Consider the following 72,089-nt stretch of genomic DNA (forward strand, 5'->3'; position numbering starts at 1 on the left):
GCCAAATTGTAAAAAGTGCTCTGGTCAGGAACTGGGTGAAATCTTCCTGGGCTGAAACGATTAAAGAGTAACTCTTTCTTGAGAAAAAAACATTCCCCTCTGGGTGATCTTGCACATTGAAAGGATTTTAACAAACGTTGCAGTCTGTGTCCATGGCATAAGCGAATCTAATGGGAGTGATTTCATAATTATCAATCAACTGCTGCACCGGCAGAGCTCTAATGAGGAAAATTGCAGGATCTGCATCCCTTTAGATGTAAATTCCTATTGGGAGTATCTCACCAAAAATGAAATTTTTGTTGCAGGGAATACCGGATATCTGTCTTGCATCTTTGTGCAGACTTCTGGGAAAATCAGGAAGCCAATAACACAAGCAGGAAATTATGTTTCCAGGGGGCATTCTGTACACATTCTGTGCACAAAATACCTCCAGGTAGCCATATTGCATTGCATTTTACAGAAACTTACAGAGCTGCAGATTGAAAAGGAAATATAACATGATACTGTATATGATATGCCATTTTTTTTTTTTTTGCTATTTTTTCTGCACAGAGGTGAAGTTACACTTTAACATCTGAAAAAGTTGGATGAACAGTTCAGCGTGGCCAATGATGCAAGGAGAAATTAATTACGTTGTTTTTTTTTTTTAACTAGGTATAGGCCATTTTTTTTTTTTTGGAGATTTGTGCTGAAAATGATGATGTATAATCACCCTGTTCCTTATGAGCGCATTTCCATACCATACTGTATTTTAGTGAAAGGCTTTTGATTGTCCTTTTACTTCACTTTTCAGCTTGATGTACAAATATTCCTAGAAAATAATGCGCACTCATAGGGGCTTAAGCCTTGTACACACGCTTTGATTTTCAGAGGACAGAACGTCCGATTTTGGTGGCATGCTAATCTAATGTCGAAAGTGAAGAGGTTACTGACAATATGAGAATTTTCGTTTGACAGAATACAACATCAGAAGTGATGTTGAAGAGTTTTATACTCTAAAGACATGCTGGTAGGTTAATTAGATCCTGTCTAAAAATTGGCCCTAGTATATGTATGAATGTGTGTTAGGGGCCTTAGGTTGTAAGCTCCTTGAGGCGATTCAGTTCGCATTGTGCGCTATACAAGTATTTCATTCATTCATTCATTCATTGAGGGTAGGGACTGATGTGAATGTAAACTGTATATGTAAAGTGCTGTGTAAGTTGATGGTGCTATATAAGTAGCTGAAATAATAATATGTATTCATTCGTTTCTGACCATGCGTAGTCTTGCTCTTGTGATTTTTTTCTCACAAAAAACATACTAATGAAATGAAAATCGGACATTGAGGTCACATCCAACAAAATGTTATAGTCTGCACATCCAGCTTTTGTCTGACGAAAAAACAAAATCGGCTGTCGAAAGCACCGTACTAACGGTAAGATTTTCAGATGATTGGCTGTCGTTAAACAATTGACGTCTGAGAATCAAAGCGTGTGTACGGGCCTTAATCCTTGCAAATCATCTCTGATGCTAATTGCATTGTCTGGCACAGATTTCCCTCTAACTTGTTGTGATTTTCAAACAATAGTATACAGCATATTCACTAAGGAATATGTAGTACTAACCCCCGAAGGAGCTGCTGGTTATTTTTGGGCTTACCGTTACCTTTCGTTCTCCTTGTGACATGTCTAGGGGATGTCCCGTGGTAGATGGCCCAGTAACTTGAGACTGACATTAGATCCAGTTGAATGGATTTTATTTGCAAACGTCAACCGTTGAACAGTCTTTTAACTTGGGATCAGAGGGTTGGAAAGGAAAGTTCAGGTACTCTCAATGTCAAAGTCTATAAACGTTAAGGAACTTGCTTACTTTGACTGCATCCAGAGTATAGCCATTCACAGCTGGATAAGCACTCAGGTTGGACAGTCCCTCTCTCACAAGGCCTTGCAGCCAACAAGGTGCTTGCTCAGGAACAAAGTCTTTATCACCGACATTGTTGCAGAACACGTAAGGAAACTAAGCGGTAGAACACTTGTAGCATACCTGGATCTTTCAGCCCACTGGCGATATCCCCAAAACCGCATTCTCTCGGTTACTTCAGCCCTTCCAGGCTCTTGTTAAGAAAACCAACCTCACACGTGTTGTTCTTCTAAAGAGTCCTCCCCTGGAATGCTCGAATTACACTGGGTCTCTCCCGGACCGGAGACAGCACCCATCCACCTTGGAATCCTTCCTCAGGTCCCTTGCCTTGGGCTAGCCAGCCCCGAGGCATCAAAGTCAGGTGGAACCGCACACCAGGCCATAGCCTTCCCAGGGGCTGGTCAGGAGGACCAGGACCATATACTCAGCACAGCATACTGGACCAGAACCCAGAACCACGTGACGTCCATGTCTTAAATATCCTCTCCCAGAGGGCACAGCGGGATGGCCACTCCCACTGACCTTCCGAGAGGGAATAATTGAAGTGCCCAACCAGACCATAGTTCCACGCCTGCCACCAGAGACAGTGCCCCCGGGCTGAACATCTCACAGTCCAGTCAGACTGACACAGAAGCCAAATTTAGTCAAGTAGGCCCAAACCAAACTTTAATTTGGGTAAAGCTTTAACTTTGAAAAACATAGCGCGTGCTCTTTAGGAGCCCGCCACTACAAATAATATGAGAATATTTTGATCTGAGGAACTGACCTTTAGGAAGGGTTGGAAATTTCCTGAAATCATGTTTGGAAATTTTGCAAAAGTTGGGAAGTTGGGGTGAAGAGTGGGGGTGGATAAGTCCTATGCACCAACACTGCAGGAATTGTGAGGGATTGATCTCGATGAACTCGACTCCTTTTATCAACTTTATTATTTACAATGTATGTAACAATGGCTTAGTCAGTAGTGGACTCACTTAGTGTATAAATGTGTACATGCAGGGCTTCTTTTCTCAGAGAATAGGTGCAGGAACTCCCCTTGTCTCCGCCCCTAACAACCTCCGAGCATCGTCCCTTGGTTCCACCCCCTATCCACCTCCCAGTACTGCCTCTTTTAGAGAATATAGAGCCAAGTAACATTTGTGGTATTAAGTAATTTGTATGGAATTTGTTAATGATAACAAGAAAAGCAGTAAAATAGATCCCCTGCAGCCAGCAACTATAGCCCACCCCAGCAACAATAGATCTCCCCAGCAACAACTGACCACCTGCACCAAAATACCTCCCAGCAACAATAGACCCCGGCAGCAAAAACAGTCCCCCCCCCCCCCGCTGCCAGCATCAATAGACCCTCCAACAGCTAGCAACAATAGACCCCTCCCCTCAACAGTAGATGCCTCCCGGCAACAACTGACCCTCAGCAACAGAAGACTCACCTCCAGCAACAATAGATCACCCACCAGCAACAATAGACATCCCCCTCTGGCAAAACAAAAATATATCCCCTCCAGTGACAATAGATTCCCCAGCAACCAGCATCAGTAGATCCTGTAACACACCCCAGCACCCCTTGCCGTTACATACATTCACTGCTGGAGGTGCCGGAACTGAGTTCCCCCACATTACCACTGAAAAAAAGCCCAGTTACAGTAAATGTGTAAAATGTGAAAGCCACAGCTAATTCTCATAAATTGTTATAAGATCGCTAAATAAAAGCTTAAATAAATGCTCAGCTTCCCAGTTAGAGTCCTGCTTTGTACTGTCTGTTAAATATTAACAAACTTTCCCAGGAGAACAGTGCCAATCTACATCCTAATTGCTATATTTGTCTCAAGTTATTTTAGTATTAAACAAAGTTTAGTTCATTACCCACTGTGTGATTTATCTACTCCCTACATGATATTTATATTGCTGCTCAGTAAACAGTCACACTTAGATACCATTGACATAAAAGAGGGTTGCTCGGTAATGTTATAATTATTATTGCACCCTTTGTATTTTCACAGCCTGGAGATAAATACCACCAGAGTGGTGAAGCACCCAGAGACAAAAAAAAAGATCCTTTAAACACATGTGAAATGATTGGAGCCAGATCTCTTCCAGCAAGCTCTGTGATTCTAAACCAATTTATCTGGTTAAAGGCAGCCCGGACTTGAGGACCACCAGGAACTGGACTGTGACATGGCAATTTACATATCAAAGGGTGCTATGGCTAATTGTGAACAAGTCGATGAAGTTATACATTGTAATTTCATTCATTGAGTGCGTGAATTGTATAAGCGCAGGCAAAAAGGATGGGTGGTAAGTGACTGTCAAGTTATGTTTTTCTGTGCAAATGTCTTGACATCTCCATTAACTTGTAGCTCTGATTTACAACAAACTAAAGCTTGTGCCTACAGAACACATCTGATTACCAGATGGGCCAGTCTGAAGACAGGCTCTCGTCTATAGGTGAAGTCCAGTGACCCCACGCATGTCTTCAGACATTATTGTCAGACCACAAAAATGTTGGGAAAATGCAACATCTGCACCTAGAATGTTGACTACTCTACATAACATGTGACTTCTCGCTGTGAGATCTGCTGTTCCTTTATATTTAGGTGGAAAAGCAATGCAGATCCTGTGGAAAAAAAGTGGAGCAACTAGTAGGAGATTGGTACAAATCAAACACGTCTTTGTTTCTGTCAGTAAATGAACAGGGCTCATTTTTCAAACACTGGGAAGCTACGAAAAGTCAAAATAACTACAAGCTGTCTCTTGCTTGCTATGAGACTCTGCAGCAATTGATCAAAGCTTAGGCATATCGGAGGAGCTTTTGATGCTATGTGAGCTGCGTTCATGATTTTTCAGGATGTAAAGAAATAAAAGTAGCTTTGTATATATAAACTGCATACATCACATACATTACAAGAATGTTGTTAATAATCTTCAGGCCACAGTGGGGGTGGTGCATCCCTGGTTCAAACAGAAACTGCATACTGCCTATTTTATGTGTGTTTTGATCTATGATAATAGTACATTGCAAAATCTGACATAGACCAAAATCTTAATTTTTTTCTTGCGTAGGTTAATTTGACAGTGAGCCACATCATAGTGAGGTGATAACCAGACAAGTCAACTCAACCAGAGGCCATCTATTGAGCATAGTCAGAAGATGGCATAGGCTATCAAAATTAGTACAACGTGTCTGTGACCTAAAATGTGTTACACAAGTTTTATTACAAAACATTCTGCAGAAAATCCTACTTATGCTTCTGAGTGGACTTATAGCTGAGTTCAGAAATCACCTGATCCCTACACATACTATTACTAGGGATTAGCAAATTTGACCATCTTTATTTTCCTGAAATTGCAGAAAAATTGTTTTTTGTGAGATTTTTGTGAAATTTAGATTATTTTGCAATAGGCTTTATTTAGGTACTCAAACAATGTGCATTTAAAAGTACATTTATTCATTGTTAATAAATACATAACAATCATCCCTAAGAAACTTCTGTATTTTTCAGTCTCCCCTAGCATTGCTATTAATAATCTGGCCTACAGTTCCCCTAAGGCACTGAACCACCAGCAGAGACTAAATGACTAACATCCACTCTGTCTATCTAGGATTTGTTGATAGTCTAGAGGAGAGTGGGTCAAGGGGCACAAGTGTAGCACCCTCTAGCCAGTGTGCTAGGTGTAAATACGTTTTTTTAGTGTGGCCAAAATTGGTTTGGCTAAGAGCCAGGCCTGGGTTAAATCTGGGTCAGGGTTTAGTGTCCCAGGGAGGATGGATGATTCAGCAAGCAGAATCTCTGTTGCCTCTCCCTGCTTTCTGGAACCTTGGAGAAGTTTCCAGAAGTAGTGGGTGGATACTAGGAGGAGTTGCTTGGCATATTTATGAGGTCCTCAATCAATTCCCAGCAAAAAGGTGCTGAAAGGGGGTAAGCAGCTCATAAATAGGCACAAGTCATGCCACCAGGGGCAGTCCAGTGGAAGATGAGATGGAGTGGTCAGGAGGATATTGGAGGCCCTTGCAGGGCACCCTCTAGTCTGGGGGGGGGGACCTCTGGCCTGGGGCTCGGTTGCTGGATGGACCCTTTACAACACATGGGAAATCCTATCCTGGAGTCACAGGAGCAAGTTTGAGGATAGCAGGAGTAGCACATCTGGGAGATCTCCTGGGAAGCCAGCTGGGTGTGCTGGTGAGTGTGCAGTCTGGGAGGATTGCGGAAAGAGTGTCAGTCTAGGATGACCGTGGAGAAGTTAGCCAGGAGGGCTATTGAAAGAGGCAGCTGCAGCCAGGTGGGTAGGCAGTGCCTGTAGAGGTGATGCTGGGATTAGTAGCCACATCTAAACGCATCTAAAAGCAAATGCCTTAAGAGCTTTTTTGGCTCATGGTCCTCTTACGTCAAGGGCTGCGTTTGTGCTGTATTTTTTCATACACATATGCGAATGAAGTCTAAGACAGCAATGTATCTGAATGAATTATTTTTAGACTTAGGCCCATATCAATTTCAGCTGCAGCTCCACAATGAACTAATCCAACTCTCGTGAATCAGCTAAACTACTGACGTAGGAGTGTATATCTTAACAGATCGAGTAATTTTAGGGTCATTATGTTGTTTTTTCTACAGGCCAAATAGGTCCACAGCCCCATATGGCAAATAAATACCGATTTACTAAACACAGTAAGCCTGGATTTTGATAAATAGTTTCTTCTGATGCCTGATCACATGGGTCCATTAAAGCTAACAAGCTCATTAAGTAATATAGAACAACTGCTGGCTGCAGACCTGTGTGTATATGTGTGTTATCAACAGATGCGAATTGGTTTCCAAATAGTTTTGATAAACTTAAGATCTCAATTTCCCTTCTGAAATCATCCGTAATGACTAGGTAAATTTGTCTTGACATTGGTAATGAGCGCCTGTTAGTAGTACAAAGTAGAGCATAGCCCTCTTACTAGTTCAAGGGAATAGTTTGATGTCACATCCCAATTTCTCTACATGTAAACTCATTTCCCCGACAGGATGGTAAACACAGACCTTGTTTAAAATGTAGGATGAAAAAAGCAGATGGGAACGCCACAAATTTTTTTTCCAAATTAAAAGAATTTTTAAGCCTATTTAACCCCTACAGCCATTGTATTGCATAATAATAATAATAATAATAATAATAATAATAATAATACATATTATTTATAGGTGCCTTTTAGTAAACCCAAGTTCACCTTACAAGAATAGCAACAGAGCAAAAGAAAAAAAATATATATACATTACATAAACATTAAATTACAAAAACAAGTCAGACAGAGTATGCTAGTTTAACCACTTGCCGCCACATAACACTGCTATGCGGCGGCAAAGTGGCTCTCCTGTGCCAGATCACATACCTAGTACGTAATATGTCACTTCCAAGTGGGGGGCGCACACCACTTGTGCTGTAATTAATCACAGCGAGTGCTGGTAAATGGATGACCGCCGGCACCCGCTGATCAGTGTAAACCAGGCAGAGCTCTGTCCTGTCAATGGGCTATACAATCTAGTCAGGGAATACAATCTAGCACACCCTTGATGTTTAACCCCTTCCCAGCCAGTGTCATTAGTACAGTGACATTGTGTATTTTTAGCACTGATCACTGTATTAGTATCAGTATAAAAACAAAACAATAAAAATCCAGTATACAGTGGTGCTCATAAGTGTACATACCCTGGCTGAATTTATGATTTATAGGCCATTTTTCAGAGAATATGAAAAACACAAAAACTTTTCTTTCACTCATGGTTAGTGTTTGGCTGAAGCCATTTATTATCAATCAACTGTGTTTACTCTTTTTTAAATCATACTTAGAACAGAAACTACCCAAATGACCCTGATCAAAAGTTTACATACCCCAGTTCTTAATACTGTGTATTGCCCCCTTTAACATCAATGACACCTTGAAGTCTTTTGTGGTATTTGTGAATGAGACTCTTTATCTTCTCAGGTGGTAAAGCTGCCCATTCCTGTTGGAAAAAAGCCTCCAGTTCTTGTAAATGGGCTGTCTTTTATGAGCTGCATGTTTGAGATCTCCCCAGAGTGGCTCAATGATATTGAGATCAGGAGACTGAGAGGGCCACTCCAGAACCTTCACTTTATTCTGCTGTAGCCAATGACAGGTCGACTTGGCCTTGTGTTTTAGATCATTGTCATGTTGGAATGTCCAAGTACGTCCCATGCGCAGCTTCCTGACTGATAAATGCAAATGTTCCTCCAGTATTTTTTAATAACATTCATCTTGTCATCAATCTTGACCAAATTTCCTGTGCCTTTGTAGCTTACACTTCCCCAAAACATCAGTAATCCACCTCCGTGTTTCACAGTAGGAATGGTGTACCTTTCATCGTACGCCCTGTTGACTCCTCTCCAAATAAAGCGTTAATGGTTGTGGCCAAAAAGTTAAATGTTGGTCTCATCACTCCAAATGACTTTGTGCCAGAAGGTTTGAGGCTTGTCTCAGTGCTGTTTGGCGTATTGTAAGTGGGATAATTTGTGGCATTTGCATCGTAATGGCTTTCTTTTGGTGACTCGACCATGCAGCCCATCTTTGCTCAAGTGCCTCCTTATTGTGCATCTTGAAACAGCCACACCACATGTTTTCAGAGAGTCCTGTATTTCACCTGAAGTTATTTGTGGGTTTTTCTTTGCATCCCAAACAATTTTCCTGGCAGTTGTGGCTGAAATTTCAGTTGGTCTAGGTGACCATGGTTTGGTTTCAACAGAACCCCTCTGTGACAGACCTAGCCGGGACAGATGCTGTTGGAGGAGCGTCTTGCCTTGCGATTATGGGCCCTGGCATTTGGGGAAACTGTGCTCTTTGTGAGCTGTATGCCTGGGGACCCCTGAGGTGGTGTTACTTGTTATTCAGATCCATGCCCCCCCCAAGACACACAGACTCTGGATATGTATTTGCCATATTAGCAATAGACTGAATCACACTGTTGGGACACAAACTGTTAGATGCTAATTTTATCAACTCCAGCCACCTGTCTGTTGTGTAAATGAGTCTAGTCTGGCTTGTAAGAGTATTCCACACATTGTTGTCTGTGCTAATTATCCCTGTGTTTATGTTTATGGTAATGTGTATTGAATAGTCAATCAGTGAGCTAGGAGACAAAGTCTTACCTTGAAAAGTCCTATCTCTCAGACAACTAGTCTGGGTCAATGATTAGATAATTAGCTCATGCTAATTAGGTTAGGTTTTAGTCATCCTACTGTATATATTTGTGGAACATCTCAAATAAAAGGCTATTCCTGGTGTACTCCAAGACTGGTGTTGTCTAGTTCTTTGGGGTTCCTATAGCCAGATCCATTGGACTCGTGTTCCAGGACTTAGGAAGCGGTATACTGATGGAAAGACTCAAAAGAAGTGTGGGGGGACGTTTTTCCTCTTCTTGATTAGAGTTTGAACACTGCTGATTGGCATTCTCAATTCCTTGGATATATTTTTATATCCCTTTCCTGTTTTATACAGTTCAACTACCCTTTCCCGCAGATCCCTTGACAATGCTTTTGCTTTCCCCATGACTGAGAATCCAGAAACGTCAGTGCAGTACTGGATGGAAAATGCAAGGGTCTGTCAGGAATCCAGAAATGTATTGACGTTTTATACACACACATTGAAAGTCATGTAAAAAAAAGCCCTCCTTATACTTTGTAATCTAAGACTCAACTGCTCCTTTAAGGTCATAATTTTGCTGATCAAGTAAATATATATCCAGGTGTTATGCCAAAGAAATGGTGGTTAAGAAAGAAAAAGGGAAGTAACTTAACCACTTCTGGACCAGCCGCCGCAGTTTTACTGCGGCAGGTTTGCTCGCCTGGGCAAATCAAAGTTTCCTTATGTCGCTTTTTATTTTGGCCACACACGCCTGCAGCGAGTGCCCGGCGGGTGCGATGGCTGCCGAGCACCCACGATCACTCGTGACACTTGCATTTATGGACTGTCATGCCCCTTCTTCTTTATATTTCATGGACAATTGCTATGCAGCTGAGATTTTGATATCTACTAACTCTAATGTGTTTATTGTTCTCTATTTTTACATGCTTAAGATTGTAGTACATTTATGGGAAAGTAGTCCAGGTGAATGTTGGGGGAATTTTGGGGGCAACAGGGTTTGTGATTGTCACGTTCAAGACAAAAGAAAGGATCGAAAGTCATGTAAAAAAGCCCACTTGTGTTTTGTAATCTAAGGCTCAACTGCTCCTTTAAGTTTATCATTTTGCTGATCAAGTAAATATATATTGTTGTTTAAGAAGTGAGCTTGTGTTGAAATCGAAACCAGAAATAAGGAACTTACGTGTTGGTCATGAGTTTTAGTTTTAGGTGACACAATGCCTGGAGTTATATCTGTCTAGGTGACATAATATAATGTGACATAATGAGTTTGCTTAGATACAGAGATGTAAAGAGTCAATAAATGACTATGATTGGTTGAATGCATGTTAAAAGGAAATATGACATTTTAACATGTACCCCTTATTGGTGGAAGATGGTTGGTGATGCCCATCTTTCATTTATACTTAACACCCTGTCTGAGCCATAACAAATCCGAACAGTGTATAAAGCAACTTGTGTTGTGTCAATTATTTATATACACTGTTTCCTATGCATAGAAGATTTTGAGTGAGAGCAACGGAATCGGCCGACAATGAAGTAATTATAATTAGATAATAAGATAATAGTCAGCACTAGTGGTTATAGTTACAGGTGGTCCTAACACACACTAATTACAAGCAAACAGATCACAGGTGAGGATGGTTACCTTTAACAGCCATTCAAACCCCTTTGTGTCAACTTGTGTGCATGTTATCAGGCCAAAATCACCAGGGTATTTAAACTTTTGATCAGGTCATTTGGGTAGTTTCTGTTTGATTATGATTTCAAAAGAGTAAACACAGTTGATTGATTTATATTCTCTGAAAAATGGCCAAGAAATCATAAATTCTGCCTGGGTATGTGTATGAAGCTTAAGGGCCAGTTCACACCAGATGTAGTTCCATGCAGTTTTGCACAGTTCCGTTTTTTCTGCACCAATACAATCAGTTCCGGTCAGTTTCCGATCAGTTTCTGCACCAGAAACTGACTGGAAACTAACCAGAAACTGACTGCATGGTGTGAATTAGAGCCATTGGAATACATGGAAAACACCGTGCATGCATTTTTAGTGCAGAAAAAAAGCACACGGAACTGAACGGAACTGCGTCTGGTATGAACTGGCCCTAACTGTTAGTACATTAAAAAAAAAACAATCCTCGATAAACATAAATACGGTAATTCTCTGAATAATCAGAATTCATTCAATTGTGCTTCCATGCAAATGTGAACATCATGTTCTGATCTTTATTGGGGAATGTTATTTTGTATATAGAGTTTTTATGTGGTGAGTTTACACTTTTCATTGAACAGAGTTTGGATAACACAGGGTTAAACGGAAAGGTCATAAATTAACTGCACATTATCTGGACATAATGCTTGGGGAGATAGTGATGTGTTCCTGCTTAGGAGATGTATGTTAGCTTGGGGGGCTGCAAACTCTGCAGGGCTCCAACACACACTCGCTGCTATTCCAACCCTTCACGTATTTTCACATAAACTTCCCTCCTGGCATTAAACTTTGCCAGGTATTGTGCTCAGCTTACCACTCCAAACTGATGTTCAGCGGGACACACAGAGCGACTGGGGGGGAGGATGAGGAGACAGAAAATCAGGAGGGGCTGGCAAGGAGGAGCGCATCACGAGAGGTCTGACTAAATACAATCTCTTAGCAGCAGGGACCTGATCTACCCATCAGCTAGCTACTGGCAATGCCTGAATGGTCAGTCCACCCCTTACTATTGCGAGCTGTGTCGGCGGCTGCTGGTGCTGCCACACAGCTCGCTTACTTCAAAGTCTTGCAGGATGTGGCTGCTAACGGGAACTGAGTTCCTGTTGTGGAAAAAGTACAGGAACTCCGTTCCCATGCGTTCCCGCAGGACTTGAGCCCTGCATACACCTCCAATACTGATATAGGTTATGATACATAGTACATCGGTCTTTTAGCATTAGGTTTCTACTCCATAAAGGATACTAATGGCAACAACAACAAAAAATCTACACAAAAAAAAAAAACACAAACGAGGGGTAAACCATTCAAAGCTTCACAAGAATAAAATATGGTTCATACAATGGTTCCACAAGGAGATTTTGCATTTCAGATAACTCCCTAAATATCTTCCAATAGAGCCATAGTCGCTGACATTGTTCATAAGTATCCAACTCGTGTGCCAAAAGGGAGTCCATCCTCTCAATGTAGTCCATATTTGTAACCCACTCAATCAGAAAGGGAACATGTGCTGTCCGCCAATGGCATGGTATAACCTATCTTGCTGCTGTCAACCAGTGTCTAAGAAGACCTTTTTTGATACATTTAAGAGAGACTAGTAAAATTCAGAGCAAGGTGATTTGAAAACACAATTTAAACTATTTTTTTAGACCTCTTTCAGACTGAAGGCGTTTTTCAGGCGTTTTAGTGCTAAAAATAGCGCCTGTAAAGCACCTGAAAAATGCCTCCCATGCCTCCCCAGTGTGAAAGCCCGAGTGCTTTCACACTGGGGCGGTGCACTTGCAAGACGTTAGGAAAAGTCCTGCAAGCAGCATCTTTGGGGCGGTTTGGGAGCGGTGTCCCAAAACGCCCTGTCCATTGAAATTAATGGGCAGCTCCCCGCTTTGCAGGCACTTCGGCAGCGCCGCAACACGGGTGCTTTTAACCCTTTATTCGTCCGCTAGCGGGGGGTTAAAAGCTTGTGGTAAATCGCCGCTAAAACTAGCAGCGCTTTACAGCTGACACGGCCACGCTACAGTGTGAAAGAGGTCTAAATGCAGATTATGTTTTTGTGTCAAGCGAATCTTCACTGAGCAAAATTAAGTTTTCCCATTCTGTGCAATTTTTCGAAAGGTGATATCAATAATTTTGCAGAGAAATCAATTTTTCCCAAATTGCTTATTTCATCCCTAATGTTTATAGTAAAGATAAGATAGTAAAGATAAAATATAATAGTTTTAGGTCAACTTTATTTTTAAAAAAATGCTGTTTATCAGCAGACACTGGGCCCCTGGGAGGAGAGAGGCTGCTTGCTTACATAATGGCTCTCACCACTATGTCAGATCTGGGTCACCACCTGTGAGATCAGTGGCGCATTAAATTCTCATAGGAGGGGAACCCTATTCTCATAGAAGGGTAATGTGCCGATTGTAGGGTTCCTCCCTCCTTGAGAAATGCTTGATAGCGCTCAACTTGTCGGTAGCATCGGTAAGCTACGGGTGGGAAGTGACACACTGCATCTGGTGGCAGGCTACAGGTGGCAAGTGACACACTGCATCTGGTGGCAGGCTACAGGTGGCAAGTGACACACTGCATCTGGTGGCAGGCTATGGGTGGCAGGTGACATGCTGCATCTGTAAGCCGCTCTGCTGTTCCTGTACCTGCCATCTCCACTCACTGTGAGCCATTGCAGACTACCTCATCAAAGGTCCTGCTGTGAATTTTCCTGGATATGTCCTTCCTCTTCCTGGATGATATGCTATAAGTTTATGAATAAAATCACTGTGCATATATCCCATTTGTTGATAATCCAGAGTTATCTATCTCCATATTTTTTAAGGCTCAGATCCAGTACTTTACCTGGCCAATGGTGTGGAATTCCATTTGGGGCTGGGTTCCTTTCCCCTTGTGGGTAGTTTGAGTTGGGCCCCTCTGCCCCTCACCCTCTAGACTCTTGGCAACTTATGGCAGCTTAATTTGTTATGTTTTTAATCAATGCTGATGTCTACAATATGAATCTATATCTATATGATACTGTTGCGTAACTATAACCACTTATCCCTGAAGAAGAGGAACAACGTAATATCTTGAAACGCGTTGGAAACACTCTGTCTATGTACTTACCACTGACAGAGTATTGTGGTTATCCACTTTGTAATTACTGTGTATTTTCACGGCAACCGCATTAATTGTATTGTTTTAGCCTTACACTTGAACTTCCTGTTTTTAACATTTTTTAACAAAAACTTTTTGACCTTTTCACAAACATAACTTTATTTTTCTGGAGTCTATGCCCTTAAAAATCCCACCAGAGGGATCTTTTCCATAAATTGTACAATTAGGGATGTGGGCATCTTCTCCTTGTGGAGGCCAGTACAGCTGCTGGGTGCCTGTAGTCAGCGTAAGTTGCTCCATGCATGCCACTACCCAGTGGCATCTGTTGTGCCCTCCGCACTCCTCTCTTGCACATAATATCCACACTTTGCATTCCTCTCCTGTATATACTACTCACTGCCGTACACTCCACACTCCTCTCCTGTACAAAATACCAACCGCCATACACTCCGCACTCTTCTCCTGTATATACAGTACTACCCATCACCATATGCTCTACACCCCTCTCCTACAGATACTACCCACCACCATGCACTCTGTACCCCTCTACCTGCACATACTACCCACCGCCGTACACTCTGCACTGTACATTCCCTATTTAACATTACCACATTCTTCACAATGTAATAATCTCTGACAATATTTAACCACATCCCCTTTAAGCCCCACCCAATATTTAGAGTAATTTAAACCACACCCAATGTTCGTTGTGGTTTTATGCAAAAAATCGCAATGTTTTTATTTTTCTCCATGTCTAGAGCCCAGTTTTGATTTGCACATGGGCCCACTGATTTCTTTTTTTTTTTTTTAAGTTTTTATTTGCCAAGTGTACATACATAAAAAGAAGGCATCATTTACAGAATACAATCTCATCCATAGTCAACAAGGCAGCAGAAGTATGGATTGTTTACAAGGTTGCAGATAAAGATATGTTAGCACATATAGCTTTTCTTTCTGTATAATTTACCATTTACCCATATTAGTTACGGGTCACATCGTTCATCAGCATGTGGTATGGCAAAGCAAAGAACAAACTAATAAACAATGTATAAACCAAAACCATGGAGGTTAATTCCCCCACATCTATCTGTGCTGTGTGCCGTCATCTCCCCCCCCCCCCTCCCAGATATGCCCTCACCAATAGCATCTCTCATTGAATATTTATTCGACAGTGGTATATAGTCATGTCCTTTAGGTGTCACATGGTGTAGTTTCCTTAGAATTTATCCATCTACCCCATATTTTATTACATTTTTTCTTACTATCTCTTGCTTCTTAAGTCATTCTGTACAGGGTAATATTTGCATTAACCAGTCCTTTCCATGTGGATAAGGTAAGAACCTCACTCTTTATCCAGTTCAATACTATAAGTTTTCTGACATAGTAAGACAGCAATCGTAGGAACTGTCTCGTATTGTTATTCATCACCTCTTCCTCTATTACCCCCAGGAGTCCCAAGAGTGGAATACATATATTCGGGAGATCAAAAGTGTCTGCAATAAACTGGGACACCTGTGACCACAACGGTCTTACTTTACCACACTCCCACACCATGTGAATAAAGGTGCCATCTGCCACCTGGCACTTGTGGCAAGTAGGGTCATCTCTTCTGCCCATCCTAAATAGTCTGTGTGGGTTATAATACATTTGGTGAAGGTATCGTAACTGTATACATTTTTCCCAAGCTGAAATGACTGTGGGCCCATAGGAGGTTAGAACTTCCTCCCACTGGGCCTCAGTCATCTCCGGAATCACCTCCGTCCATCTGCTCCTCATTTTTTCCTCACTGGGCTGTTTTTTGGCCATAAGAACCGCATAATAAGTAGAGACACATTTTGTGTGCTCTGGTTCTGCAAGCAATTTTTCCATTCTTGTGTTTTCCAAAAGTATTGGCCCAGTCCCAAATTGAGCATGAGCCGCATGTTTCAGTCTGGCGTACTGGAATGCCCATGAGTCAGGAATATCCAACTCTCTTTTAAATTGTGCAAAGGTTTTAAGGTCCCCATTGTCAAAGAGCTGATGTAAATAGACAAGGCCATGCCTCGCCCACTTATGTCCATCGTCCAGGAGGAAAAAATCTTTTAAACAGGGGTTAAGCCACAGGGGGGCATTTGGCGATAAATAGGAGGGTGCGTCCTGTATATGCTTTGTACATGTCTCTAGCACTTGTTTAGCTGGTTTGAGTGCAGTCATGCCACTTTCCGTCGGTACTTCACCTCTAAAGAAAAAGTTTAAGAGCGTCTCATAGGAGGAAACCGCAGCTGCCTCCACTGCTGTCGCTGCGTTGTTCAGCTGCGGAAACATATGCCAATGAGCCTGAACTAACTGTGACGCCAAGTAGTAAATGCAAAGATTAGGGATTGCCAGACCCCCTCTCCCCACCGGTAGTTGCAGAATGGTCAGCTGCCTTGCCACCCCACAAAAAGGAGGTCAGCAAGGAGTCTATATAACGAAAGTCTTTTTAGGGATAAATCGTGGGGCATTGGAGAGTATGTATAGAAATTTCGGGAGATAAATCATTTTAAACAAGTTAGCTCTTCCTAATAAAGTGAGCGGGAGTTTCCTCCATTTTTGTATTCTGTCTCTAAAGTCTCTAATTACTGGCCAGAGATTCACCTCCGTGAATGACTCGACAGGCAATTAAATGCGGATCCCTAGGTATTTAAATTGGGTTGTGACTGTCAGAGGACATCGAGGAGGGGGCATTAAACCTGGCTGTGGGTCTAGGGGAAATAGCGTTGATTTGGCCCAGTTAATGCGAAACCCCAAAAAGGCTCAGAATTCCTCGATCACCCGGAATGCATTGGCTAGTGATTGGTCAGGGTCCCCAAGATAAAGCAGCATATCGTCTGCGTATAACGAAACACGTTCCTCCAACTCCCTGACCAAAAGACCCTTAATGTCACCCCGAGTCCTAAGTTTGGCAGCCAGGGGCTCTATAGCCAGGGCAAAAAGGAGAGGGGATAGGGGACATCCCTGCCGTGTCCCCCTCCCAATCTGAAAAGAGTTTGAAATGTGTACGTTCACTCTGATACATACTCGGGGTCATTATATAGTAATCTAACCCAATTCACAAACCTCGGTCCAAAACTCATTTTATCCAGTAGGGAGAACATGTATTTCCACTCGACCTAATCGAATGCCTTTTTTGTATCGAGTGAGGCTATCACTTGGCTACCGATATTAGCATGGGAAATTTGCATATTCACATAGAGTCTCCTGAGGTTCATTTGAGTGCAGCGGCCTGGGATAAAACCTGTTTGATCGGAGTTGATCAGTTTGAGAATCACCGACTGCAATCTACCGGCCAAAATTTTGGCCAGTATTTTGGCATCAGTATTGATCAAAGAGATCGGTCTATACGATTCACATTCTTGTGGGTCCTTGCCGGGCTTTGGAATCAGAACGATCAAAGCTTTGCGCATGGATTCCGGCAAGATACCCTCTTTTTCTGCAGCCACAAACACTTTTAGAAGGTGAGGGACTAAACTCTCCGTGTGGAGCTGGTACCATTCCGCCGGAAAACCGTCCAGTCCAGGTGACTTACCGGGTCTGAAGGAGGAAATGGCACCAGCTATTTCTTCAGGGCCCACTGATTTCATGACATGCCCCTGGGTATCGTGCTATATACCCTACATAGCTGTGTGTATTTTGTTTGTCTTTTTGTTTTTTTTCTGTCTGTGACACATCATGATTGCTTTGTTCCTATACCTGTACAGGTGAACATCGTAATGACTTTTCAGAGATCTTGATGGTATATCATGTCCTGAACATGTTGTAATGTTCATCAATGTTCATTCTTTAGCTATATAATTAAAGATTACATCCTCACTGTTTCGCTTACCTACACCATACAGCCTATTCACCATGTCTTCTCACAAAGAGGCCAGACTACTGTTAAAATAACTATTACACCTACTACATTATTTTTTTTGACATATCCATAACCAAGTAGTGACACCGTTAACAATGAATATTGAAGGTACATTTACCAAATATTATTTTTTGTTACTGGCTGTATAAGTTGTCATATTTATTATCACCTTTTTTTGTAAAATGTCTATAAAAGCAGATTATATTTAAACTTCAAGTTTAGCACCAGCATCACAGTCTTGTATATTTTGCACATTTGAATCTTAATGAGGACTGTACTAAATATTCTGCAACATCTTAAATGTTAAATGTTCTTGGATATTTAGAAAATAAAAAGCTTTCATTTTACTACTGAATAGCGGATTTTGTTTGAAAGTGTCTGGGAAGAAATTCAGATCGCTTCTCTAATCAATCTTCTTGGCAATAGAGAAGTTAGTCTGTAACACTAATGGGCTCGATCCTATCAGAGGTTTAACTGTGTTTAAGTTGCCCTCTAACCTGACCTTGCTCTAGACAATAGCTTTTTGGGTGCGCTAAATGGCCACTTTTTGCCATTGCTGCCAAATTAATGAGCCCATGTCATACTTCGTTTACAGTTCACTCACGGAGCGATCAAGTGGAAAATGAGACTGAGATTCTTAAGGAAACTTGCACACATTTTCACAGATTATGCTTTCTATCCCCGAAAAGTCTCTGATCTTCCATCTTGGTCAATCAAACCACCATACAGGAGGAGCAAAATGCCTGACACTTCTTATTGGAATTTGCTTAATTAATAATTTGTCAAGAATTTTAATTTCACACGCACACACACACACAAACACACACACTGCAAGCCAAGGTTAGAAGGGCCTAGATGGCTAGAATCTATTAAAGATGTAAAGCTGAACTCTGGGAAACAGCTAAATACACAGTTAAGATATATATAATGTAAATGTTTACCCCCCGAAGGGCTTACATTTCTGTTCATCCAGACCTAAGATTTTTACACATCAGAAATACATGTGCATCCAGCACTTTGATTGGCTTTTAGTTCTGCCCTTCCCTCTCCCAGTCTATTGTACAGGGCATTATAGGAGGTTAATGCCAGGTTCTTACATAGTTTCATTAGAGAACACATGTAATGATTTTGTAACAAATACATAACTGCATTCATTGGTTTTTATTATATGCCTGGTTGGAGTCCTGCATTAAGGCTGTCGGACAGAAGCAAAGTAAAATGGCTGGGTTGATGTATTTCATCCTTGTATTTAGATGCATATTATGAGTTTAGCTTTAACTTTTGGAGAACTTTCAACATTTATGTCATTTAGTGAGTGTTAGTTAAATTATATATAATGTTTACCAGTCATAGGACCTTTATGAAATATGTGTAATAAATTAAGAATGAATTAGTGTCCCGTATTATTGTCATCTCTTAATCAAATTATTCAAGTTCAGATTCATTGAATTGGTGGCACAGGGGAATTATCTTCTTTGGGATCATCTACATAACTTAAAAGGTTGTTTGTTTCGTGCATGTACATGAAATGTGATATATATAAGTTATATATATATATATATATATATATATATATATATATATATATATATATATATATAGATATATATATAGATATAGATATATATATAGATATATATATACACAGTATCTCAAAAAAGTTAGCACACCCCTCACATTTTTGTAAATATTTTATTATATCTTTTCATGTGACCACACACTGAAGAAATTAAACTTTGCCACATTGTAAAGTAGTGAGTGTACAGCTTTATATATCAGTGTAAATTTGCTGTCCCCTCAAAATAACTCAACACACAGCCATTAACCACTTTAAGACCAGGCCTATTTTTCAGACTTCTTGTTTACAAGTTAAAAAAAATTTTTTTCTAGAAAATTACTTAGAACCCCCAAACATTATATATATATTTTTCTAATACCCTAGAGAATTAAATGTCGGTCATTGCAATACTTTTTGCCACACCATATTTGCGCAGCAGTCTTAGGTGCACTTTTTTAAATTAAAAAATTAAGACAACAGTAAAGTTAGCCTAATTGGTTTTATATTGGGAAAGATGATGTTACACTGAGTTAATTGATAACCAACATGTCACGCTTCAAAGTTGCACCTGCTCATGGAATGGCGACAAACTTTTACCCTTAAAAATCTCCATAGGCGACATTTAAAAAATTCTACAGGTTGCAAGTTTTGAGTTACAGAGGAGGTCTAGGGTTACAGTTATTGCTCTTGTTCTAGCGATCGTGGTGCTACCTCACAAGTGTGGTTTGAATCCCGTTTTCATATGCGGGCGCTACTCACATATTTGTTCACTTCTGCATGCAAGCTCGGTGGGATGGGTCACATTTAAATTTTTAAATTTTTTTAATTTTACCTTTTATTTTATTTTTTACACTGTTCTTTAAAAAAAAATTGAGACACTTGTATTCCTATTAAAAGGAATGTAGACATCCCTTGTAATTGGAAAAAAAAGCATGACCGGACCTCTTAAATATGAGATCGTGGTCAAAAAGACCTCAGATCTCATATTTACACTAAAATGCAATAATAAAAAAAAATGTTGTTGGAAAAAAAAAGCCTTTTTAAGAGCTATGGGCGGAAGTGACATTTGGACGTCACTTCCGCCCTGCAATGGTATGGAGACAGGTGGGAGCCATCTTCCCCTCACTCAGCTCTATACCACAGACAGGAGCAGATGCGATCGTCTGTTCCTTTTTTTTCTTGCAAATATAAATGCCCACGTGGGCTTTAGACATATATTGGAAACAACTGAGAAAAGAAGGGGAAGGAACATAATCGACATCATCACATGGAGGGAGAAAGAGACAGGGTTCCATTTACACTTTCCAACCTATAATTATAAATCAAGTGACGAATACCTCCTAAATTAATGCTGAGAGGCCAAAGCCCCCTTCATCAGTGGATCCTCCAATAGGAGGTGATGGGAGAAGGAAAGCTTCAGTCATCTTCTGTCTGCTCTCACACCCCCCCGAGCGCCCTCCATCCAATCTGATCGGAACTCCATCGCCTGAGGTGTGGGGGGGCAGGAAAATGGGAGGGGACACACAAGGGAAGGGAAGGCAGGGAATCTAAGAAGGAATGGGGGGGTACAATGATAGGTTGCAGGGATGGAGGGGTATGGGAGGGTTCTGGTTGATTCAGAACTGCCCTGGAGTCTATGTTTACTGTTGTATTGACCTAATCAAGAAGTCCTAAGGGTGGTGCCCTCTGAAGAGAGAATGAATTGGTGCCAAAGCACCCATGTCTTATTATATTTTTCCTGTTGATGTCTCGTGGTGACCACTAGGTCTTTCATTTTACTAATGTCCTCTACCCTCCGGATAAGTTCCTTTTTTAAGTTATTGATGTCTAAGCAGTTAAGCTTCGAAAAGTAAATCTAGTTTAATAAGTTATATATTTTGAGGGGGGGGGGTAAGATTTCTTTAACTTTTAAAAGAACAATAGTTACATAGTCAATCTAGTTGAAAAAAGACGCAAGTCCATCCAGTTCAACCAATAAAAAGGGGGAATATATATATATATGTTATTATCCAGTTATATTATGTACATTTAGGAAAGAATCTAGGCCTTTTTTTAAGCAATAGTGCTGGGAATCTACAGTTGTACTTATTGAAGATTTAGATTCAGGGTTAGAGTTTGGCTTTAGGAGTAAAGGATCATATCTAAAACCAAAAACCAAAATGAAATATATTGCAGCTTACCAGTCCTTAGATGTTCTGGCTGCATTAGTTGCAGTTTCAGGTTAGAAAAATGTTAAGAACGTACCGATTTACCTTGCCAGATATGCAGGGTCCTTGTCACTTGCTGTTAGCTGAAAAGAAAGCACAGACATCCTTATCTCTTTTTAAGAGTAGACTGCTACTCTCATCAATATTATTCCACCATGAACATGTCCAGCCTGTGTGAAAACCATGGCAGTCCCCATAGATACAGTGGAGAAATGAATGTAGCCATGAAGGTACAGAAAATATGTAATCAGCAGCATTACTAGGCAACAATAAAGGGAAAGAAAGCATGAAAACGAATACAGCCACCAAATCTAAGGACTGGAAATTGCTGCAATATATATATATATATATATATATATATATATATATATATATATATATAGTTTTCTGTGAAACTGTAACAAGGTTTGTTAAAATCCTTGCAATGTACAATCACCCAGATGGGAATGTTTTATTCTCAACAAAAGTGGAGTCACTCTTTAAGTCTCCCTATATCAGCAAACATTCTGGGGAATTGGGGACGATCAATTTCTATCATCCCTAGTACACATTATGGAGATAACTAAAATGATGTGTTCTTTGAAAAAGAACTATAATTTTTCCTTTAAATATCTTTCTAATCTGTTAATCTCTTTAAACCTTTATCCTTGGACATATTGCAATACAATAGCTGTAGGGATTAAAAGGCTAAAAACTTCTCTTAATTTGGAAAAGTAATAATAATACAGCTTCCATATCTGGACTGGAAATGGCTACAAAAAAATACAGTATTTTTTTATGGTTTGGGGTTTAGGTACACTTTAAGGTTTGAGTGTATATAAATATAAAAATGTTAAATATATTTATGCCACAATTTGTATGTGCCTAAAATGTTTGCTTCTGTGCCAGAAACAGCTTGGGGTAATTGATAATGATATCTGCTGAAGTAAGAGGTGTTATTAAACACAAAGAGAAACTTCCTTACGTAGCCATAAAGTGAAAGGCACAGCACTTACTGACTGACATGTGGGAAGGCTTGCACAAATTCAATACATATTTGTAAGATAAACATAAAAGAGTAATCTCATGGGTCTATGTCCATGCGTCTGTCTGAGTCTTACATGTTCATCTCACAAATCCTCCTGCATAGCATACATAGAGAGCAGTGTGTAAAATATATAGAGTAACTGTAATAACTTATTGCAGTTCATAAGTTATGCAAATATCCTTCTGTTATTTCAGCTTGCATGGTCATACTGGATTGTCTAATGAGTGATAACAGTGATGAAAGAGTTTGACATTCTCAACAGTTGATGGACATGGGGGGTCCTATACAGTAATGGGAATTCACTTTGTGTAAATTCAACCAAAGGATGAATGATGAAGAAGTCCTGGGATTACAATTTCTCCTGTATGTTGTGTCCATCCTTGGGTTTTGCCAGATGTTGGAACCTCGCAGTTCCCAACAATTCCTGATATCCATGGATAGTTCCAGCCTTTGAAAATGTATCCATGAAAATTTTTGTCTTTAGGCAAATTCCTATTTACTGCATACTAAAGTAAATTATTCTCTCTGTTAATGTGACCTATACCATTTATCTAAGGTTTTATTTTTTTTTGAGACATTTATACATGTATTTTTTACATAATTTTTTTATATGTTACAATATTTTTGCCACTCTTATATAATATTGTTAGCAATAATAACACCAGAATGTTAGTGTCTATGTAATTTCTGACTACCATGTAAAGAAATAAAAGAGCTGATTTCTTGTGAACTAATCCTGTAACACAATCCCAATGCAATTTCTGAAGAAAATAAACAAATAAGGTTTTGATAGCTACCATTTCTTTAACAGTTACAGTAGGTGCCCGTGATATTGTGTCAATCTCGCCGCTTTTATCGGCGAGATTGACACCCTGTGAGCCCCGTTGCGGGAGCCAGCGCCAGGCTGGCTCGCATCAGGAAAGGAAAAATGTTTATTTTCCTTTCCCGATAAGCGACAAGCATCACTGACATTGAGGCCGGGTTCACACTGGTGCGGGGACCGAATTGGATTCCCGCCAATAACAGGCACTGTATTTGGTATGAATCTTAAGGGAGAACTCCACGCCAACTTTTAAATAAAAAAACGGCATGGGTTCCCCCTCCAGAGGCATACCAGACCCTTAGGTCTAGTAGGGATTTTAAGGGGAACCCCCTACGCCAAAAAAACGGTGTGGGGGTCCCCCCAAAATCCATACCAGACCCCTATCCGAGCACGCAGCCCGGCCAGTCAGAAAAGGTGGCGGGGACGAGCGAGCGCCCCCCCCTGAGCCGTACCAGGCTGCGTGCCCTCAACATGGGGGGCGGGTGCTTTGGGGAAGGGGGTGCCCTGCGGCCCCCCACCCCAAAGCCCCTTGTCCCCATGTTGATGAGGACAAGGGCCTCTTTCCGACAACCCTGGCCGTTGGTTGTCGGGGTCTGCGGGCGAGGGGCTTGTTGGAATCCAGGAGCCCCCTTTAATAAGGGGGCCCCCAGATCGCGGCCCCCTACCCTATGTGAATGAGTATGGGGTACATAGTTCACCTGGGGAAAAAAGTGTTAATAAAAAAAAACACACAACACAGGTTTTCAAAGTAATTTATTAGGCAGCTCTGGGGGTCTTCTTCCGACTTCGGGGGGTCTTCTTGCCGGGCTCTTCCGCTATCTTCTTACAGCTCTTTTTCTAGCAGAGGAGCCCGGCTTTCTCCTTCGTTGTCATCACCACCGACCGGGGGTCTTCTTCTGACTCCTTGGCGCTCTCCGGTTCTTCTATGCGCTCTCCGTCCTCTTCTCCCCCTCTCTGACATCTTTTCCCACTCTCCAGCGTCTTCTTCTGGGCTCTTTTCGCTATCTTCTTCCAGCAGTTTAACTAGTGGAGGAGCCCGGTCTCCTCCGTCCTTCTTCCCTCTTCTCTCTTCTTTCTTCTGCCCCATACCTATATAAGTGATTGCGCAACGCTCACACGGCATTACAGTGGGAGAGAGCGTCGTGTCAACATCGGAAGAAGAAAGAAGAAAGAAGAGAGAAGAGGGAAGAAGGATGGAGGAGACCGGGCTCCTCTGCTAGTTAAAGAGCTGGAAGAAGATAGCGGAGCAGCCCAGAAGAAGACGACGGAGAGTGGCACTGCTGGAGCTCAGGGACTTGCCTACCTGCCAAGGGAAGGTCACCTCCCATGAGAGTGGGGGGAAGTGAAGGGAAAGGATAGACAGATTTTGGTGGTAGGGGACTCAATTCTTAGAAGGACAGAGAGGGCAATCTGTGACAAAGACCAGGCGCTACCAGGCGCTCGAGTTCGGTACATCATGGGGAAGACCCGGCTGTCATGGTGCAAGTTGGCACCAATGACAAAGTCCAAGGCAGATGGAGTGTCCTAAAGAACAATTTTAGGGGGGCGTGACCGACCGTAGCTGAAGATGGACGACTGAACTCTCAGCTCGTCAGCCAGGGGAGACAACAGAGCAATGCAGGCAACACAGGAAACTCAATCCGCAGTCGTCCGAGCTCCACTGGCACCAGAGACACCATGAAACATGTGCAGGAAGAGATTCATGAATTATAAACCCCAGAAACTGACAGAGTTCTATTTCAAGCCGGCGGAGCAGGTCAGTGACTCCAAAGATGGCACTGACCCGGCCACACCGCAGAACTCCTACATGGATCTCCCAGATAAAATCCCAGAGGACTCATCTTCCTCCAGTGTCCCCCAATGTCTGGACATCCCCCGGAGTGTGACCCCCCTCCCAAGTAGCCCCGCAAAAGCTAAAATGCGTTTTGATGCGCCGCTGCAGCAGCCACTACAGGCACAAATGAAGGCCCAGGCTTTCAACCCCCTCCTCTCCAACCAGACCTTACATTCATCCATGGCCTCTTTCCCCACCTCAGGCCAGCCAGTCATTGACACTACTCTGAAGGACATGCTACTGTGCCTGCAGACCTCCCTAATGACTGATCTCTCCTAATTTACAAAAACCTCCTCAGACATCCACTCCCTAGATGACAGAGTGACCTGCATTGAAAGGGGAATGAATGAGTGCACTTCCACAGTAAATTAAGTCATAGAGGTTTATGATGATGTGAGAGAGGAACAAGCATGGATGCGCTCCAAGCTGGCCGATTTAGAAGACCTCTCAGCTTAGAAGTTAAGCTGAGAGGTATTCCCGAAACCATTTTAGCTGCAGACCTGCCATGCTATGTGAAAGAACTAATGCATTATCCCAGAAGCGTCCCCCTGGGACATAATCATTGACAGAATACACAGAATTGCCATACCATCCCACCTAGCAGCCTCAGTTCTCAGAGACATGCTAATGAGAGCCCATTTCTTTCACATCAAGGAGAAGCTCTTGATGGGGATCAAAAACATTACAGCTCCCTACATGGGTATCCAATTCTTCCCAGACCTCTCCAAGTACACACTTCAACAAAGACACCTGATTAGTGATGGACGAACTTCCGACGGGACGTTTCGCGAACGCGAAACGCGAACGGACACAAACGTTCGCGAAAACGACCGTTCGCCGCGGGCTCCATTGACTTCAATGGGAGGCGAATTTCGCAAACCTTTAGGTCGAATTTGCGGCCACGGGGTAATTATTAGGGGGTAGCACGTAGTCCCACCACCTGGACAATAGCATAATACATGTATGAGGTGAATTTGGGATCGATAACTACAAGCATTTTTTTTTTATTTGGGAAATTGTTCTGACAATTCAGGACTATGGAGCTAATGAAGGCAATGGAGGAGAGGGAAGGTCAGGGACCAGGGTAGGCAAACAAGAGGGTGCAGGAGATACAGAGCACTGACAGCAGCACCGTAATACAGAGCACTGACATCAGCACCGTGACATACAGCGCTGACAGCAGCTCCGTGACATACAGCGCTGACAGCAGCTCCGTGACATACAGCGCTGACAGCAGCTCCGTGACATACAGCGCTGACAGCAGCTCCGTGACATACAGCGCTGACAGCAGCTCCGTGACATACAGCGCTGACAGCAGCACCGTGACATACAGCGCTGACAGCAGCTCCGTGACATACAGCGCTGACAGCAGCTCCGTGACATACAGCGCTGACAGCAGCTCCGTGACATACAGCACTGACAGCAGCTCCGTGACATACAGCGCTGACAGCAGCTCCGTGACATACAGCGCTGACAGCAGCACCGTGACATACAGCGCTGACAGCAGCTCCGTGACATACAGCGCTGACAGCAGCTCCGTGACATACAGCGCTGACAGCAGCTCCGTGACATACAGCGCTGACAGCAGCTCCGTGACATACAGCGCTGACAGCAGCTCCGTGACATACAGCGCTGACAGCAGCTCCGTGACATACAGCGCTGACAGCAGCTCCGTGACATACAGCGCTGACAGCAGCTCCGTGACATACAGCGCTGACAGCAGCTCCGTGACATACAGCGCTGACAGCAGCTCCGTGACATACAGCGCTGACAGCAGCTCCGTGACATACAGCGCTGACAGCAGCTCCGTGACATACAGCGCTGACAGCAGCACCGTGACATACAGCGCTGACAGCAGCTCCGTGACATACAGCGCTGACAGCAGCTCCGTGACATACAGCGCTGACAGCAGCTCCGTGACATACAGCACTGACAGCAGCTCCGTGACATACAGCGCTGACAGCAGCTCCGTGACATACAGCGCTGACAGCAGCACCGTGACATACAGCGCTGACAGCAGCTCCGTGACATACAGCGCTGACAGCAGCTCCGTGACATACAGCGCTGACAGCAGCTCCGTGACATACAGCGCTGACAGCAGCTCCGTGACATACAGCGCTGACAGCAGCTCCGTGACATACAGCGCTGACAGCAGCTCCGTGACATACAGCGCTGACAGCAGCTCCGTGACATACAGCGCTGACAGCAGCTCCGTGACATACAGCGCTGACAGCAGCTCCGTGACATACAGCGCTGACAGCAGCTCCGTGACATACAGCGCTGACAGCAGCACCGTAAGCAGCCCCAGGAGGAAGTCAGCACAGCACAGGGATGGTGTGATCCCCTCATAATAAGAACCCCCAGGAGGAAGTCAGCACAGCACAGGGATGGTGGGAGCCCCTCATAATAAGAACACCCAGGAGGAAGTCAGCACAGCACAGGGATGGTGGGAACCCCTCATAATAAGCAGCCCCAGTAGAAATATGACACCGCTCAACCTCTTCAAAGAGGAGGGTAGGGGCATATAGTACGGTGTGCTTTTTTGGGTCAGGGAAGTGAGCCAAATGAATTAAGAAGGTCTGTGTGCTTGATTCCAAAAATTGTTTATAGACATATACATGGTCTACTGATCACATGTGTTGAATTCCTCCGAGATCCATGCCTCATTCATTTTTAGAAATGTGAGGTAGTTAACACTGTGGTGAGCTAGGCGAGTACGCTTATCGGTCACAATCCCCCCTGCTGCGCTGAACGTCCTTTCGGACAGGACACTGGATGAGGGGCAAGCCAACAGTTCGATTGCAAATTGGGCAAGCTCTGGCCAGAGGTCAAGCCTGCCCACCCAGTAGTCTAGGGGTTCATCACTCCTCAGAGCGTCCACATCGGCCGTTAACCCAATGTAGTCGGACACCTGACGGTCTAGGCGTTCCCTGATGCTGGATCCGGATGACACCTGTCGATGGGTCGGCTGAAAGAATGACCTCATATCCGAAGTCACCAACACATCTTCAAACCGGCCTCTTCTTGCAGGCGCTGTTGGATTGGTACCCGCAAATCCTTCTCTGGGAGTGGGAATTGCTCCTCTGCCAGCGCACGCAAAAGCAGAATGCAGCATTTCTCGAAGCAAGGCCTGGAAGTGCTGCATTCTGACAGCCCTCTGCGACGGCGGTAACATTTCCGCCATTTTGTGTTTGTACCGGGGGTCTAAGTACGTTGCCACCCAGTACTGGTCCTTGACCCTCATGCTTTTTATACGGGGGTCCCTATTAAAACACTGGAGCATGAAGGCCCCCATTTGCACTAAAGTGGAAGCGGTGTGGTGGCCTGGCTCCTGCTCATCATCCAGGATAATGTCGTCCTCTTCATTCTCCTCTCCCCATCCTCGCACAACAGGGATCCCAGAAAGGTTTAAAGCATGCTCTTCTTGCTCCTGCTCATCCGCCCCGGCACCATCCTCCTCTGACTCCTCATCAGACTCCTGTTGTTGACTTGTCTCAGATAGAGTAGCCCCCCCTGGGAATTCATCCAGCATTGCGACTTCCTCATCTTCCCGCTCCTGCTCCTCCACAGCCTGATCAATGACACGACGCAATGCACGCTCCAGAAAGAAGGCATAAGGTACCATGTCACTGATGGCGCCATGGCTGCGACTGACCAGTTTGGTGATCTCCTCAAATGGCCGCAGAAGTCTGCATGTGTCGCGCATGAGCAGCCACTGGCGCGGTGAAAAAAAACCCAGCTCCCCAGAACCGTTTCTTTCGCAGAGTTCATACAGGTAGACGTTAACTGCACGTTTCTGCTGGAGCAGCCTATCAAGCATATAGAAGGTTGAGTTCCATCGCGTCGGGCAATCGCAAATAAGACGTCTGACCGGCAGATGGTGTCGCCGCTGAATGTCAGCAAGGCGAGCCATGGCCGTGTAAGATCTTCTGAAATGGGCCGAGATTTTCCTTGCCTGCCGCAAGATGTCCTGGACCCCAGGGTATTTGACAAGGAATCGCTGCACGACCAAGTTTAAGACGTGTGCCATGCACGGCACGTGCGTGATTTTGCCCTGTTTCAATGCGCTAAGCAGATTGGCACCGTTGTCACACACCACTTTACCAACTGTCAAATTGAGCGGTGTTAGCCACTCATCTGCCTGTGAACGCAAAGCTGAAAGGAGTGCCGGGCCAGTGTGGCTCTTTGCTTCCAGGCACAACAGACGCAGCACGGCATGGCAACGTCTCACCTGGCATGTGGAATAGGTTCTGGGGAGCTTGGGCGGTGCAGTGGAAGAGACGCTAGCAGCGGAAAAGGAGGAGGCAGCTGAGGAGGAGAGGGAGGAGGATGGAGTAGGAGGAGGAGAAGAAGAGTCAGGCCTGCATGCAATCCGTGGCGGTAAAACCAAATCTACACGGGTGCCACGGGTTACATGCTTGACGGCCGTCAGAAGGTTCACCCAGTGGGCAGTAAAACTGATATACCTTCCCTGCCCGTGTTTGCTAGACCACGTGTCTGTGGTCAGATGTATCTTGGCACCGACACTGTGTGCCAGAGATACATTCACTTGCCGCTGAACATGGCCATATAGCTCTGGGATGCCCTTCTCTGAGAAATACTTCCTTCCTGGGACCTTCCATTGTGGTGTTCCAATGGCCACAAATTTGCGAAAGGCCTCCGAGTCCACCAGTTTATATGGCAGTAGTTGGCGGGCTATGAGTTCTGACAAGCCAGCCGCCAACCGTTGGGCAAGAGGGTTATCCGGCGTCATCATTTTTTTACGCTCAAACATTAGGCCCACGGAAGCCTGCCTTTTTGCAGAAAAATGTGAGCTTGGCGTGATGGAAGGTGGAGTGGAGGACAATTGTGAGGAGAGAGGAGAAGGAGAAGTAGAAGACGAGGCTGGACGGTGAGAGCCTGCAGTGTGGCTTTGTGTGTTCCGTTGCTCCCACTGGGCTCGGTGATGGCTGCTCATGTGCCTTCTTAAGGCGGTCGTCCCTAGGTGAGTATTGGGCTTACCGCGACTAACGCGTTGACTGCAAAGATTGCAGATGGCAACGCTATTGTCAGCAGCGGACACGTTAAAAAAAGCCCACACTGCGGAGCCATGTGCCGGTGTCCTGGGAGCGCCAGATGTGACCGTACATGGTCGATGACTCGCTCCTGATACATTTGCAGTCTGCTTTGTCCCTGCTGTGCAATGTAAGTCATTGCTGCTTCTCCTCCCTATCTGCTGGTCCATATCTCCCTCTGAACTCCCCTCCTCTTCCTCTCTTGTGGGCACCCACGTGACATCACTAGACACGTCATCATCAACGTCACCTTCCCCACCGCTATAAGTAGAGTAGGCAGCAACACCGGGGACCAACCTCCTCCTTGGGCTGATCTGGGTACTGGCGTCAGACTGCTGAGTAGCGCTTGTTGCTACCTCCTCTTCCTGATCCAATACCAAGAGTGGCTGCGCATCAGAAATGTCCTCTTGATATGGATCGGAAAATAATTCCAGTGACTCAAGCGGAAGGTATGTGGTGGTGGTGGTGGTGGTCGTGTTGTTGGTGGTAGTGTCTTTGGGGGTGCACATAGCAGAGAGTGAAGAAGAGGGTGCAGATCGAGAGGATGAGGAGGGTGCAGAAGAGTAAGGCTGAGCGAGCCACTCAACCAAGTCTGGTGCATCCTTTAAAGTAATTGAACGCACCTTCTGCAACTTCCCACTTTGGCTCAAGCCTGTTGCTCCTGCCCTACCCCTACCACCCCTGCGGAAGGGCCTGCCTCTTCCTCTGCATGTCATTTTTTAAATGACCCTGTGACAAAACTCTTAGTCCCTATACCGCTGAAGGACTGCTGCAGTATAGGTGAGCGGTCAGCAGTGGTGCACGTCAACCCTATCTATTGTGGACCTATAGCGGTCCTTACAGAACAGCAGACTGTACCGCACTCAAGCCTATGTACCGTAGCACCCTATACCAAGTTACCAGTCCTTATAAGAACTTTTGTGGACCAAGCAGGTTGTGTATTAGTGTTTAGCAGACTGTACGTCAGTCCCTATACCGCTGAAGGACTGCTGCAGTATAGGGCAGCGGTCAGCAGTGGTGCACGTCAACCCTATCTATTGTGGACCGATAGCGGTCCTTACAGAACAGCAGACTGTACCGCACTCAAGCCTATGTACCGTAGCACCCTATACCAAGTTACCAGTCCTTATAAGAACTTTTGTGGACCAAGCAGGTTGTGTGTTAGTGTTTAGCAGACTGTGCGTCAGTCCCTATACCGCTGAAGGACTGCTGCAGTATAGGGCAGCGGTCAGCAGTAGTGCACGGCAACCCTATGTATTGTGGACCGATAGCGGTCCTTACAGAACAGCAGACTGTAACGCACTCAGGCCTATGTACCGTAGCACCCTATACCAAGTTACCAGTCCTTATAAGAACTTTTGTGGACCAAGCAGGTTGTGTGTTAGTGATTAGCAGACTGTACGTCAGTCCCTATACCAATGAAGGACTGCTGCAGTATAGGGCAGCGGTCAGCAGTAGTGCACGGCAACCCTATGTATTGTGGACCGATAGCGGTCCTTACAGAACAGCAGACTGTACTGCACTCAGGCCTATGTACCGTAGCACCCTATACCAAGTTACCAGTCCTTATAAGAACTTTTGTGGAACAAGCAGGTTGTGTGTTAGTGATTAGCAGACTGTACGTCAGTCCCTATACCAATGAAGGACTGCTGCAGTATAGGGCAGCGGTCAGCAGTAGTGCACGGCAACCCTATGTATTGTGGACCGATAGCGGTCCTTACAGAACAGCAGACTGTAACGCACTCAGGCCTATGTACCGTAGCACCCTATACCAAGTTACCAGTCCTTATAAAAACTTTTGTGGACCAAGCAGGTTGTGTGTTAGTGTTTAGCAGACTGTGCGTCAGTCCCTATACCGCTGAAGGACTGCTGCAGTATAGGGCAGCGGTCAGCAGTGGTGCACGTCAACCCTATCTATTGTGGACCGATAGCGGTCCTTACAGAACAGCAGACTGTACCGCACTCAAGCCTATGTACCGTAGCACCCTATACCAAGTTACCAGTCCTTATAAGAACTTTTGTGGACCAAGCAGGTTGTGTATTAGTGTTTAGCAGACTGTACGTCAGTCCCTATACCGCTGAAGGACTGCTGCAGTATAGGGCAGCGGTCAGCAGTGGTGCACGTCAACCCTATCTATTGTGGACCGATAGCGGTCCTTACAGAACAGCAGACTGTACCGCACTCAAGCCTATGTACCGTAGCACCCTATACCAAGTTACCAGTCCTTATAAGAACTTTTGTGGAACAAGCAGGTTGTGTGTTAGTGATTAGCAGACTGTACGTCAGTCCCTATACCAATGAAGGACTGCTGCAGTATAGGGCAGCGGTCAGCAGTAGTGCACGGCAACCCTATGTATTGTGGACCGATAGCGGTCCTTACAGAACAGCAGACTGTACTGCACTCAGGCCTATGTACCGTAGCACCCTATACCAAGTTACCAGTCCTTATAAGAACTTTTGTGGACCAAGCAGGTTGTGTGTTAGTGTTTAGCAGACTGTGCGTCAGTCCCTATACCGCTGAAGGACTGCTGCAGTATAGGGCAGCGGTCAGCAGTAGTGCACGGCAACCCTATGTATTGTGGACCGATAGCGGTCCTTACAGAACAGCAGACTGTAACGCACTCAGGCCTATGTACCGTAGCACCCTATACCAAGTTACCAGTCCTTATAAGAACTTTTGTGGACCAAGCAGGTTGTGTGTTAGTGATTAGCAGACTGTACGTCAGTCCCTATACCAATGAAGGACTGCTGCAGTATAGGGCAGCGGTCAGCAGTAGTGCACGGCAACCCTATGTATTGTGGACCGATAGCGGTCCTTACAGAACAGCAGACTGTAACGCACTCAGGCCTATGTACCGTAGCACCCTATACCAAGTTACCAGTCCTTATAAAAACTTTTGTGGACCAAGCAGGTTGTGTGTTAGTGTTTAGCAGACTGTGCGTCAGTCCCTATACCGCTGAAGGACTGCTGCAGTATAGGGCAGCGGTCAGCAGTGGTGCACGTCAACCCTATCTATTGTGGACCGATAGCGGTCCTTACAGAACAGCAGACTGTACCGCACTCAAGCCTATGTACCGTAGCACCCTATACCAAGTTACCAGTCCTTATAAGAACTTTTGTGGACCAAGCAGGTTGTGTATTAGTGTTTAGCAGACTGTACGTCAGTCCCTATACCGCTGAAGGACTGCTGCAGTATAGGGCAGCGGTCAGCAGTGGTGCACGTCAACCCTATCTATTGTGGACCGATAGCGGTCCTTACAGAACAGCAGACTGTACCGCACTCAAGCCTATGTACCGTAGCACCCTATACCAAGTTACCAGTCCTTATAAGAACTTTTGTGGAACAAGCAGGTTGTGTGTTAGTGATTAGCAGACTGTACGTCAGTCCCTATACCAATGAAGGACTGCTGCAGTATAGGGCAGCGGTCAGCAGTAGTGCACGGCAACCCTATGTATTGTGGACCGATAGCGGTCCTTACAGAACAGCAGACTGTAACGCACTCAGGCCTATGTACCGTAGCACCCTATACCAAGTTACCAGTCCTTATAAGAACTTTTGTGGACCAAGCAGGTTGTGTGTTAGTGATTAGCAGACTGTACGTCAGTCCCTATACCAATGAAGGACTGCTGCAGTATAGGGCAGCGGTCAGCAGTAGTGCACGGCAACCCTATGTATTGTGGACCGATAGCGGTCCTTACAGAACAGCAGACTGTACTGCACTCAGGCCTATGTACCGTAGCACCCTATACCAAGTTACCAGTCCTTATAAAAACTTTTGTGGACCAAGCAGGTTGTGTGTTAGTGTTTAGCAGACTGTGCGTCAGTCCCTATACCGCTGAAGGACTGCTGCAGTATAGGGCAGCGGTCAGCAGTAGTGCACGGCAACCCTATGTATTGTGGACCGATAGCGGTCCTTACAGAACAGCAGACTGTAACGCACTCAGGCCTATGTACCGTAGCACCCTATACCAAGTTACCAGTCCTTATAAGAACTTTTGTGGACCAAGCAGGTTGTGTGTTAGTGATTAGCAGACTGTACGTCAGTCCCTATACCAATGAAGGACTGCTGCAGTATAGGGCAGCGGTCAGCAGTAGTGCACGGCAACCCTATGTATTGTGGACCGATAGCGGTCCTTACAGAACAGCAGACTGTACCGCACCCAAGCCTATGTACCGTAGCACCCTAGACAGACCAAGTTACCAGTCCTGATAAAGAGCTTTGTGGAACAAGTGAGTTGTGAATGATTAGCAGACTGCAGCAGAAGGGCAGCAGTCAAGTATAATATTCTTTCTATATTTGGAAGAAAGAATATTATACGTGTACAAGCCTATTACCGTACCACTGATACCAGTCCTGAAAAGAACCTTTGTGGAACTAATAGTAACAGCAAGTCTTTAAAATTATCCTCACTGCCTGACACACTGCTTCCTGCCTGTCCCTATACAAATTGGCAAAAAAGAGTAGGCTGGAACGATTAGCTGGAACAGCTCTTTTGTGGACCTGATAGTAACAGCTAATGATGATGATGATGATGATGATGAAGAAAGACTAATCTGGCTGAGCTGTCCCTAAAATAGCAGCATACAGCGCTCTGTCCCTTTATCTAAACTGACAAAAGAAACTCAGGCTGCTGACCTAACACCTATACCAGTCCTGAAAAGAACTTTTGTGTACCAAATAGCTAGCGTTTTCTCTGTCCCTACTCCACACAGGATCCTTTCCCTACAGTGACAGAAGAAAGAATGTAAAATGGCCACCGGATCGGGTGTATTTATAGGTTAGGGGGAATGTCCAAGTGTCCATGAGCTGTCATGTCTCAATTGGTTGTCCTGTAACACATGATAAACGTGTCACGAAAGGTTAAAGTTCTTGTATACATTAAACACGTAAGTCCGCCGGGGCGAACGACGGAAAAAGGCGTTCGAACCCGCGGACGGCGAAAGTCGGAAATTCGCCGCGAAACGACCGCCGGGCGAACCGTTCGGCCATCACTACACCTGATGAACCCAGTCACCAAAGGTCTCCAAAACCACAAAATTCAATATAAATTGCGATATCCAGCAACACTCCTAATCACAAGAAATGGGCAATCCCACACTATAAGTGATATTAACAAAGGGATACACCTCTTTCACACATGGGGAATCATACAGGAACTTCCCAAAACAACTCCGCCACATAGAGGAACATCCGCACCCAGCAGAAATCTGGACCAAAATAGCACCTGAATAGTCCTCAATGACATCACCAAGATGGGCCAAAAAACACCATTACAGCTCCCCGAGCTCTGACAAATTGATCCTTTTGTTTATCATCTCCCCTCTGTATTAACTGTTCTTAACCCCAGTTAGTGGTTGAAGTGGTGCTCAGCACCATCTCTATAAAACTTTTTACAGCTACCTAGAGTTTTCTTCAGTTTGCTAATCATTCGTACCACTGTTTTATGTGATTCACATATTGCTCTATTCGCAGCTTTAACATTCATCTTGCTGACAGGCCCCAGGACTCTTGTTTATCTCTTCTACAGCCTCTGACTCAGATACCTACAAATTCAGAACCACAGCGACTAACTGTACGTGTTACTATATCCAACCCACTAATTGCACACCCACAACATGCCACTCAATATCCTATCACTCAATACAAACGGGCTAAATCACCCGGCTAAAAGACACTCACTTTGGAAGAACAATTTTAGGGACTTTGGAGCTAAATTGAGGAAAAGGACCTCCAAGGTAGTATTCTCAGAATACTACCAGTACCTCGAGCCATACCAGAAAGGCAGAGGCGAATTAGGGAAGTAAACAAGTGGCTGAGGAGCTGGTGTAGTAAGGAGGGGTCTGGGTTCCTGGAGAACTGGGCCGCCTTTATAGTCAGTCACCAGTTCTATAGAAGGGATGAACTGCACCTAAATGAGGAGGGTCCAGCTCTGCTGGAAATGAAGATGGCTGAAAAGTTAGAGGGGTTTTTAAACTAAGCGACGGGGGCAGGGTCCAGAGGTAGAGATAGTCAGCGTGGAACATATTCCAGAGGGTAGTATAGGGGGCATTAGTGATAGGTTGACTAAAGCACATAAACGCGGGGTAAGTATAGTAACAAGTCCTATTCACAATCTCAGAACACCCAATAAGAAGACAGTATTTGACCGGTCTAAACTACGTGGTATGTTCACCAATGCCAGGAGCCTGGCAGACAAGATAGGTGAGAGATACTGTTGAATGAGGAGGATTTGGATTTTGTGGGAATTTCAGAAACCTGCTTCAATAGCTCTCATGATTGGCTGATAACCATTCAAGGGCATTCCCTTTATCGCATCGATAGAGAGGGTAAAAAGCTGGAGGGGTATGCCTATATACCAAGTATAATGTACAAGTGAATGCCAGAGATGACATCAATAAGGGAGCTAGTGAGGAGGTGGAATCCTTATGGGTATAGCTCCAAAGGGATGAAGTTAAGGGGAAAATAATACTTTGAGTATGCTATAGGCCCCCTAACCTGAGGGAGGAGGGGGAGACAGACCTCCTATCAGAATTTGGATTAGCAGCAAGGATGGGAAGTGTTATCATAATGGGGGATTTTAATTATCCAGACATAGACTGGGTGGAGGGAGTAACGCATTCGTCTACGGCTCGCCAGTTCCTAAATGTCTTGCAGGACAATTTCATGGGTCAGATGACCAACTAGAAACAAGGCGTTACTAAATCTACTGATTACCAACAATACAGACCTGATCACGGATGTGGAAATACCAGGCAATTTAGGAAACAGCGATCACGGGTCAATTGGCTTCAGTATAAATCACACAAATAGGAAACACAAGGGGAACACAAATTTCAAAACAGCCAACTTCCCTAAACTACAAACCTTGCTAAAATATATAAATTGGGATAAAATCTTAGAAACAGAGAACAAGGAGGAGAGATGGGTTTGCTTTAAGAGCATATTAAATAAGGGCATTAGCCAGTGCATCCCATTGGGAAATACATTTAAAGCGGGAGTCTGCCGGGAGTCCGCGTTTTTTTTTTTTAAAAGCCAGCAGCTACAAATACTGCAGCTGCTGACTTTTAAAATAGTGACACTTACCTGTCCAGCGCACCCGCGATGTCGGCACCCGAAGCCGATCTCTCGATCGTCTCTCGGGTGCTGCCGCCGCCATCTTGGGTATGGGAATCAGGAAGTGGAGCCTTTTGGCTTCATTTCCCGGTTCCCTACTGCACATGCGCGAGTCGCGCTGCCCAATAAGGATGGACCCGCTGCCTCTGGGATCTGTGTGTTTCCCAGCAGGCAGCGGGGGACTTTCGGAAAGGGGCGTAATCTACGCCCCTTTCCGCAGAGAGCTATCCCGGAAGTGGGTGCAGATACCTGTACTGTACAGGTACCTGCACCCCCCTCCCCCCTGAAAGGTGCCAATTGTGGCGCCAGAGGGGGGGAGGATTCCAATGAACGGAAGGTCCACTTTAGGGTGGACCTCCACTTTAAAAGAGTGAACAAAAGTGCTGGATGGCTTAACTCTAATGTAAAAATGCATATAAATGCAAAGGAGAAGGGCTTCAAAAAATACAAGGATGAAGGATCATTATTAGTATTCAGACTTTACAAAGAATGCAACAAGATATGTAAGGGTGCAACTAGGGCAGCTAAGATAGAACACTAAAGACACATAGTGGAGGAGAGCAAAAAAAATCCCAAGAAATATTTTAAGTATATAAACAGTAAAAAAGGGAGGACAGACCATAGTGGCCCCATAAAGAATGAGGAAGGACATCTGGTTACAAAGGATGGGGAGATGACAAAGGTATTGAATTTATTCTTCTCCTCAGTCTTCACAAGGGAATCGGGGGGCTTCAGTAACCAAAACTGTTGTGTTTGTCCTCATGACACATTACAGGAAGCACCCTTATGGCTAACAGAGGACAGAATTAGAAATAGACTTGGGAAATGTAGCATTAATAAGTCACTGGAACCAGATGGCTTGCACCTGAGGGTACTTAGGGAACTCAAGTAAGTCAAGGAATTGCCAGACCATTGTTCCTAGTTTTTACTGACAGTCTACTGACTGGAATGGTACCAGCTGATTGGAGAAAAGCCAATGTAGCATCAATATTTAAAAAAGGGCCAGTATACATCCCTGGGAATTACAGAGCAGTTAGCCTAACATCAATAGTATGCAAGCACTTGGAGAGGATGATAAGGGACTATATACAAGATTTTAGTAATGAAAACTGTATCATTAGCAGTAATGAGCATGTATTCATGAAGAATCGTTCTTGCCAAACCAATCTATTAACCTTTGAGGAGGTAAGCTGCCATAAAGGTAAAGGAAGGCCCGTAGACGTGGTGTATCTGGATTTTGCAAAAGCATTTGACACAGTTACCTTTAAATGTTTACTGTACAAAGTAAGGTCCATTGGCATGGACCATAAGGTGAGTACATGGATTGAAAACTGGCTACAAGGGCAAGTTCAGAGGGTGGTGATAAATAGGGAATACTCAGAATTGTCAGGGATGGGAAGTGGGTTCCCCCAGGGTTCTGTTCTGGGACCAATCCTGTTTAATTTGTGCATAAATGACCTGGAGGATGGGGTAAACAGCTGAATTTCTGTATTTGCAGACAACACTAATCTAAGCAGGGCAATCACTTCTCTGCAGGATGTGGAAACCTTGCAAGAAGATCTGAACCAATTAATGGGGTGGGCAACTACATGGCAAATTAGGTTTAATGTAGACAAATGTAAAATAATGCATTTGAGTGGCAAAAATATGAAAGCAATCTACTCACTAGGGGGTGAACCTCTGGGGGAATCTAGGATGGAAAAGGACCTGAGCGTTCTAGTAGGCTCGGCAATGCCAAGCTGCTGCTAACAAAACAAACAAAATATTGGCATGCCTTAAAAAGGGGAATAACTCCAGGGATAAAGTGATAATTCTCCCACTCAGCAAGAGTTTGGTTCGGCCTCATTGGGAGCATACTGTCCAGTTCTGGGCACCAGTCCTCAGGCAGGATGTACTGGAAATGGAGTGAGTAGAAAGAAGGACAACAAAGCTAATAAACCGTCTGGAGGATGGTAGTTATGAAGTAAGGTTGCGAGCACTGAACGTATTCTCTCTGGAGAAGAGATGTTTGAGAGGGGATATGAATTCAATTTACAAATACAGTACTGGTGACTTACTGTATTTTCCTTTCCTGGTGCACTACCTTTGGGTAGATCCCTTCTTGCTCCTACCCTATAGGACTGTACTCCCATACATTTTGAGGCTGCACCAGAGGTCATGTTCCATAACTAGTCTACTCATGACAGTGGGAGGGTACCCATGCTGTCATTGAGTCCATCAGTAAAGCAAAATTTGGATAATTATCTGATAGGAAATTTTCAGTTTTCCTGGCAGACTCAATGGCAGCATATATTTGGGAACTAACTAACCCAAAAAAGTAGGGTCTTAATCATAGCACTTAGTCAACAGAAACCGTACGGATAAAAACTATATAAGTATAAGGAAGCTAGCTACACACCATGGTGAGCTAGAACAGCCATAGTAGAAGATATGTCATTCCCATACAAAAATCCCTGGAACACTTTTACAGGGAGCCCATGAAATCTACACACTCCTGGTTGAGTGCATTGTCACTGCTTCTGTAGCAAATAAAGCCCTAAGCCCTATAAGCCAGTTGGCTAGCCGACATGACCCATCAAGCGATGATAATGCATGATATCTCTGCCCTGCTGGTTCTGCTAGAGAGAGCAACAAAGACATGTTCTAAAACTCTAAAGCTTCTATTCCAATATCCAGGGCATGAAACCAGTTATCCTTAGTGGTCTTGGGGGAGCAAATCTTTTATTCTCATAGGACACTGAAGACACCTATTGCAACCCAGACACATTGCAACCCAGTATGGGTATAAATACCCAGTACTAGGCAGAATGCCAACAAGGATCTCTCATAGTCTAAAGCCCAGATCCTGGCAAAGCATCCTGACTGAGGAAAAAGCCTTTAGAGAGGCTGCCTTCACAACTCAGCCTTTACTCAAAACTTGACTGAAAGAGATCCCATCTGGAGCAGCAAGCCACTAAAGGGTCCTAAAGGCCCTGATTCTGTCAAATTTCCTGGGTAAAGATGTGGCCCTTAGGGAGACTGTCATCAGTTGGCTCAATCTGGACTCCAACTGGACTGAAGGTTTTCCCATCTGGAGCTGTAGGCCACCAAAGGGACACCCCTAGCCTAAAGCCCTGATATTGGCAAACTTTAGCCCTTAGATAGGCTGTCTTCATGGCTAAGTGTTTACCCCCACTGGACTGAAAGAGATCTCATTTGGCGCTAGCAAGAAAGTCCAGAGCAAGTAGTAAATTCAATGTATAGAGTCTTGGCTCTCCCTCAAGTCCCAGATGCAGTTCCTATCAGGGTATTGGATGAGTAAGGCACAGTTTACCCATGTGGCATTGGATATGACAGGGAGTGCAGAGATCTGCCCTCAAAGAGAGCTTAAAGTGGAAGTTTAGTCAAAACCTGACTAACGCTAAACCCACTCAAACCTGCGCTAAACCTGCCGCCACATTCTAAGGTTAATCTATCTAGCCCTGTAAAGGAAAAATCACTATACTTCACTGTTCTGCAGCTACTCCTGTCCAGTCTCCAGCGGTGGCTACTGTGTGCAGGTGAGAATGGACAATGGCTGTAAAATGCCATGAAAGTGATGTCACACATAGACTTCCTGTGGGGCTTTCATTGTCAGCTGCCTCTCCTGCACACTCCCACACACACAGAAGCTGCCACCGACAGCTGTCTATAGCAGGGGTCTCCAAACACTGGCCCTTTGCTAGCCATTATGCACCCCTTGGGGCACTATTCTTCCCACTGATAGGAGACACTTTTCCTCCCATTGATACCAACAATGGGGCACTATTTCTTCCACCGATACCAGTGATGGGATACTATTCCTCTTACTAATAGGGTCACCACTCCTTCTCCTATTGACCACCAACCCTAAGGCCACATTTATTCTCACTCATGCTGGGGGTGTGTCTTTTTCTGCCCCTGCTGGCCACAATCCGGCTCTCCTCAAGTCTGAAGGACAATAAACTGACCCTTTGTTTGAAAAGTTTGGAGACCCCTGGTCTATAGCAACAGACTCAAAAAAACGGTATATGGATTAGACTGGCAGGAAAGTATACAGCTCGTTAGACCTTTCCTGATCTGCAACCAGGGCTTGGGCCAGGCTCCTTGGAAAAAGTCTTTCAGGCTTATAATATTAAGGAGATGTTAGCAGATCTAACTATAAAATCCTGCCCAGAGATGAAATTCCCTGGAAGGAACCTGGATATATGAACCTCTTGTTGCCCAATTGGGCCTCAAAACATGGAGTTCTCACAGAAGTTCTGAATGTAGATTCGCTGAAATGTTAGAGAGATTCCTCTCCACCCAGGTCACAATCATCTCTACTTCTCTCAGTAGGCTGACCCTGCAGGTTCCAACCTGACCCTTGATGTAGAACACCACTGTGATGCTCTTCGGAGACTAAAGAGCTTATTGTCAGATGACGAAAGACACAGGGAGCATATAAGAGCAGGCCAGAAAACCAGACTATTCAAAACTGCTTCCCAGCAGGGGATTTACTTCTGTGCCAGCACCTAAGGCTTCATCTGACAGGGAGACATAAATAGCTGAGTGCAAGTCCAGTGTTAGAGAAAACGCATTCTGGACAAGAAGCCTCTTCCACTGAGCCCACCTCAATAGGAATGGGAGAGACCATCATCAGGCAATGAGATGCTGACAGGTTAAGAGAGGAAAGAGGCAAAAACAATGTATCCCAAACCATGAATAATTCTCTCATATACACAAAGATTTTGTATAGGGGTCAGCTGACCCTTTTGTAAATACTAGCCAGCCAAACTCTTGTAGGGTTTTGAGCACTCATTCTGTATCCTTGAAAGGGATCTCTGTCTAGAGGAGGAGAGGATCAAGAATCCAATCAGCAGACCTGTAAGTTGCATGATGCATTAACCCATGTCTGTAAGAAAGAGACAGCTCTGGGGAGTGGCAAGTAGGCATTCTCTTGAGTAACAATAGAACTTGTCTTAAAATCACATCTGCTGAAATTGAAAATGCCCTCCACTGAGACTGTAAGATTTGGTGTTGGTTAGCAGAACTTATCTATTATCGAACTAGCAAAGGATTCCTCCTGGCACAGTCAGAGGTTTGAAGGCGAATGATTTTCCAAACATGGCCTGAAGGATTTGTCCTGAGGGTCTAAGCGTCCAAGACCAAAGCTGTACCTTCTTATCAGAAGAGGACCAACCAGGTACCCATGAGATAGGTATAGATATCACAATCTGAAAAACACCCGTAAGCATCCACTCTTCCAACATCCGCTCTTCCATTTTTAGTGTGATTTTGGCGTGGTGAGAGATAGAACTTTTTGACGTTCGGGTCCCATTGACTTTAATGGGGTTCGTTATTAGGGTCCGAACTTTTGTGGGGTTCGAAAGTTCTGGTGCGAACTGAACAGGGATCCGTTCGGCCCATCCCTATGCATGATGCATGCCGACCTGGAGGAGCTTAAAAGCAACTGCCCATTAGTGAACTTCCCATATACCTGAAAGAAAAAACTGACAATTTGGGTAAAGGTACCATAAAAGAAGACACTGCCTCCCTCCAGCTACTAACCGGCATAGATAGAGCAGTCAAAGCATAGAGGGTTTAGACTAAATGCTGCACAAGGACCTGTTGCAGTAACAGAAACAAATCCCTGCCAAACAGGGATACTGTGCAAGTCTAAGGGAGACAAACATTGATAAAATGCTGCAATATACATCGATCACCCAGATAGAATAGCCCTCTCCATATGTTTTTGTTTTGGTTATATTTTTTTGTGGAGTTGCCCCTTAAAAGCCCACACAGTGCCTAGTCAAGTGCAGACTTAAAGCCACACAAACACATCCTAGATGTCTTCCACGGGGCAATCGATGCACATGCTGGGCACACTCTGGACCACCCCTTGATAGCTGGGTATTTGGTCAAACATAGTCCCGTTGATGGCTGGGAATGCTTTCAGATATTATCTTTATTGCATGTGTATCAGCTGTTTAATGGGGAATCTGGAATTTATCCTAGCACCATCCCAATGATAGCTGGGGGTGCTGTACCATTAAATAATGAAACACTGATCCTCATTTTCTGACTAGGTGTACTTCCACAAATATATTTTGTTTTATGTTAACCAATGGCTTGTGTGAGAGATTGAGTGCCTGACTAAGAGAAAATATGCATAGATAGAATACATTTGCTGTTTTTGAATTCGGGTTTTTGAATCCACACAACATGGTGATATGTCAGCCACCATAACACCAATAATAACAAAACCTATTTAATTGAAGTTAGTCACTTTTTATGACAATAATGGATTCATAATTGTACAGGGTTGCCCCGCACAAATGCGAGGCAAAAAACTAGCTCCTGATTCTGTCCTGAAAACATCTAAGATCTCTCCAGCTTTGACATTTAAACACCAACATAACTTAAAAACAGTTCAAAATGTACTTGCCAGTGCATGTGTGTTCATTAGATGGTAAATGTTCAATGATAAGGAGAGGTGTAAAAAGTGAGATTATTTACTATCAATCAGTAGTGAACACAGCCCCTCCTGATTTGCTGTTGGACGGGTCAGGATCAAGGTTGGCAATTGTCCGTAAGTTTATGGACAGTTGCTAAATTTAGGCATATATACAACCTGTCTGTAAATGTCTGTTATGGACAGTGGCTGCCTGTAAAAAATGTAATTTCGGCTGACTGTGCACTGCTCATGCAAACTGTCAAAGCTGACCAATTGAAATTCAGCTGTCTTTGGTGTGAATGCCCGTTGCAGTGTCAAATCAGGTCTGCGCATGCATAGTGGGCATTTCAGGTGATGTCGTAACGCATGACACTTGGCATGCATAAAGCCATGCACCATTTGCATTTCAGGACTCTCAGTGGAAGATAGTAATCGGCTGCTCCGTTCACTCACGCACCTTGCCTGCCCTGCTCTGCTTGCTCAGTGACCACCAGTATGCTATGCTTTTGGCGCCTGCCCTCTGCCCTGGCCTCCTGAGTCCTACCTGTCACTGCTGCACCCATGACCAAGGCCAACCTAGGCTCCAGCCCAGGCCCATGCAATGCAATGGTCAATGGATTACTCTCTCTGGGGCAATTACGAATACATACAATGAATGGAGCAGTCTACTGAGGGCAATAATGCATGAATTCAATCGAATGGAGCAGTTTATGGGTGCAAGCAATGACTGCACTGGAAGAGCACCGACAGCTATACTATCATATTTGTTTTTTCTCCTTCTACCTCCCTCTTTGTCCTGTTAGGCTGGATCTCCCTGGACTCCCTGGATCACATCTGATTTAACCGGCCTATGCCAGCACTGCCATCAATGAATTTCCTACATGTGGCTGCCCTTCTGTTGGATTATTAAGCTGCAACTGCACCAAACACAAGGTCAGCTGTCTGCCTACAAGCAGAAGCATTGCCTGCCTGCTGCAACTCCTCCTGAAACATTCCCTTTGGCTTTATATCACAGCAAGCAAATACACAGTTTGTTGCTCTGTGCTTTAGTCAAGAATTGATCTGCTCTAGTGAGTCTCTTGTTTGGTGTTGTCATTCTCCCTTTGTGCCATAGGTTGCTTCTACTCTACCTGAACTCCCAGTCATGCCACTTTGACCAGCCTGAGCCTGTTCCACAACTGCCACCAACTCCTTGCCTTGCCTGCTGCCCTCAGCCCTCCTTGGATCAAGTGAACTGAAACACAAGGTCTGCTGTCTGCCTACACTACAAGCGCAAGTACCACCTGCCTTCCTGCTGCAATCCCTGTCCTGAAGCATTCCCTTTGGTTTCATACAACTACTGTATATCATACAGTAAGCAAATACACAATTTGTTCTTGTGTGCTTTCTCAAGAAATGATCTGCTATAGTTTCATGTTTGGTTTTCTCCTCCTCCCTCTTCTTGACGACTGACAATCACCCCACTGCTATTGATCAGCCACTGGCACTGCTTCAGAATCCTTTTTTAACTACTTCAGATCCACGCTATAGCCAAATGACAACTACAGCGTGGACCTGCTTTGCCGGAAGTACATCTATTGACGTACTCCCGTGCCCAAGCAGCCTGCACGCCCCCGGCAGGGTGCGCGCGGCATGCTCTGTGATCAGCGAGTCTATGAGACTCACTGGATCACAGATCGGAGTAAGGGGTCCATCCCCACCCCTTACCACATGATCAGCTGTCAGCCAATGACAGCTGATCATGTGATGTCAACAGAGCCGGTAATCGGCTATTTTTTCTCCTCACGCTGACAGGGTGAGGAGAGAAAAAAAAGCTAATCACTGGCGGCTGTGAGAGGGACATCAGTCTCGATCATGGCGAGCTGCCGCCAGATCCTCAGTGCCCACCTGTGCCCCCTGCCGGTGCCACCTAGCAATAGGCAACAGTGCCACCTACCAGTGCCCACCAGCGCCACCCATCAGTGCCCACAGTGCCACCCATCAGTGCCCACAATCATTGCCATCAGTGGTACCTATAAGTGTCCATCAGTGCCACCCATCTGTGGCACTTAGGGAAGGACTCCACTACCACCATTTATTTTTAGAAAAAGCACTGATTTTAACCTGCTAAAAGTTTTCTAACTTCCTTAAATTTATTGTGTACACAAACTGAATCACGCTATGTGGCCTTTTTTTGTTCTCCCCTTTCTATTCACTGCATCTATGGACATTTCATCATTGTCCTCTATAAAATATACTTATATAGTTATCTACCACTTTGAGGATAGCCGGGCGTTCCTTTTCCAGCCATCTGAGGACTCCAGTGTTCATCCCATTGGTTGTTTACATAACATAAGCCCATTTGGCTCACAGAACATATGCTCTTGTGGGTTCAAACGTTCCGGCAACCTCCTAGTTTTCGGTGGTGGTACCTCTTACTTCAGCTATATATCCTGTTCATGGTTGAGATATTCACACAAAGTTTTGAATAAATTTCTATTTCACATGGAACTTTGAACCATATTTTGAAGATTTTATCACTTGGACTTTTTCTTTTGATATTTATCACTAGTTACAGTGTTCAACATTTTGTATATTTATAAACATAAATTATACCTACAAACGTGTGCTGCAAAATATTTAACCACTGAACCACTTAAGGACTGCCTCCTGCACATATACGTTGGCAGAATGGCACGGTTGGGCACAAGCATGTACAGGTGCATTGCTCTTTAAGTGCCCAGCTGTGGGTCAGGAGCGGGCCGCCAGCTCTGTGACCGTGGCCGCGGGACCAGTGGACCCGATCGCCACTGGTGTCCCGCGATCGGGTCACAGAGCTGAAGAACGAGGAGAGGTCTGTGTAAACAAACCTCTCCCCATGCTTCCTACTGTAGCTGTCACCGATCCTCTATTCCCTGATATAGGGAAAGACAATCAGTGGTGTCACATGCCAAGCCATGCCCCCCTACAATAAAAATAACACATAACGTCATACATAACTCCTCCTTGTCCGCTAGTGGTTAACTCCGTCACTGTCAGTGTCATTTACACAGGAATCAGTGCATTTAAATAGCACTGATTGCTGTATAAATGACAATGGTCCCAAAAATGTCCGATGTGTCTGCCATAATGTCGCAGTCACAATAAAAATCGCTGATCGCCGCCATTACTAGTAAAAAAAATGAATAAAAATGCTATAAAACGATCCCCTATTTTGTAAATGCTATAACTTTTGCGCAAACCAAACAATAATCGCTGATTTCGATTTTTTTTACCAAAAATGTGTAGAAGAATATGTTTCGGCCTAAATTGAGGAAAAAAAATGTTTTTAATATATTTTTGGGGATATTTATTATAGCAAAAAGTAAAAAATATTGAATTTTTTTCAAAATTGTCGCTCTATTTTTGTTTATAGCGCAAAAAATAAAAACAGCAGAGGTGATCAAATACCACTAAAAGAAAGCTCTATTTGTGGGAAAAAAAGGATGCCAATTTTGTTTGGGAGTCACATGGCACGACCGCGCAATTGTCAGTTAAAGCGACGCAGTGCCGAATCGCAAAAAGGGGCTTGGTCCTTTGGCTGCGAATTGGTCCAGGGCTTAAGTGGTTATGGACCGCCTCCTGCACATATACGTCGGTAGAATGGCATGGCTGGGCACAATCACGTACCTGTACGTGGCTCTTTAAATGCCCAGCCATGGGTCGTGCGCGCACCACCGGCGGCGAGCTCACGACCCAGTCCTGAGCTCCGTGACCGTGGCCGTGGGACCTGAGGACCCGATCGCCACTGGTGTCCCGAGATCGGGTCACAGAGCTGAAGACGAGGAGAGATCTGTGTAAACAAACCTCTCCCCATGCTTCCTAGTGTGACTGTCACTGATCGTCTGTTCCCTGTTATAGGGAAAGACGATCAGTGACATCACATGCCAAGCCACACCCCCAACAGTAAAGAAAACACACACACTTCACACATAACCCCTCCCCGCCCCCTAGTGGTTAACTCCTTCACTGCCAGTGTCATTTACACAGGAATCAGTGCATTTAAATAGCACTGATTGCTGTATAAATGACAATGGTCCCAAAAATGTGTCACAAATCTCAGATGTGTCCACCATAATGTAGCAGTCACAATAAAAATTGCTGATCACCACCATTACTAGTAAAAAAAAAATATTAATAAAAATGCTATAAAACTATCCTCTATTTTCTAAACGCTATAACTTTTGCACAAACCAATCCATACCAAAAATATGTAGAAGAATATGTATCAGCCTAAACTGAGGAAAAAAAAATATTTTTATATATTTTTTGGGGATATTTATTATAGCAAAAAGTAAAAAATATTGCATTTTTTTCAAAATTGTCACTCTATTTTTGTTTATAGCGCAAAAAATAAAAAGCGCAGAGGTGATCAAATACCAAAAAAAGAAAGCTCTATTTGTGGGAAAAAAAGGACGCCAATTTTATTTGGGAGCCACGTCGCACGACCTCACTATTGTCAGTTAAAACGACGCAGTGCCGAATAGCAAAAAGGGGCCTGGTCCTTTGGCTGCAAATTGGTCTGTTGCTTAAGTGGTTAAAGGATAATTTAAGTAGCGCTCGTAACAGTGTAACAAATGTGCAATGTGAATCTGCTCAATATATCACACCGTGATGCAGTGATATAGAGAACTGAAAGTCCATTAAACAGAATGATAAAAATCACACAAAGGAATCAATCTTCATAAACTCCTTCAAACTTCCACCACACCAATGTGCTTGTGACACCTCGCCCAATGGAAACACACTTACCGACTGATGTTGCCTCCCACTTTCGTGTTTGGCAAAAAAAGCACTATAGACCCCACTTGGGTCTATCCCCCGATCATTCCAGGCAAGGCTTATCCATATGTAAAAAGTAAAATAGAATGCTCCACATAGCGTGACACCGTTTAAAATGTATTCAAACAACTCACACATCACTTCAATATATTCACTCACATGTTAAATAAAAAATGCCAGCATAAATTGAAATAATCACAGTAAACTTTCACCAAAAATGGGCGTTGCAGTGCGGTTACAGCGGAGCTCAAAGTGTGCGCTATAAGCTCTCACCACTTCCCAGCCACTGCTCCCGATGAAACTGAACGGAACACGAGCATCAGCGTCTTTCTATCAATGGAGTTAGTGCCCATGTAGCCACGCCCCCATGGAAATTCTGATTGTGTGTATGCAATTCCGATGCGCAAAAACTCACGCATGTTTAAATTCAGATGGTCGGAATTTTGTGTCACTGTGTGTATGCAAGACAGCTTGAGTGAAATCCCGTCGGAATTCAGCCAAGAAAACCATCAGAGCTTTTTCCGACCAAAATTCCGATCGTGTGTACATGATCTGTGGTTATCTTTCACACTAATACAACACACAAATTTTGTCTTTGTACCCTACTGTGTAAGGCAAGTGGGCAACACAGAGAAACAATGATTTTTCTTCTTTGTTTTTTTTTTAGACACCTTCCAAGACTCCAAACCACTCTTCACATGTGATGCATCTCTAATCGCAGCTAATATACACAACATTTCACAAACATTTCACAACATTTTTCACAAAGCTGCAAAAGATCAGTTTTATTTAACAACTATAGCTTTCCTGACTTTCATCAGACATACAGGCATCTGCAGCACACAAGGTAGTAGTGGGTTAGGTTATACAGTCAGTTACTGAAATTTAAGAGGGCTCAGTCTGGTCTGGTTTGACCATAGTTTTTCCACAGAATCGTGACAAGATTTTAAAGAGCTCTTTGATTTCAGTTTAAAGTTTGACACATTTAATAGCTGCTGTTGGTAACACAAACATTCATGGTTTATGTTTAGGTTACACTGTGTGCATTACAGTTTCACTTTACAAATGAACCACATGGAAAGGGCAATGCTGAGCCTCCTGGCAAAAAAAAAAAAAAGAAATTGAGGCATTGCTCATTCTCAGGTTCATGGCTAACAGTTCAAATACTGATTATCAACAGATGATGATTCAAAAAAAAAATACAAAGTGTCTGTGGTGCAAAACATTGTTCAGCATAGCAAACGGCGGTGTTTGTGATGTCCATAGTCATGCTGCAGCTAGGTAAGCCAACTTTGGAATTGTTACATTTGCTAAACAAAGCACAGAAACAGAAGTGTTGGCTCATAAAAGAAAAACATGTTTAACTGAATTGAAAATAGTACATTTTATTTCCCCCAACAAATGTGGTACTACATTTTTTAGATGATCTTATGCTGCGTACACACGACCAGGGCCATTTTTAAGGCAGGGCAAAAGGGGCAGCTGCCCTGGGCCCTTTCATTGTTGTGGGGCCCAAAGCAGCTGCTTCATACTTGCCAACTATCCTGGTTTAAATTCCCTCGTCTCTTGAGGTTTTAGTCCTGTGCTGTGTCCCGATATCTCTGTGTGAAGTGCTGCTACTAATGCTGCCCAGCTCTGCCTTATTGTTGTGTAAAGATGACTCACCTTCAGACCCTGCGTTTACATGTAAATTACCGGCATTCATATGTAAATAGGGGCAGCCAGTGGCATTGATATGCATATCATGCCCCCCTGAGGTCATATCCACAGTAGTCTCTAGCAACCAATCAACAAGCAGAAATCATGTGCTGTAACCTTTAGCAACTAATCAGTGAGTCATAATGTGTGCTGTAACCTCTAGCAACCAGTCAGTGAGCGGTAATGATACACTGTAACCTCTGGCAACCAATCGCAATAGCTGCCTGATCTGATTCAGTAAACTTATTTTGAGTCTAGCTGCTATTTATTGCATGTCTCAGAGCAGGTGGAGAGCAAAAGTGCATGGGGAGGGCCCCCAAGAAAAGTTTTGCCCAGGGTCCAATCAATTTTAAAGACGGTCCTGCACACGACTGGACTTTTCGAGGGACTAGGTCCAACGGACTTTCGGCGGAGTTCTGACAGAGTTCTGATGGCCTTCCCGAATGAACAGACTTGGCCACATACAATCACACCAAAGTCCGACGGATTCGAACGTGATGACATACGACCGAACTAGAATAAGGAAGTTCATAGCCAGTAGCTAATAACTGCCCTCGCGTCGGTTTTTGTCCATCGGACTAGCATACACACGAGCGGATTTCTCTGTAGGAACTGGGTCCGGTGGAGTTCCGGCAGAAAAATTTGAAACATGTTCCATTTCTAAAGTCTGTCAGATGCTGCCTTGTATGCTGAAGACCCCTGTAAAGCCATACCTACAACTGTTAAGCAGTGTTGCATAGGTATACATAACCACTTTGCACATAGTTGCAAACCTTTACAAATTTAAGGACTTTGTTGAGGCAGATTATCTAAAGATTTTACAGCTTTGTTCTACTAGTGGCTTTCTATGCTTGAATGTGTCAATCATATTCTCAATCAATACAATGCCCTGTTTAAGTGGATTTTAAACCCTTGCAGACCACTTTGACCTACAGGTAAGCTTAGGTTAATGCTTACCTGTAGGTCCAAGAAATATCTCCTAAACCTACATGGTTTAGGGGATATTTGCAAAAAGACAGGCACCACTGTCTACGGCGCAAATACTACCAACTGCTTAAAAGTCTTATGAGCTACTTTATCAAGTCAACCCTGTTGGTTTCCCTCGAATATGATGCTATTATTGCAGTTGACCACACTAATAGTGCAAAGTTCAAATCAACAGACGCCATTTTCACTGGCTACCAACAAGGGAACATCTGTCTACAGTAGATGATTTGTTAGCTTTCAACAGTTCATGGTCCAAGCAACAACATTTTACACAAGAGCAGTAACTGCCATTAAGAAAACTGATGCCCATTGGAAACAGAATCATATAGCTGTTGACTTTACTAAAACCTTCAAACAGGTCTACTGCTAATTCTGGGGACATTACTGAAATAGCAAAGCTTTTTCCAGAAATTGTTCCCTCATCTGATTTCACCACACTGCATACTGAATTTATTGAATACCGATTGACAGATTTCCCTGATGTTGCACAGACTGACCCACATGATTCTTATTGGCATATAATAGGATAAAAGCTGTATCAGGGCCCTTCGGGGCAATCTGAAAATACCTAAATTCCCACATCTGGTTAAATTTGCAAAAACTATGCTTTACCTTCCACATGAGACAGCTGCGGTAGAATGTGTGTTTTCATCCAGCTGGGGAGATTCACCCTCTATTTGACCTGTTTACCATTATCAACAGAAGTTTAATCAAATCCAGAACAGAAATAGAGGGACTTGCAGTCTATTACTCCTGGTGGCTACCTGGGATTTCCCCTCACTTTCTGTGGTGGCTATGGAGGGAAAACTCTCTAGTTGGAGGCAGGTAACAAAACAGCTGGGTTCCTGACCTTCATGTAAATGGAGAAATATGTTTTTTGCATTTTGTTATAACTGAAACACATTGCTAAAAGCACCAGCTACATGTTTGTAGCTTAAATCTTGATATTTTCACTGTTTTGCGCAGTCATTTTATATACTTTAAGTGGCAGCAAAAAATTTGTCTCAGTCAGTAAATTTCATGAGTTGTGTCAGTTAAAGATTGGTGCTGTTAGTAAATTTTTGGTGTTCTGTCAGTAAATTTCACTTTTGAGTTTGGTATGAGTGGTTAGGATTGTGCAGGGGAGGGGATCAGGTAAGGTAAGACAGCCCACCACACCTTACCAGGAAATAATGCTGGTGCAACCCTTTTCTTTCAAACCAATTATATGTGTGGTTATTTGCAGTGAGAAGATCAATGGGATTGAGTTTAATTATAATTCTTGTAAATTAAGTAACAAATGTCTGCTAAAGGTAATTTTCTAGTCATGTCTTAAAACAGCCTCATGATATAAATGACTTGAAATGACGTCAATGAGAATTGTTTGACACTACACTAAAACCCATCTGAAGACAAAAAGACTACTCAGTCAGCACCAAAATGTATTGTTATTTCCTCACAAACACCCACTGATTTAAACCATCCTTAAAAAATGTCAGCTTGAATATGAAGGTTTGAATCTGATTGGTGGCTATGGAAGAACAAAGATTGTTTTAATATTGATATTTTGATAAATGAACAATAATGGCATATAGAACAGGGAATTATTAATGAATGCCTTTGCATCAAGGTAAGTATGACGACTTGTTCTGGCTAAATCTATAATTCTGTTGCAGTATGACATCATTCGAACTGAGGCCATTCTGCCCTCAATTTTATAACAAAAACATTTACATTTAAAAAGATAATATTTAAAAAGATAATATAATCTCCATATTCTCAATCTATGACCATCTCTGCTTTCAAGCAGGATACAACCTTATCAAGCAGAAAATGTATTTCAGCTAAAATGTTTTTTTTTGTTTTTTTTATAATTTCACTGTGTATAACATTACAGCATTTTTTCCCAGTTTCCTTAATTTATTTTGTGTTTAGAGGAAATGTATATTTCACTATCCATCTGAGATAAGTAATTAGAATTGGAACTTTAAGCTATAACTCCACGCACTGCATATTTTCGGCAAGAACATCTCCCACTTGTTCCTCGTTCTTTATCACCTTTCTAAGTAAATTCTGCAGTTTACATTATAATACAATTGGAGAGCTATTATTTAGAAATCCAGATGGATAAAACTTACCAAAAGAACATTGTGGAAATATTGAGTCTCATCTATAAATCAGTCTGGGGGCTTCTGAGCATAGAGGTTCTAGTTGAGATTTATTATTGTGATATGATGCTGGAGTTTTATGAGAATGCGTTCCAGATTCCCTTTTAAAATCAAGTCCACACCTAACTGATAAATAGGTTAATAAAATTAGGTGGTAATAATAAGTATACTTGACATATATTTATGATTATATATGGATATACTGCTGTGATTTGTTCATAAAGAATTTGGAAGACCTACACTAGCATTCAAACATTGGGAATCACTAAGCAATTGCTTTTTTTGAATGCATTAATACCTATTTACCAAAGTGCAATTAAATAGATTTTAAAATAAAGCCAAATACATAGGTACTGTTGCAAATGGCGACACGGCTTTAAATGACTGGTTTTAATTTAGTATCCACACATGTAAAGCCCATTTCAGCAGTTCCCCAATGTCCTAATAGTAAACTCTCTTAGGTCATGCTTAAAGTGATATTAAACCCTAAAAAAAAAACATATATTGCAGCTTACTTCTTTATAGATATGGTGGCTGTATTAGTTTTTAGGCTTTTTTTCCTCTAATGTCCTAATAGTAAACTCTCTAAGGCCATGCTTAAAGTTATATTAAACCCTAAAAAAAAGTATTATATTGCAGCTTACTAATTTATAGATGTAGTGGCTGTATTTGTTTTTAGGCTTTTTTTTTTCTTTCACTTATTGATCTGACCAATAAGTCTGTTATTTTTCAAGTTCCCTAAACAGACCAAGCTGTGCAACAAAAGTGGCAGTTAGAGGGATGAGACAAACAGTTTAACACTTTCTAGTCAGAATTTATTAATTTATGTAAAATCTTTATCCCAAAAAAGAACTGTTCCTGTATCTGTTAAAACATTTTTAGTGGATTTTGGCTTCAGCTTGTCAGTTAAGTCTATATTGATATGCTAATGCATCTAAAGCCTAGTACAGACAAGCCAAATGTCGGGCAGAATCAACTGGTTCAATAGAAACTGGCGACATTCAGCCCGTGTGTACGGCAGCCAGTCCAACAGAAGCCAACCGTTCGGCCGGCTTCTGCTGAAGGGTCATGACATAAAAAGGTCTGACGACCGACTCCCGTTTGCCACTCTCAGCCAATGGCTGAGAGCGCTGACCAGAGTGATCTGGTGGGGGGGGGGGCACCCCCCTGTCAGAGCACAATAGCACAGCAGGGGATATAACTCTACTAACATTGGATTGTTAGTACAGTGGCTCTGACCTGAGTTGTCAGGTTTTTTTGTTCAACCAAGTGTGGTGTGTATGAGGCTTTACACTACCCTCTCCACAGGTTGAAAGCACTGCTGTCCAAAGGTGTCTCCATCACTCCTCCATCAAGGAAACACCCTAAGACAAGAAGTGTGTTACTGGCTGAATCACCAGGTGAAAATAAAATGAAAGCCTAAAAAAGAAAATGATTGCAGCCACCACATTTAAGAATTAGTAAGCTGCAATATCTTGTCTACATGTCTTCATGTTTACATTATAATTGGTTACTGCAGAAACTTTTATAGTTGTGTTAGCACAGCTGAAAAAGTAAATTTGTATGTATATGGGTTACAAGGCTCTGGCATTCCAAAAGTTAATTTTGTTAATTTAAAAAGTCAAAACAGTTTTAATGTACTGTTTAGTAAAATATAAATTATTCAATGCATCATATTGCAAAAAATGAAAGATTTCATACATTGGTATCTACAGTTGTCCTGAGAAAAGAGAGTACATTGGACCTAACCAGGAAGCTATAGCAAGCAGAATGCCTAGATACACAAGAAGGTAAGTATACGAGAATGTGCAAATATGTCCTATAATTTCAAGCTTTAAAATAATTGTCCTTCATATTCTTGGTAGCACACTAGGGTGCGATAATAGTGGTGCAATATGTCCTGGCCCTAAGATTGGGAGGTCCAGTAAAGACCATTCATTTATTTTAGTAGTAGCTGCAAGTTTATCATATCCTGTAAATAATATATTATTATGATTATTATTATTATATAGGATTTATATAGTGCCAACAGTTTGTGCAGCACTTTACAACATGAGGTCAGCTAGTGCAGTTAAAACACAATTCAATACAGTATATATACAGTATCTCACAAAAGTGAGTACACCCCTCACATTTTTGTAAATATTTTATTATATCTTTTCATGTGACAACACTGAAGAAATTACACTTTGCTACAATGTAAAGTAGTGAGTATACAGCTTGTATAACAGTGTAAATTTACTGTCCCCTCAAAATAACTCAACACAAAGGCATTAATGTCTTAACCTCTGTCAACAAAAGTGAGTACACCCTAAGTGAAAATGTCCAAACTGGGCCAAAGTGTCAATATTTTGTGTGGCCACCATTATTTTCCAGCTTACTTTACTACCTTAACCCTCTTGGGTATTGAGTTCACCGGAGATTCACAGGTTGCCAGTGGAGTCCTTTTTCACTTCTCTATGACAACATCAGGGAGCTGGTGGATGTTAGAGACCTTGCGCTCCTCCATCTTCCATTTTAGGATGCCCCACATATGCTCAATAGGGTTTAGGCCTGGAGACATGTTTGGCCAGTCCATTGCCTTTACCCTTAGCTTCTTTACCAAGGCAGTGGTCATCTTGGAGGTGTGTTTGGGAATGCTGTGGTTTGTTGTGGAACCTGTCCTGTTAATCAGCTGTATGGTCTTGGCCACTGTGCTGTAGCTCAGTGTCAGGGTCTTGTCTTGGCAATCTTCTTATAGCCTAGGCCATTTATATACACACATATTATATGTACATATATATATATATATATACATAGAAAAAAAGTTCAGAGGATTTCTGCACAAAAAATTATTGAAATGGAAAACATACAAAAAACATACAAAAAAATTATCAAAAACGTTCATTGTATAGTTACAGTTTCATGCTATATTGCTAGCACCCTTCCTCAGACTGGAACATATCACAATTGAGTATTCTTTTCACATAATTTATAAGAAAGCATAATTGGAATCAGTTGCATTAGCAAGATCATTATCCATCATCATATGTGTCAGAGATCTCTTTAATCAAAATAGCAAGATGAAAAGGCTAGAGGCTGGATGCAAATTCCTATTCACTCTAACACGCATCCCTGAATGAATGAATGAATGAAATACTTATATAGCGCACAATGCGAACTGAATCGCCTCTAGGCGCTGTGGCGAGCTTTGATCATCTGCTAAAAGAGGAAGGTCTTGAGTTTTTTCCTAAAAGCCAGGTGATTTTCTTCCAGGCGGATGTTGATTGGTAGAGCATTCCATAGCCGAGGCCCTTGGACAGCGAATCTCCGATCCCCCTTGGATTTATACCGGGCTTTGGGCACGAGGAGGAGGTTTTTGTTGGCTGATCGAAGACTGCGGTTTGGTGTGTAATGATTTATTTTCTCCATTAGGTATTGCGGAGCTTCTCTATGCACGCATTTGTGGGTGAGGCAAAGGGTCTTGAACGTGATCCGATTTTTCACGGTTAGCCAATGTAAGCTCCTCAGTGAAGGAGAAATGGATTCCCAGGGTTTTTTTCCTGTTATCAGCCTTGCCGCCGTGTTTTGGATCAGTTGTAATCGCGCAAGTTGATATTGTGGTAATCCTATGTAAAGCGAGTTTGCGTAGTCCAGTCGTGAATTAATGATTGTTCCAACTACCACTGCTTTGGCATCCCTGATGACAACCTGTAATATAAAATAGAAAAAAGAAAATAAACAAAACAAATATGCCTTTTTATCTTCATATTCAATAAATACAATGTAATTTCGAACCAGTCATATGTTGAGCAACCCATACTTCATGAGTCACTCATACGAACAAATACAGACCAAGTTCCGAGTTTAACCCTTTAGGGTACATAGTATCTAAAGAATGGATCCACTGTATTTCTTTCCTTCTCAAAATTAACTCACGATTGCCACCTCTCCTACTGGGACTTACTACATCTATAATCATAAATTTCAGTTGAGAAATCGCATGGCCCTTTTAAAAAAAATGCCTAGCTTGTGGAAGTTGAGTAAGTTTGTCTATAATAGAATATTTATGCTGGGCAATGTGGTCCTTCACTTTTTGAGTTGTCTCACCAACATAGAGGAGCCCGCAAGGACATTTAATCACATAAATCCTATGACCTCTATGTGGGTGAGACAAAAATGTACCCCTAGTCATTGAGTTGCATTGAATGGAGCTCAGGCAGGGGAAGGAACCATTGTTTTTAGATCCCCAAAAAATTACAGGAGGGGTTGGGATATAGTATTGATCAATCCTCACTAATCTGTCTTATGCCCTGTACACACAATCAGACTTTCCAATGGAAAATGTGCGATCGGAGCTTGTTGTCGGAAATTCCGACTGTGTGTAGGCTCCATCGGACTTTTTCCATCGGAATTTCCGACACACAAAGTTTGAGAGCTGGATCTAAAATTTTTGAACAACAAAATACGATCGCATAAATTCCGATCGTGTGTAGACCCACAAAGTGCCGCGCATGCTCAGAATAAATTACGAGACAGAATTGGCTCGGTCTGGTAAAACTATCGTTCGTAATGGATATAGCACATTCGTCACGCTGCAAAGTTTTAAATTGTTTAATGCAGCGCATTCTCTTTTTCTTTATAATGCTAGAAGAATGAAGTTGTTTTGCTGCTTACATTCACACAGAGTTTTCACAAACGTCTTTCTTTATTATTTCTCGTGATTTCATGAATAGAATATTTTTATTCATTATATCTCCCAAATAATTTAAATTTTTTTTAGGTTTTAATATTTTTAATTTTTTAAAGTTTTTTTTTTATTAATCAAGAGCTCCTTTTTTGTGATCTCCATAGTTTTTTTGTGTATTTTGTGTGTCTAGTTACCACAACACCATTATTATCTTTTTATTTTATTTTATTTGTTTTTTTTTAATCTCGAGTAGGTTGGTTGGCGTTGGTTGGTGTTGGTGTTCCTTGTTAATTTAAGTTTGTATTTTTGAAATGTACCTGCCTTCTCACTAATAAAACCATCCTTGTTAAATTAAAACACATAGGAAAGTATTTATTTAAATTGCCGAAGCCTTTGGCCCCCAGGGCACACGTCAACTCTTTTAAGGCAAAATATGTGACCTGAGGAGTCCATATATAAGGGAGTACAATCTGGTCCAGAAGTCCAAGAGATCAGGAACCGCAACAGATGACAGCTATGTCCCCAGGCTGTGGTCATACAAGAGCCTGCATCTCTTGTCAGACCAGACTGAACCCAGTCATCTTGTCTTCCTTCCATGCTTCCTTCCAGGCTGTGGCTGTGGTGTTGGAGGTGTGGCAGAACGAGGAGGAGGACGACGACGATGGTCCAACTCACACAGGTGGGTTTTGTTGGTGAGTTGTCCCCTCAGCCCCTTATTTAGTGTGACGTACATTAGTTCCTCACACTTGAGGCGTTGCCACTCCTGCATGTCCTGCAGTTTGCATGTAGCCATGGAGGCAAAGGTCTCTTGATGAGTGGGGGTGGTTCTAAGGGCCGAAGAAGCCTCCTCAATCAGCCTGAGCACCGACTGCCCCAAGTTCCTCCCCTTCCTGGGCCTTTTGGTTGGAAGGCAGAGTGGAGGGACCTGGGATTCTGTGGGGCTCCTAGGCCTGCCCACCTCCGGGTTGCCACTTACCCCTGCCTCAACCTGGCTTCCACACTCCACAGTCACCTCCTGGCTGCCACATTCCATGCCCTCCTCCTGGCTGAGGTCTTATTGTGTATGAAAAAGGGACATACTTTTAGTTTTTGGTTCATCAATCACACACAATTTTCAGCTCATGACTGTTGCAAATCGAATGTTAACAAATAGAAAAGACTATTATTCTGAGCCCAGCATTTTTCATTATTGTCACAATTATTTTGGTCTGCTACTGTCTATTGATATGTAAAACACTTAACACTATTAAATCAGCAATTAGTGATCAATATTCACATCTAGTTAACATCATTCATTTTTTCCCAAAAAATATGTAGAACAATACTATACCTGGCTCAAACTGGGCTCTTCCACTTCTTCCTGGCTGGAAGTCCCAGGTTGGACATCGGAAGCCTCAGCTGAGGTAGAAGGAAGCATGAAAGGAGGCGTGGAAGGAAGGGTTGAGAGGGATTCCCTGACTTCAGTCTGGTCTAACACAAAATGCAGCCTCTCATATTACCACAGCCTGGGGACATAAATGTCATCTGCTGCAGCTCCAGATCTCTGGGAATCCTGGACCTTCTTGCGATCTCTCAGATATGTACTCCTCAGGCCACCAATTTTTGCTTTTAAATAGGGGATGTTTGCCGATGTTTGCCGCTTCACCAAATCCAGCAGTTTCTCCAGCACTGCCTGCCTCTTTAATTTGTTGTTATAATGGGGGGTTTTTGACCTGCCACAGACAGGGAAGCTCCTTGTACTTGTCAATGAATATTGGGAGAATCCATCAATTTTCTCTGCAATACACAACACAAGACAAACCCTAATATCAGGCTAAACTCTCCTAATCTTGACCCAATATAGGCCTCAATCTATAAGCAGTATAGGCCACTGATGCACCAAGTTTAAACTGTACCTTCGTTATAATGATCGTCGCTTCTGATACTCCGTCCTCCATTCACAGATCGTACGTACGATGCACGCATGTTACGTTTTATATATACTGTGCATGCATGAAACTGCCCCCGAACCTGACGTTCTTTCTAGTCTATTCCCCGCCCCTTCTCTTTTGGCGCAGTGGGGGGAGCACGTGGCGGAGACACAGCAGGTGCATGCTAATTTCAGCAATGAGGAGGACGACAAAAGCCTGGAACTAGAAACATCCCGATCCCGGAGGAGAAGATTTAAGGCCTCAAATATGTCCTTTGTAGAGATGACGGAGATGGTGGACATATTGAGGAGGAACGAATATGATAAGTATGGACCTTACCCAAACCCAAATGTGAGAAAGGCCAAGATCATGACTAAAGTTGTGAAGAGTCTGCAGATAATTTTGGGTTACAACGATCCAAGGATCAACTGAGGAAACGCTGGCCAGACCTGAAATTGAGGGAGCATGTGTTCCTCTTATTATTATTACCTTGCATACTTCTCCATGTGCTTTTATTTTAGCGTTGTATAGTTTTCAAATGGCCACTTTCACGTTCATGGGTTCAATCATTCATAGGAAACATTGTTCGTTCGCCGACTAAAATACGATGTTTTGTGAAGTTGCAGTTAATTACATTTGTTCAGCCTATTTCTATTCAAAGAAGTTTGTTGTCTAGATGGGTTTGTAACTAGAATGAAATGCAAACTTAATTCAGTGTAAAGGAGAGGACACTCAGCAGCTGTTTACACATCTGGACTCAGGAGCACTAGTGTGGGACACCAGAACACCCTTTTTATTAGGATGTCCCACACATGTGCTCCAGTGGATACTATAGGGGTGTCTCCATCTGTGAAACTTGCACAAAACAGGTAAGTATTCTAGCTTTAGAAAGTGTAAAAAATCATGTTTTTAGCTTGGAACTCTGTGAAAAAATACAATTGTATGACACTTCCAAGCAATGTTTCATATTCCTACTTCTGCCCTCAAATATTGGTATGCTAAGTATTACTTTTTTAAATTCTCATAGGGCAGAAAAGACTTGGGACGTCTGAGGATACCAGGGACTCCACACCTCCAAAAGAAGGGGAAATACCTAAACCACAAGCAGAGGAGGAGGGAGAGGTTGTTGAAATTGGCGAAATTGGCACCACAACAGGTGAGTGTCTGAGACCACAGCTTCAGGTAATATGCCTGCATTTTTATAATACATGGTGTGTTTTTTTGTTTATTTGTAGGTGATGTGGATATTGTGAAAGAAGAATGTAATTTCACAAGTTAAAGTGCCCAGATCCTCATCAGGGAGATAATGGGGTCCAATCGCAATTTAGAGAATCGAAAGAAAAACATCAATGATGTTCAACAAAAAATGAAGACCATCATTGATGTTTTAGGGAGAATCTAAAACACACCAAACTAACTAGCACGTCCATTGATCCACCATGATGGGAGATAGCACATTAGGCATGGGATCAGGAGGGAAATGTCCAGCTTAAATCCCAATTTGTGTGCATCTTCAAAATTTGGCTTTTACAGGGGTGACTTCACCTCATCTGATGAAGGCAATGTCAACACAGTTTGGATATACTCATGTCTGATATTGTCTTCACTTTATCAAAGTTGTACTATGTAAGTTCCTGAGTTGTATATGTTATGCTTTGAAACATGCCTGTTTTAACAAAAAAGGCTATTTATATTAATGTGACAAAAAATAATGTTAATACACCAAAGACGTTGGCTTATTCAAAAACCCTTTTAGAAATGCACATGTGAATGTGTTTTCAGTAAAAAAAAATTACATCAACAATGTGTGGCTTCTTCTTTCAATCCTCAAAATCAGGTTTTGGAGTAAAGTTGGTGTTTTCAGTGACAATGGGGGCTATTTATTAAAGTGAAAACCACTTTGCACTACAAGTGCAGTTTCAAGTGCTCTTTTGCAGTGCACTTGTAGTGCACAGTGGATTTTCATTTAGTAAATAACACCCACAATGCTTTATAATTTCCCCCAATCACGCCATTTTCGTGACTCCCCGAATTTCAGTCACGGTGCTGAAAATGAAGAATATTTTTGTCAGTAATGCATTACAAACATTAACAACAAAAACAAGATTGGCGTGTGTGTAGCAGACCAACAACATAATAATAATATTAGCCAAAGAAGAGATTGTCACCTCATGTCTCAAAGAAATTTGGTTTGCATTGTTGAAGAAAAAGGCCCCCCACAAAACACAAAAATAAAAACCTAGGAGACAGCTAAAAGAAGCCCAAGCAGTAAATCAAAGCAAATATTATTCCAGTTTTAAAAAAAATGTATTGATAAAATGTCTCAGACATTGTCTGGCATATCAATGACCCCCTTACCCGCAAAGTACTCCATGTATCTTCTTCTGACCTCATGGGCGCTTTTGGGGGGGGCAAGCCAGGATGGCCAGCTTCAAGTGCTGTCAGGTTTGAATTTTCTGGAAAGTTGGCCCCAGGCCCAACTGAGGCCACATAGTTTGGTGAATTTTTTCAGAGAAAATTGTGCAGAATGCAGCAGGCAAGTAGTATATGATTCAGTTTATATTCCGCCATGTGGATCGGTGTCAAAAATAGGCAGAATCGGCTAGCCATTATCTCGAAAGCGTTCTCCACCACTCTTCTGGCTCAGGCCAGCCAGTAATTAAAAACCCTCTGGTCCGGGGGGAGGGTCCTCATAGGGAATGGCCGCATAAGATGGTCCCCCAGCACAAAGGCTTCATCTGTGACGAAGACGAAGGGGAGTCCTTCCACATTGTCTTCTGGAGGTGGCAAGTCCAAGCTGCCATTCTGAAGATGCCAGTAGAACTCCATCTGGGCGATCACTCCACCATCTGACATCCGGCCATTTTTCCCCATGTCCACATAGAGGAACTCGTAAGTAGCTGACACCACCGCCAACATCACTATACTATTATACCCCTTGTAATTATAATAGTATGACCCTGAGTTGGGGAGTGGGACTATGTGGACATGTTTCCCATCAATTGCACCTCCACAGTTGGAAAAGTCCCAAAGAGTGTCTCCCCGCTTGAATGACAGCACCATGCCAGGTAAGGGTGCTGTCATTCGAGCGGGGAGCGTGAGGAACGTCAGTCTCTAAGATATTGGGGGTGTAGTATATTAGGAAACATTATATCTCCTCTGGTGATTTCTTTTACTGGGAGTATATTGGACTGATTTGACCTATAGCTGAGCATTTCTGGATGTCTCTGGGTATATCAGCAAGTACTGGTCACCCCTGTGTATCTAACATTAGACTGCCTTAATAGGACAAAGAAGTTCCCTCCTCTCTTTCCTTTGGTTGTCAACCAAGGCTTAGAATATCATTCCCTGCTCGAATCAAATGTATTTCTACTCTCCTTACTTGGAAATAAAATGCCAAAGCTCCTGATGAAGCGTTGTCTAATGTGTAACATGTAGAGCAATTCGAGCTGAGTCATATATGATACACTGTCCATCTGTTTGATAATTGTTATTTTTTGATATAAGTGCAATATTCGATTATCCGACTTATTCGTTATCCAATTTGGCTTTGATGATAATGTGATCATTATGCTCCCAGGCATTCATTGTTAAAATATGGAAGTCTTTGTGTGTGCTTTTGTATTTTAATTTTGTAATACATTTTCGTAATCACTTATCAGATTCCTAACCCCATCTGATGGCCCATTTCAAAAATTGGGGGGGGGGGGGGGGATGTTTTCAACAGATAACCCTCTCCACTTCATTGAGAGCTGAATGCATAAATCCTGTGTGTTAACTTTGGTCTGCCTCTCCTTAATTACACGATTGGCAGCCTACTGGACAGGTAAGAAGTGTCATAATAAAAAAAAATATACACTGAACAAATGGAAGCACATTTTTACATTCTGCTATTACCTATCAAGATAATAATATGAGAAACAAACTTTAAACAGTATTATTTAAAAGTATTCAAGCAGACACTTGCACTACATTCTTTGGTGAATTCATCCATAAATATGACCACAAAAGAGGTAGGTATAGTGTGTATGGGTTGCCAAAGTCAGCAGATAGAAGATTGTTATTGGTTGACTTAGCAGTTGGGGGGAGGGAGGGTTCAAAAGGAGTTTGGGCCAGCAAAAAAAAAAATCCTCTGGAACTCTTCATGAATTTAAGGACACAAATAACATTTTTACACATTTTAGGGGGTTTTTAGGGGAAAGCAGTACAATGGAGCTGACAAATACATTGCTAAGTGACTAGGCTATAGGTGTATATGGGCCCAAGAGAGTATGCTGGGGAGGTTAGTGAAGGCAAATATGCATGAAGGACAAAAAAAGGAACTTTAAAAGCTTCCAGCATCTATGAGGATAAAGGGGCACAGCATATCACTGCATATTACAATCATGGTATTTAGGGAATGATGAAATAAATACAATACATTAGCAAACATTAAATACATAGAATGTGATGTTAAAGGACAAAACTTAACTTAATATAGTCCTTCTGCAGGACCTGAATAATGACATAACAGGCCTCTGGGTTAATGATCCCCAGTAAGAAAAAGAAAATAGAGGTAGGTGTGGCGCTGTTCATTTAAATAGCTTAAATAATTAGTGATATAATGATGTGCCTAGTACAATTAATTAATATAGCTTGGGAAAAATAAAAATAAAAATAAAATCTATTGTATGTAATGATATAGATATAGAAAAATGCCGAAAAAATGCACAAAATTATAGTAAAAGATGCGATACTACACATCTTATACGCAACTGGGGGAGATGCCTGTTAAGAACTTGAGGTCCTGCAGGCTTCTCCCAGTCACCAAGTACCACAACGTGGCGATAAGCCTCTGCTCCGGAGTGATGGCTTGCCTCATGCAGGTATCCTGCCTGCTGATATAAGGGGACAGCAAAGCCAACAGATGGTGAAAAATGGGGTCCGTCATCCTGAGATAATTCCTAAAAGCATCAGGATTATTCTCCCACATCTCACGAAGCAAAGGCATGTACGAGAATTGGTCACGCTGGAGCAACCAATTCTTCATCCATGAACTCCTCCCTACCCTGTACATGGACTGGGCTTGTGTCAAAGCTAGAAGCCCAACACCATGCCCCTGCACAGCACGAACTCAACGAAGAGTATGTACACGCAATATGGCTTCAAAACGGTAGGCTGGTCAGAACGAACTAACAGAAAGCACTGAAAAACAGCAAGGCCTGAAAGAACGAACCGAAATTCAGCAACGAGCGGACAAGAACGCACTGGAAATCAAATATGGTACTATAAATAGCACGCAATGACAAACAAATGCAAACTGACTACACGCACTGAAAAGCAGATATGAACCCACAAGCACAAACTGTAGAGCAGTGACGATCTTAAGCACAAGTCTGAAAAGCGTGAATCGTTTCTAAACAAACTTCTACTAACACGCGATAAACACGAGTCAACATCCGACGGAAAAAATCCGATGGATTTTGTTGTCAGAATTAGTGTTGAGCGAACCCGAACTGTAAAGTTTGGGTTTGTACCAAACGTTTGGCTCTTTGAGTCCCGAACCCAAACCCGAACCCGAACAATTGACTGTATGTTTCGGGATCGTGTCCACTGTTCGGCAACATAATGGCACATTTTAAAAAGCCCTGCAGCAGCCAATCAACATTCGTTTAACTGGTGTTCCCTTAGAAGCCATTACAGCCATGCCTACTAATGGCATGGCTGTGATTGGCCAGTGCAGCATGTGACCCAGCCTCTATTTAAGCTAGAGGCACACAGCACAGCACAGCACGTCACTCTGCTTTAGACAGTGTAGGGAAAAGTTCCTGGCTGCTGCTGCTATTAGGGAGAGAATAACATAGGAGTCCTGATTCTGAAATCTATTCTAATTAGTCAGCGATTTTACACTACACTGAGAAAAAAGATAGACAATGTAGGGCAAGGTTCCTGTTGGTGCTTTGAGGGAGAGAGAATTATCTAGGAGTCCAGATTCAGAAATCTATTCTAATAACTCAGCAATCTACACAGATTTACCTGGTTGGGTTGCAGTGCGCAGTCTTTTTACACTGCCATGAGCACAGTGCCAGAGAAAATATAACTTTTATCTGCAAGCTTAGTGCACCAGCACTGCATATGTTACTGTGACATACACCCTGTACATACTCTGGGTGTATTCTGCTATTGCAAAAACAACAAAACAAAAAACCAACAAAAAAACTTTGCAGTGTTTTCTGCATATGTGGAGGTGTGTGTTACACAATTTATATATTTTTCTTCTTAATTCTTTATTTACATGTTTTCTTTTTCCAACAAAGTATAAAAACATTATTCCACAGATACCAGCATTTCTTAATTTCTTAATGATTTATACATACAAAACTTAACATTAAATTCCCCTCTACCTACATCCCCCCCCCCCCCTTCCTTGCAGAAATCTCGCGAGATTCGTGGTTAAATCATCTTTTTCTGGCTAGGTATTATTTTTCCCTGACTTATTGTGTCATTTCCTCTATGTATTTCCATGATTTTTTAAATTCTTTCCAAGATACCCATTTGTCCATACAACCCTCTCCTACTATTGGCTCCTCTCCCCCTTCATTAGAACTTTCTATGTTTTGTATTTCATTTACTCGGAAAATCCAGTCCCATGTTTTAGGGCTCTCCTTCTCCCTCCATTTTTTTGGGATTAGGCTTTTGGCGGTGTCAAGCAGTATGGGAATTACCGAGGATTTATATTGCTTTACAGGTTCGTCTGTCCCATGGAACAAAACGGTCCATGGGTCTTCTCTTATTTCTTTATTTGTTACAACCTTTATTAAATCTCAGATTTTCCTCCAATATTTTTTAATAGTGGGGCAATCCCACCATATGTGGGCCATAGTCCCTATTTTTTTGTACCCTTGCCAGCAATCTGAGGATTGCTCTTCTACGTATTTGCCCAATTTGTCAGGGGTGGCATACCACCTTGCGAGGCACTTGTAATTCGTCTCTATCATCTTATTATCAACCGCAGAGCAGTGAGTTAATTTAAATATTTTCTTACTAATCTGTGCGCTACATTGTGACCCCAAATCGCATTCCTATTGTTTGATATACGGCAGGCCCTCCAGTTCGTCCCCCTCTGAGAGAATTTTATATATTCGATGTTATTTTTTGATTTTTCTCTCAAACAGAGCCGCTCAAGGGGCCTATATTCTTCTTCACTCCGAATTGGGTGGGGAAATTTTGCAATAAAATGGCTTAGCTGGAGGTACCGCCATGCATCAATCCTCATAAGTTCAGTGTCTACACTCAGTGCTTGAAATGTAGCTAATTTACCTCTAATTAATATTAATTAATTAATATAACTTTATAACTATATATCTTTTACTTGTGCATTGCCTTTTGTTATCCAATTACCCCCCACTTCCTGTTTCCCCGGTGTAAAATAATCATTTTCTTTAAGAAAAATCAAGGGTGAATTATAACTCCAGTTATTTTGTGTATGAATTCGGTCCCATACTTTAAGTGCAGTACGTGTTATTTCGTATGTATTTAAACCTATTAGCCTATACTGTGGAGGATTCCATATTATTCGTCCTAATTGTGCTTGGCTCATTACATTTTCTAAACTCACCCACCTCTTATCGTTTGCTTTTTTTGCCCATTCCACCACCCGTGCAAGAGCCACTGCATTGTGGTATTTTTTAAGGTCCGGGACTGCTAAGCCCCCCTGTTTTTTCCCCCTGCTTAACACCGCGAAAGCGATTCTCGGTTTTTTATATTGCCATATATACTTAGAGATTAGTCTTTTTAATGTTTTAAAAAAGGCCTGGGGGAGCAAGATGGGCAACATTTGAAACTTAAATAGAATCTTTGGGACCAGCACCATTTTAACCTCATTGATCCGCCCTAACCAAAAGAGAGGACATGCTGAAATTTTTTTTATTTCTTTTTTAATTTAATCTAATAACGGAATATAATTATTCACGTATATTTTTCTAATAGTGTCAGAGAGATAAACTCCCAGATATTTAATCTCCTTTCGCCAAGGAAGCAGAATTCTGCAAGGAGTTTCGCCTCTTCCTGTTTACTGATGTTAATATTTAGGATTTCGGACTTGCCGGGGTTTATTTTCAGATTCGATATTTCACCGAATTTTTCCAACATCCCCAGCAAGTTCGGGATCGTAATCCTAGGGTTGGTAATGAAAAAAAGCATGTCATCCGCATATGCCGCGAGTTTATGTTCGTCTTTTCCCACCCTAATCCCCTCTATATCCGGATTATTTTGGATAGAGGCCAGTAACAGTTCAAGAGACAGTGCAAACAGGAGAGGCGACAGTGGGCACCCCTGTCTGGTGCCATTTTCTATTTGAAATTGGGCGGAAGATTCTCCGTTCACCTTTACGGAGGCCTGCGGGTGATTGTAAAGTACTTTGATCCATCGGATCATTCTTGGCCCAATGCCCATTACTTCCAGTGTTTCTAACATGAGTCCCCAGTCTACTCTGTCGAATGCTTTCTCCGCATCCATCGACAGGAATAGACCTGGGGACCCATTCTTTTTTAAGGCCTGGAGTAGAAGTAACGACCTCACGCCATTATCCCTACCTTCTCTCTCGGGTATAAATCCGACCTGATCTGGGTGCACCAGTTTGGTCATCTTTTCCTTCAGTCTAGATGCCAGAACCTTAGCAAACAGTTTTGTGTCGGCATTGAGAAAGGCTATCAGCCTATAACTGGAGCAGAGCGAGCTGTCCTTGCCCTCCTTCGGTATTACCGTGATTGAGGCCCGCAAAGCCTCTCCCCCATTTCATATTTTGTACCTAGACCGTTCATGTATTGACAGAGCTTAGGGACCAAGATCTCCTTATATTTTGTAAGATAGAAAGTCGTATAACCATCTGGTCCCGGACTTTTACTGGGTGCCGAAACTTTCAGTGCGTTGTATATTTCCTCTTCTGTAATAGGTCAGTCTATGTTACATCTATCGCTCTCTTGTAAGTGCGGCAGTTTCGCTTTGTTCAAAAATTCTTTAATTTTTTCCTTTTTCCCTTTCCCTTGTACCCCTTTCTGACCTACGTTATACAGGGCTTTGTAATATTGCTTGAACACCTCCGCTATCTCCTTAGTTGTATGTACCATCCTCCCGTTCTTATCCTGTATTTTATCAATGAAATTAATCTCTCTCTTCCTTTTCAACTGTCTAATTGCCTGTTTTATTTCCCCAGTAATATCTCTCTCTGACTCTCCCCTCCAGCGCCCTCCTTGCTTCCTGGTCCTTCATGTCTTTAAGTTCCTCTCTCTTGTTGACCAGTAGGTGAAAGAGTTCCTTCTGTTGGCCCTTTTGTTTTTTATGATCCTGCTCCAGTCTGTGGACCACTTTAGTTACTTTTTCCCTTTTCTCTGTTCTTTCTTTTTTTGTTCTTGCACCCATGGAGATGAGGATACCCCTAACGTATGCTTTATGTCCCTCCCATAGGGAGGCACCTGTAGTTTTACCTGTGTCATTCACCGAAAAGTAGAATTCTATTTCTTTCCATATTATCTCTGCGACTTTCTCATCCTGTAAAAGGTTCTCATTTAATCGCCATGTGAATGGTTGTCTATGTATTCCAGGTATCCTCATCTTCATTGTCACTGGGGAATGATCTGACAAAGTAACTATTCCTATCTTAGTTTCCGTCACTACGTCCAGCAGTCTATGATCCACCATTATGTAATCTAACCTGGAGTGCGTCCCGTGCACAGGGGAGAAAAAAGTGTAATCTTTTATTTTATCATGTTGTAACCTCCAAACATCCATCATTTGATATTGTCTCAGCCGGAGTTTAATCATTTTCAATATCTTCTTGTTTGTCCACTTTGCCCGGGACGTACTGTCCAGAGATGGATCCATACAAAAATTTAAATCGCCCGCCAAAATTACATTACCTGACTTAAAGTCTGCTAACCTTCTCAGGATTTGTTTCAAGTATCTTATGGGGTTTTTTTTGGACAATATACGTTTGCCAAAGTAAATATCCTATCCCCTAATTCTCCCTTCAGGAACAAATATCGGCCCTCAAGGTCGGTCAACCTATAGAGCAAAGTGAACCTTGTTCGTTTCTCAAACCCTATTGCCACTCCCTTGGCCCTCCTTATTGGAGAATCCCTGTAAAACCAATTTGCGAATTTTTCCAACATCCCCAGCAAGTTCGGGATCGTAATCCTAGGGTTGGTAATGAAAAAAAGCATGTCATCCGCATATGCCGCGAGTTTATGTTCGTCTTTTCCCACCCTAATCCCCTCTATATCCGGATTATTTTGGATAGAGGCCAGTAACAGTTCAAGAGACAGTGCAAACAGGAGAGGCGACAGTGGGCACCCCTGTCTGGTGCCATTTTCTATTTGAAATTGGGCGGAAGATTCTCCGTTCACCTTTACGGAGGCCTGCGGGTGATTGTAAAGTACTTTGATCCATCGGATCATTCTTGGCCCAATGCCCATTACTTCCAGTGTTTCTAACATGAGTCCCCAGTCTACCCTGTCGAATGCTTTCTCCGCATCCATCGACAGGAATAGACCTGGGGACCCATTCTTTTTTAAGGCCTGGAGTAGAAGTAACGACCTCACGCCATTATCCCTACCTTCTCTCTCGGGTATAAATCCGACCTGATCTGGGTGCACCAGTTTGGTCATCTTTTCCTTCAGTCTAGATGCCAGAACCTTAGCAAACAGTTTTGTGTCGGCATTGAGAAAGGCTATCAGCCTATAACTGGAGCAGAGCGAGCTGTTCTTGCCCTCCTTCGGTATTACCGTGATTGAGGCCCGCAAAGCCTCTCCCCCATTTCATATTTTGTACCTAGACCGTTCATGTATTGACAGAGCTTAGGGACCAAGATCTCCTTATATTTTGTAAGATAGAAAGTCGTATAACCATCTGGTCCCGGACTTTTACTGGGTGCCGAATCTTTCAGTGCGTTGTATATTTCCTCTTCTGTAATAGGTCAGTCTATGTTACATCTATCGCTCTCTTGTAAGTGCGGCAGTTTCGCTTTGTTCAAAAATTCTTTAATTTTTTCCTTTTTCCCTTTCCCTTGTACCCCTTTCTGACCTACGTTATACAGGGCTTTGTAATATTGCTTGAACACCTCCGCTATCTCCTTAGTTGTATGTACCATCCTCCCGTTCTTATCCTGTATTTTATCAATGAAATTAATCTCTCTCTTCCTTTTCAACTGTCTAATTGCCTGTTTTATTTCCCCAGTAATATCTCTCTCTGACTCTCCCCTCCAGCGCCCTCCTTGCTTCCTGGTCCTTCATGTCTTTAAGTTCCTCTCTCTTGTTGACCAGTAGGTGAAAGAGTTCCTTCTGTTGGCCCTTTTGTTTTTTATGATCCTGCTCCAGTCTGTGGACCACTTTAGTTACTTTTTCCCTTTTCTCTGTTCTTTCTTTTTTTGTTCTTGCACCCATGGAGATGAGGATACCCCTAACGTATGCTTTATGTCCCTCCCATAGGGAGGCACCTGTAGTTTTACCTGTGTCATTCACCGAAAAGTAGAATTCTATTTCTTTCCATATTATCTCTGCGACTTTCTCATCCTGTAAAAGGTTCTCATTTAATCGCCATGTGAATGGTTGTCTATGTATTCCAGGTATCCTCATCTTCATTGTCACTGGGGAATGATCTGACAAAGTAACTATTCCTATCTTAGTTTCCGTCACTACGTCCAGCAGTCTATGATCCACCATTATGTAATCTAACCTGGAGTGCGTCCCGTGCACAGGGGAGAAAAAAGTGTAATCTTTTATTTTATCATGTTGTAACCTCCAAACATCCATCATTTGATATTGTCTCAGCCGGAGTTTAATCATTTTCAATATCTTCTTGTTTGTCCACTTTGCCCGGGACGTACTGTCCAGAGATGGATCCATACAAAAATTTAAATCGCCCGCCAAAATTACATTACCTGACTTAAAGTCTGCTAACCTTCTCAGGATTTGTTTCAAGTATCTTATGGGGTTTTTTTTGGACAATATACGTTTGCCAAAGTAAATATCCTATCCCCTAATTCTCCCTTCAGGAACAAATATCGGCCCTCAAGGTCGGTCAACCTATAGAGCAAAGTGAACCTTGTTCGTTTCTCAAACCCTATTGCCACTCCCTTGGCC

This window comes from Lithobates pipiens, unplaced genomic scaffold (genome assembly GCF_037356315.1).
Source record: "Lithobates pipiens isolate NorthernLeopardFrog02 unplaced genomic scaffold, aLitPip1_a1.2 Scaffold_3, whole genome shotgun sequence".
NCBI lineage: Eukaryota > Metazoa > Chordata > Amphibia > Anura > Ranidae > Lithobates > Lithobates pipiens.